Raw genomic sequence first — 52,439 nt, forward strand, 5'->3', positions numbered from 1 at the left:
ACAAATATTATGAGTACAGAGTGAAATGAAAACTCAAACTGTGTTGAAAATACTAGGGTTCATGCTTTTAAGATTCTTATGCAAGGTGCAAATATAATTACAATGTAAAACATGAACTGAACCAAAAAAAAAAGTTATTTAATAACTCTATTGAAGGGCTGAAATGACAGTTTTGGAGGTAAATCTAAGCCATGGCAGCTATAATACATTTTGTACGTTGGCCGACTCTTTGTACTCAATATACGGTCATAAATCGCACAAGTTCGTGCTTGTGTTAATTTCTTTATTCCAGTCATGATTTTGTATCAATGTGTTCCACGATTTTTGCGCTTTGGATATCATTCACAGTCTAAATTTCCTTACACAATGTCATTGTATAAATAAAATAATCGACGGTTTTATATTCACTGAAATTTGTGACAAACCGTGATTACCGTTCTTGGACAACGCCAATTACTCGTAAGCCGAATAATGTATGTCCTTCTATAGTAATCAATCTATATTCTCAAAAGATAATGTTGTCATCATTGAGCAGAAGAATATGTCGACTTATATTACTCGAAGAAATACGAAAACCGAAATTTGAAAAAGGAAGTTTAAATGAATCGAAATTATCGGCGGTTACCGGTAACGTAAATGAACAAAATCCGGAAATCGTATATTTTTAAAAATAAAAAAAATCGCAGCGGGACATTTTCAGAGGGCGGGCGGGAATGAAAATCTATCAATTAATTTTAATTGGCCTTATTTGACTGCCAAAATTTGGTGATCATATACAAAAGAAATATTAAGTGCATTTCAAATATGAAATTCTTGTATATCTGTATCTTTCCTCTATCAATTTTCTTCCAAAATGACCTGAAAATAAAATCATTGTTTCATGGCTATTATTAATTATAATACTTTTAAATAAATGAAATGCAAAACCACCTGTTAGTGCTAAAATTGAATTTTTCAATTTGAATTATCAACCTACTTTAATAAAGATTTTTTTCACATCTCCCCTCTGATTATAGAATCCATCTGCAAGAGATAGTTTAATTTGCAAAAACTAATCTATGAAGAGTATAAAAATAATGTTACTAGCTACAGATAGTAAAATGTATTTTGTTTCGATAATGAAAAATTTGATGTCATATCCAGAATGAGCAGGTAGGCATTTCAATGTGTGGTTTATCATTAACATCTACATCATTAGGTCTCTGGTGGAGAGTTGTCTCATTGGCAAACTTAATACCACATCTGATATCTAGCTGGGTTGGAGTAATATAGATAATTTATCACAGTTTTTTTTGTGTTTATCAACTTGAAATAGATAAAATTTGAAATCTATTTTTTTTATACTAAAACATATAAGGGCTGTTCCAGAAAATACTATGTCCCCCAAAAAACATATAAGGGCTGTTCCAGAAAATATTATGTCCCCCCAGTGAAGGTATTTTTTTTTAAATTTTATGTGGGTGGTTGTATTTGAAATACCAAAATGCAAAGGGAGTGTTGTTCTAATTAATTTTTATTTCTGTGGGTGGTGGTGGTAAAAAAAAATGCTGTCCCTGTTGTAATATGAAAAAATAATTTGTTTTATTTTGTGAAAAAAAATATAGTCTAACGTAAGAAAAGTTTCTTTTACAAGGGATAACAGATATGATATGCAATGCAACTAAAACACACTAGACTACAAGATATATTTACTTTGTTTGATATTTAAAATTCATGATTTCCCTATACCTTTGAAATCAACAAAGAAACTAATGAAATGCTTCGCTGAGCGCAGCCTGATACGACCGCAGAGGGAGAACCATGAACAGTTAGGGCAAATTTGGACACAATATTCAAGCTTGCTACTGTCTGAATTTGGATTCTGATCAAATTTTTGACATAATATTGGTTTCTGACAAGAAACAAATGTTGTCAAAGATCTTAAAAATCAATTGCGCAATACTGTGCATTTAAAGATTTCTTCTTAAAACTTTACAAAAAATTTGAAATTAAAAAAAGTTTGAACCCCCCCCCCCCCCCTGGAGCAATTACCCCCAAACTCAAACCCAGCCTTCCCTTTGTAGAATGGAACCATGTAGGCAAATTTTAGAGAGATCCATACACTTAAACACAAATTATTGTCTGGAAACTAGAAAACAAAACTTGTTTTTGGCCTCTTTTTTGCCCCTGAGTCCTGCATGTTTGGGGCAATTAATTACCCCCAAACTCAATCACAGCCTTCCCTTTGTGATATGGAACCTTGTGGTATAATTTCAGAGAGATCCATTGTCCCATGAAATTGTGTCTTCTTGAACTATATTTCACAGTTCATCTGTGAAATTTCGTTCACGGGACAGAATATCAATATTGTAAACTAAAATTTGTAAGGGTTCCGCGGAACCCAGTGTCTCGCCTACTTTTTCTGTTAATCACAGGCTCAACAAAAATGAGGAAGTAAATCAATAAAAATATTCCTCTTGATACTATCTTTTGATTGTAAGAAGCTAGTTTATGAATCTAATAAATGTTTAAAAACTTTAACTGCAGACTGAATGTAATGTTAACTGGAAGAAAACAAAATTTCCTTCTAGATACTAGCATTTGATCATAAACAAGCTTCTGTCCAAGTTTGGTACAAATCCAAAATAGTATAAGAACGTTATAAAAATTTTAAAAACTTAAACCACAGAGTGAATGTTTTGTTTCCTGGCAGAAAATCTAAGTCCATTTAAAATTAAAATACGGAAAAAATGGATTTATTTTTTTATAAAATTTCCTTCTAGATACTAGCTTTTGATCATAAATAAGCTTCTGTCAAAGTTTGGTACAAATCCAAAATAGTATAAGAAAGTTATTAAAATTTTATAAACTTTAACCACAGAGTGAATATGTTGTTTCCTGGCAGAAAATCTAAGTCCATTTAAAAGTAAAATAAGGAAAAAATGGATTAATTTTTTTACAAAATTTACTTCTGGATACTATCTTATGATCATAAACAAGCTTCTGTCCAAGTTTGGTACAAACTCAGGATAGTTTAAGAAAGTTATTAAAATTTTAAAAACTTTAACCACAGAGTGAATGTAATATTTCCTGGCAGAAAAACTAAGTCCATTTATAAGTAAAATACGGAAAAAATGGAATTTTATTTATACAAAATTTACTTCTGGATACTATCTTATGATCATAAACAAGCTTCTGTCCAAGTTTGGTAGAAATCCAGGATAGTTTAAGAAAGTTATTAAAATTTGAAAAACTTTACCACAGAGTGAATATTTGTGGACGCCGCCGACGGAATGTAGGATCGCTATGTCTCGCTTTTTCGACTTAAGTCGAAGGCTCGACAATAAAATAGTGTCTCCCTTAGTGAAAAATTGTCCCTAGTACTTTGACATAATTTCATAGATGTTTTATAAAAATATGTCACATGGGACAATTTTTCATAGTGTAGCTGTTTTTTCTGTCCCTAAAGAAGGGACATAATTTAGCAATCATTGAAATGTTTTAATCAATTAGTCAAATCATAATTGAAATTTAAATCAAGACAACAGATGTGAACAAATATGGAAAGTGGTGAATATAAACAGCTATATGACTTTTTGTTTGATGGTCAATACCCTCCAGAGTTTAATAATAATGAAAGAAGATCATTTAGAAGGAAGGCCAAGCAATTTGAAATTAAAAACAATGAAATGTTTTATATACATGCCTTTTAGACCCAAACGTATGCGCAAAAAGAAGCGACAATCGAGTATTTATGAATATTATTCATGATATTATTGATCTTGTTAAAAATGACAATCCAAAGATGTTAAAACAGTTCATTGATTCCTACTGTATATTTAAAAACAAATGTCGATTTAGTCTTATTATTTATTGTAATTAAATTGTTTGGTATTAGACAAGACTTTTATGCAATTTGGACATGATTTCACTATGAAAAAATATCCAACAAAGGTTAAAATAGAATATCTTTTCAAGGGACACTTTTACACAGAAGTGGCCAATATTTTATAATAAAATTCTGTCCTGGACAAAATTTCACAGGTCATATCCGTGAAATTTTGTCCATGGGACATAATTTCATGGGGGACACTATTTAATCCTACACATACACTTACACACAAGTTTATTGTCCAGAAACTATAAAAATACTTGTTTTTGGCCCCTAAATCCTGAACTGTTGGTACCATAACACCAAAAATCAATCCCAACCTTCCTTTTGTGGTATTGAACCTTCTTGTAAAAACAGCATCATAGCATTATGCAAACCCCAAAATATTTTTGCAGTCATATAAAAAAACATGAGGTTGTCAGGTGTAGGGCCTGTCTTGCATATTTTAGTGATGCACATAAACAAATACTTAATTCTGTCCCAAACAAAAGAGAAACATTTAATACAGTTTCAGGTTTCATAAATTTTGACACCAGAAACTAGACCATTTTTGATATTTAAGTGCTCACAAGTTAAACCAAGTTAAATTATCTCTACATCTATACAATTGTCATATGTGGAGCAGGATCTGCCTACCCTTCCAGATCACCTGAGAACACTCCCAGTTTTTGGTGGGGTCCTTGTTGCTCAGTCTTTACTGTTATATGTTTTGTGCACTATTGGTTGTCTGTTGGTCTTTTGAATGTTCATTTGGTATCGTTCTCTTCTCTTCTATTATAGCTTTTGATATATTAAGGAAAAAATGCAATATATAAAGAGAAAAATAAAAATAAATAATTGTGGATTTCTTGAATTAAATAAGTCAGTTTCCTGATAGATGGAAAACTCTATGCAAGAACTCAATAGAAGGTAAGCCAAAGGAGAGATTTTTTGTTACATATTGTTAATATTCCTTGGTTAAGTGCTCACAAGTTAAACCAAATTAAAATCTGTATGTGCTTGTCCAAAATCTGGAACCAGGAGCCTGAAATTCAGTGGTTAGTTTCCATATTAATTGTTTTTCATTTTATTTTGTCATAAATCTGGTCGTTATTCTTTTTAATTTGTCAAGTTCAGATCTTTAATACTCATTGTTGAAGGCATTATTTATTGTCCCTTATATCCACATCATTTGTGGATAGCTGTCATATTGGTAATCATACCACATCTCTATCTTTTTACATTCAACACTCACTTAATTAAGTTAAAACAACATTTGTAACTAAGGAAAGAGAAAATTAAGATATAAATAAACAGAATAAACTTGGGTAATTTACAAATCTATTATTTTCCTTTGTAATACAGTAAAACATCATATCATCTTATTCACCGACATCAACAAGTCAATATGAAGTGGAAATGAAGTATTAATGCTTGACATTTACTGAAGCAATCCTCTTTACCACAGGAATTTTATACAATGCTGGTAATGTAATCATACTGACCATTTGTTTTCAATTTCCAGTATCAGAAGAACTTCCAGTAGGTTTTTCAATGACCCAGCAAGGATTCACCTGAAAGAAGTAGACATTTTTTAATATAATTTTGACAGATTGGGGAAAAAGCATGTTCCACAGTATAACTGTGAATAATGACAATCTATTCCTGGCATATCAATACAAATAATGACCTAGCTTCTACAGTTCACATTTAAAAAAAAAATAACTGGTATGCATAGGACTTTACATTTAAATGAATATTTTTTGTGATGTTTATTTTTTAATTATTGTGAAAATTGTGATAGGTATATATAGGTTGAGCATAAAATATTGACAAGTTATTTTAATCACAGCTTTTTGATATACGGTCTGTCCATCAAGCCATAACATAAAATGGGAAATCATAGTTATATTCTAAAATGAGATGCAGGTCAAAACAAATTGTGTTTCAGAGAGAGGATATATCAAGTTGTCCAGAAAAACAGAAGATAGTTTGATCAAATTATGGCAATTGACATTTGTAGCATATTAGGTTTTGGTCTAGAGAATCACTTAAAAAAGACTTAATATGAGTTGTCAAATACACATCTGATGCAGCGCCAGATCATTGTAACTATTTAAAATCTTATAACTACTACTAGGTCGATATATCTGTAAGTGAACTGCAAGTCCCAGAGAGTATCACAAGCCAAGTTGCCAGTACTAAGGGCACGCTAAAACGGTTATTGATTGATTGATTTTTTTATCTAATAAAACTTTAAAATCATTTAAATTAATGAATACATGTACATGTTTTACCTCTTTAAGTATACTCAATACCAATCAATATTTACCCTCAATTTAAACTTTTGCGAAATATATAGAATATATATCTACAAAGCAAAAAGTAAATTAGTTTAAGATAACTATGTATGCACTATTTCTGGTAACACTATCAAACTTTCAAGCAACATTTAGATATAGTCGCTGTCCCCATCAACAGATCAACATAGCTAGCAGCAGACTAATTCTCGTAAACAACATGTTTACAGAGAAATTAACAGAAATCGATTTTACTTATTTCAGCCATATTGGGATAGTGGTAACTGCAGTTTCTATGATCAGTTTAACACCAGTGATGATTTTCTTTTTTTTAAATCAAAATCAACAGCTATTATCATTGAAATATTCTGCAGTTACAATTAATCTTTCAAGTTATTTGTCCACAAGTTACCATTATCTTTTTATTTAAGTTACGATTATCTTCCTAAAATATTTGATGGATATTATTTCGGTAATGAGGCCATACATGATATTTATAACACACATACACAACAAAACCATACAGATCAACCTGGCGGCTGAGTAGTTCTTGAAAACAACACATTTAAACGGAAAATTAGCAGAAATCGATTTTACTTATTTCTACCTCCGCCGTATTGGGATCGTGGTAACTGCAGAAATATAAAGTTCATAATTAGTAAGATGAAATCATCTCTTTAGTCTTAAAAGTTTTGTTCTTTACCGACCCTCATTGTCTATTTCTAGATGTCAGTTAAGATATGAGGCAGATTTACCTGTATCTGTTGAATCCTTTATTTCAAGTTCAATGGGATACATGCGTTCAACAAAGTCACCATTCTTTGAATTATTCAATAAAAGGAAATCATCTTTATAGCAAAATGTGAAGTTAAGGATAATGCAATCTTCTTTTCAATTCCCTCCTTAGAAGCTCCTGTACATGTATGAAGTCTGCCTCAAAAGAAAAAAAGAACAAATATGAGTACAAATGTATATGTTGATCATATGTTAAATTGTTTTCCTAGCCCAGAAATTTAGAAACGATCCAGGTAAACTTATAGATCCTTTAAAAAAACTTATTCGAAAAGGTTACCAAAATCAACACTGTAATTAGATCTTTGAATATTGCTTTTATTGGTATTAATATTGATTTGTTATCAGTAAATTAAAATCAAACTAAATATCATATAGTTATATACATATATATGGATGTTGCATGTGTATTAATTGATAATTTAATTAGTCTTAGATGCATGATTTTTTTTATTAGTTGTTATTGGCTTTGAACTACATGAACTAGCTGTCAGTAACTGTGAGTACTCTCAGATCTATACTTTAAGTGTTTGTGCCTGTCCAAGTCAGGACCCTGTTATTCAGTGGTTAATTAATTGCCATTGTTGCTGTGTTACATACAGTGTTCCCCTTTTTTCACTAAGGTAAGGTGGGTGTTTTGAAAAAAACACTTGCAACGGGGTGTTGTTTTTTTAAAAACATTTCCAACCTGGTTTTTTTTTTACTGTGGGTAGGGGTCACAAAAAGAAGGATTAGTATTGTATTCACATTTAATGGAATTGAACAAAAATAAATAGATGTAGTCACATAAACTGTCAAATATTCTTCTTTGATTTGATTTGACAAATTAGTTTTGTGCATCTCGGATAGCAGCTAGCTAGATGGCTTTTGCAGGACTCCCTTCTCCTGCGAATGCATGGCCTATCGATCCAAGTTTCTGTCCTGTTCCTCGCTTTAGTGCTGTATTTTTGGCACACAGAACAGTAATAATCTTCCTCTGTGACGATTAGCCATTTAAAGTCCTGTTCATATTTATCTTCGCTATGTGCCTTTTCCGTTGTTTTGATGCTTTTTTTCAATTTCAACAATTTCAATACAAATATCCATTTTAGTTGACTTATTTGGCCTAGAATTTTCCTTATCACCATCGTCATCTGCCTTTCTCTTCCCCCGATTAATAAAAGAAAACATTGAAATTTGACGATCTGCCATTTTTGTCTATGAAAACAAATCAGCGAGGAGCAATTAGTATTTAAATTTTTACGGTGTGGAACCGAAAAAAAAAAAAACGGAATTTGAAAAAAAAGCTGACCACCTGATGGAAAGGTGGTCGGCACAAAACTCTTGACATATTTGTTTTTCGTTCATTTTTTTGTTCATTAATTACTTTAGGCCATTAGTTTTCTAGTTTTTGTTGTTGGGATGTACAAGTACTCATCCATGTCCAATTTGTGTTTTTGTTACATGTAATTCTATTCGTATCCATGAGATGAGTTAAGCCTTTTTCAACTGATTTAAAGTTTATAGTCTGTTGTTATGATGTACTGTTACACCACTGTTCCTGGTTAGGGGAAGGGTTGGCGTCTTCAAACTAGTTTAATCCTGCACATTTGTATGTGCCTGTCCCATGTCAGGAACATATGTTACGAATTCAGTAGTTGTTATTTGTTGCTGAGTAATACATATTATTTTTTACATAAATTAGGCCATTAGTTTTCTCGTTAGAATTGTTTTACTTTTTTTTATTTTGGGGCTTTTTATAGGTGACTATGTCATGTATGTGGTGTTGGTTTTGCTCTTTGTTGAAGGGGTACGGTGACCTTATAGTTGTTAATTTCTGTGTCATTTGAAGACTGGCAATGTGGTTTACCTTAAAAACATCTTCTCATATGTGAACTGTTGGTGTCCACTTGTTATTCTTTGTCATATTGTCTGGGAATTGGTCATACCGTATCACTGCTGGATGGGATAGTATCTTGCTCTTAACTTCATCAAAAACTTTAAGGGCATCTGTACCTGAAAATAAGGATTTATTCATGTATGTGAATAATTAGCTAACTAATAGAATAGTTTAGAGGGATTTTTTCCCCACAAAATGACATCATAATACAATATTATCTTTGAAAAAAACAATACTACTGGAATTTATTCAAGAACTAATTATAAGAAACATTTATTGACATTCAATTCTCTCCATCTTATGGAGTAACGTTTATACATATCTGAACTTGTTCGATTCGCTCGTGTATGTAACAACATATTTGATTTTAATGGAAGAAATTTCTGTATTACTGAAAATTATTACATCAAAGTTTTTGATATCACAAACTTGTCAAAACATTTACGAAATATTATAATCGGTACAAGGACATCATTCATAAATAAAGATCAACATGTAGACATCTTATACGTTCAGGTATTTCTCTTTGGATGTGCAATTAAATTTCACATCAAATATTTTATGGTAATATTCTATACAAAGCACAAAAATGTTGTCAGTCACCCCAGTAAACCTCAGTTTATAAAAGTTTAATCTGACTTATTTAGAAGGGATATATAGTAACGATACTGTTTTGGGGTAATTAAAGATGGTATATTTTGGAATTAATATTGATTCATTCATAGGGTCGTTAAATCAGATGTAAACACATTTATTCTAAAACCAGGTACCGGTATTGGCAAGATACAGGATTTTCTCTCTGCATTGAAGACCCATTGGTGGCCTTCGGCTGTTGTCTGCTCTTTGGTCGGGTTGTTGTCTCTTTGACATATTCCCCATTTCCATTCTCAATTTTATGTTCTTCTCATATTTTTAACCATGGTATGATACTACACCCTAAACAGGAGGGATTATGCTTGATTTTCATATGATGAAGACATAATCTGTCAATCAGTTTAGTTCAAATCTGGAACTGGCATGTCAGTAACTGATAGTAGAACTTTGTAAATTTATGTATCATGGTCATTTTGCTTAGTTTCTTCATTTACAATGTACCTATTCTGACATGTGACTAGGACTTGTGCATAGTGCTGTTTGTTTATTCTACATTGGCTAGAGATGAAGACCTATTTGTAGCCTTTGGATTATTTCTGCTCTTTGGTGGGGTTGTTTTCTCTTTGACACATTCCCCATTTCAGTTCTCAAATGATTCTCAATTTTAGAATGTGTGTTCTTTTGAATTTAAATTTAATGTAATTTGCTGCAACTGAGTCTCCAATAAGAGTAGTATAAATTTTCAATGTTCATTAGAAAGCCAGAAAACGTTAATTCAAGTACAAAATCAGGTGATGTTGAGTACGCTAAAATAAAAGTTTTACATATTCAATAACTGTTCATACATGTATCTGTATCTTGGTTGCTGTTTCAAGTTTTCTTTCCTAATGTTGAGAATTGCCAAAAACTGCAGTCTAGGCACGGAGCTTCAACAAAGAAAATATAAACAAACCATTAGCATAATCAATCTTTTCACACAATATGTAATTATTATATTACCTATACTATTATTATTATACATGTTATATGGCAATTATAACTATTTGAATTTTTTTTCCATATTTTCAAAGTGTATTTATAACCACACACAAAACACTTAAGCAACACACAAAAAAACCAAGGGACTGGTTAAAAGTAAAACCTACATACAGTTGTAACAGTGGTTTGATTCCGCCAGTGGAGGATGAAAATCCCAAGTGTTTATAATCCACCAACAAAAATTCACTAGGGTTTTTAATCCAGGTCCAGAGTAAAATATTCACCACTCTTGATAAAATTCTATAGAGAGTTTTTTGAAGGGGAAATGTATAAAAAATGGGGCTTGGTATTTTTGGGGGATATTTGAATTAACTATTTAACTTGCATAGCTGATTTATGTAAAAAATGGACAAAGTAAACTTAGTGTTTTTCATCCATGGAATGTTCACATAAATGTTTTGAACCAGGATTCTGATAATGTAGGATTTATTAATGTCCACCGGACATTATTTCATAGTAAATACTGTCCATGGACAATATTTACTTATTTAAATGTGTCCCGGACACAATTTCCTATGAAATTATGTCCTCAGGTATGCAAAAGTGTCCATGAACATGGACATTATTTAATACTATAATTCTGTAATTGCTAACTTTAAATACATTGTTACTTTGACAGAGAGTTGTCTCATTGGCACTCATACCATCCTTATCTTCTTATTTTTTAATATATATATATATATATATATATATATATATATATGCACACGTATAAAAATTGCGGTTTTTATCCAACGCAATCATAGGTTTGAACGTCGTTTTCAGTTTAGACTTGTATATGTTTTCAACATATATACATGTATAATGATTTAAATTCAAACAAGTAACAGATGCTGTTCAATATTATTTTCCTTGGAGGACACAATTTGATAACAATTACTACGAAAACTAGTCCTGTAGGTGGACCATATTTCATAACTTTTGCTGTAAAATTCTGTCCACTTAGGGGACAATATTGCATGGCAATGGACATTATTATTTAATACCAAAATTCAATATTTTCTTTTGCCTTCTTCTCATGATAAATATAGTTAAGTTCTTCACATTTGATTTTATACTTTACACACTCCCTTCTTATTGTTCTTCTTTCATTGTTATTAGCATTAGCTGGGTATTTCTTAGAACTTAAATGTATCTATATTCACTTCCATCCATTATTTGTTTGTTTATATAAATCAATTTCTACTCAATCCTTCTGATTTTATTAAAATTTCAAGTACAATAAAACTTTTTAATGACCTTTGTATTACTTCCCTTGGAGGACACAATTTAATAGCAACTAGTATGAAAACTTGTCCTGTGGGTGGACACTATTTCATAACTTTTGCAGTAAAAATCTGTCTACTTGAGGGACAATATATCATGGCAATGGACATTATTAAATACCAAAATTCTATGAAAAACTGTCCAACTGGACACTTTTTCACAGGACACTATTATGGCTTACAATAACACTAGTGATTTTGAACCAGGAATTATTACACTACTGACTAGTGATTTTGTACCTGGAATGATTGCACTAGTTACTATGAACTGGGATTTATCACACTTAAGTATTTAAGATTCATATACAGTGATGTCTTCTGATGAACTATTTTAGTACTCACTTTGAACACTACATGATAACACAATATAATGATTTATTTACAAATTAAATTTTGATAATTTTTCTAATGAAAACCATCAATTAAATCATATAATATATGCTTTTAAATTGTCACTAAATTGTAATATTCATATATACTGGATTGCCAAAGTTTTTCTGTGCATTTGCGTTTTGGTAGACTTCGATATAAAATCATATCTTCAATGTCAATATCTATTTATAATGAAACTGGTTCCTTGAAAACTATTCTAATTTTAACCTATTAATTTATGTATTAAACAATAAACTGGTCTAATATAAACACAAGAGTGCACATCCTGAAATGTCTCGCCTTCTTAAATACTAATCATTGATATTATGTTGATAGTCCTAAATATAAAGCTTTACTACAACTATCACATAAACTTAACATGATCCAAGAAAATGAGGTCACTGTCATATAAACCAAACAAGAAATACATGTACACCTTACAATTATTCAATACACAAAATATAGCTGACCTATTGCTTATAGTTTCTAAGAAACAGACTTAACCAAGAAAACTAAACATTGACCAATGAACCATGAAAATGAGGTCAAGGTCAGATGAACCATGTCAGACAGAGATGTACAGCTTACAATTCTTCAATACAACAAATATAGTTGACCTATTGCTTATGGTTTAAGAAAAACAGACCAAAACACAAAAACTTAACGCTGAGCAATGAACCGCGAAAATGAGGTCAAGGTCAAATAAAACCTACAAGACTGACATGTACATCATAAAATAATTCCATACACCAAATATAGTAGACCTATTGCATACAGTATAAGAGAAATAGACCAAAACACAAAATCTTAACTATAACCACTGAACTATGAAAATGAGATCATGGTCAGATGACACCTGCCAGTTGGACATGTACACCTTACAGTCCTTCCATACACCGAATATATAAGACCGATTGCTAATAGTATCTGAGATATGGACTTGATCACCAAAACTTAACCTTGTTCACTGATCCATGAAATGAGGTAGAGGTCAAGTGAAAACTGTCTGACGGGCATAAGGACCTTGCAAGCTACGCACATACCTTACCATATATAGTTATACTATTACTCATAATGAGAGAGAAATTAACATTACAAAAAATCTTAACTTTTTTTTCAAGTAGTCACTGAACAATGAAAATGAGGTCAAGGACAATGGACATGTGACAGACGGAAACTTCGTAACATGAGGCATCTTTATACAAAGTATGAAGCATCCAGGTCTTCTACCTGCTAAAATATAAAGCTTTTAAGAAGTTAGCTAACGCTGCCGCCGGATCACTATCCCTATGTCGAGCTTTCTGCGACAATAGTCACAGGCTGGACAAAAACAATGATCAAGATAGACGCTTTCACACTATTTACATCCAATATTTTCTAGTGAAAAACAGTCACCTGGAATAAAAACAGGGTGGAATGAAAATACACTTACACAGCCAGGGTAAGTGATGTTGACATTGCCGGTATGTCATTAGGTCTTACCTTGTTGATACTTAAACATGTGCTTGTGGATTACTCATTTAGCTGAGTTGGTAGAGCAGAGACTTTCTGTGCAAAGGGTCACAGGTTAAAATTCCGATTGGTACAGTAATTTATTTTGGAAAGCAAATAATGATCTCTGGGTTATGTGTAATTGTATTTGCAATTTTGGTATTTAGCTGAATTTTGTCTCCTTGTACAAATGTAACCTGAGATCAAATCTGCACTTGGTCAAATTGGTACCTTGTTAAATCGGCACCCGATGTAGTCATTTCGCCACCCATGTTAAATATTTTCAGTATTTGAAGCAAATAGATTAAAATAAACAAGGCGTTGTCTAGAAATATTGACTTATTTTCATTTTTGGGTGGTTTCTGTGCATGTATTTTTTCCATTCAACTTGATGTGTATTCGCGGTATTTATAGATATTTTTATGCATGTTTTAACCAGAGACATATATATGTCTCTTTTTTAACCAACATGACTAAAGGAGAATTTTCCATTATTGTTGGTTTAATGCTGTTTAAACTTTCCTGAAAAAAACCACCTTAATTGACATTCAAGGTTGATTAGTGATAGTAATGAAAGGGACTCATAATTTCCCCTTTTCCTGCTTCTAATTTTCTCATGATCAAACAACAACAGCTTGTGTAATGGCTTCATGTATTTTACTAAGTTTTTAAAGTAAAAAAACATCAATAACAACCCGTTTAGATTTAAAACAAACAAACATGTTAATAAATTATGTAATAATAACTGTAATTGATAAAAGTTATTAATATCAATTGAAAAGATAACTATTCAAAACGTCAGTCATAGATTGTTGAGAAAACTTATAATATGTATTCTAACTGCTTGGTGATTTTTAACTATACATGCTATATGTAGATGTAATGAGTAATATAAATTAAAAAGATAAAGCCAAACCCCAACAATAATTTAAAGATAGAAAGATCATTTATACATTTTTACTGAGATTTTTTGAATTATTTATCTGTTTATATTGTATCAAATAATGAAATATTATTGGATTTGACTAGATGCCGATTTAACCAGGTGCCGATTTGACTTGTACCCTCCCCCCCCCCCCCCCCCCCCCTCGGATATTTATCATTCTGTTACGAGGGAAAAGATAGTACTTTCACAAACGTCAATGTTGACATTGTACAGATGCAGGATCCGCTCACGGTTTTTGAGAGTGTTTGAAAAGTTAGGTCGTGTTAACATGAAACAGTAATGCTAAACCATGTCAGTATCGACCCCTGTTATGTGCTTGTCTATATATTTTTACCGATACATGCTTTCATGGCAAATAAATCATAGAATACATACCTTTGATCGCTTCAAAATTCCAAAAATGGCGGCTGGAAACTTACAAATAACACGTGACTCGTGACGTACGTTGTAGATCTGGGTGCATACCTAAAAGTAGCACCGAGGTTTAGCCTAGATTCCAATAAAAATAATTTAGAACATTAAAAAATAAATCGAGTGATAAACGGGGCGATAAATAGGTTAAAACATTTATAAATCCTGGTTTATATTTGATATATATTTGTAACTGCTTTTCCAAAAAAATGCATCTTAATTAATGTAAACGAAAAAATATATCTTAAAAAATATTACACTGCGAAATTGTCTTATAACATATTCTTTATTCAACTTGAGAGCGCTCAAAATAGTAAACAATACCATGGCACATGAACATATTCTCAAAAATTATATATACAGATTATGCACATGCAATGTACAGATTATTCTCAATAATTGTTATGAAAAGTATGCTTCGCATTATGTCGATTTATGTCATATAATGCTTATTTAATAAATTTCGTATCCAATCCATCATGCAGGTATGGATAATCCAACTGTTATGTTTAAGGATGTTTGCTACTCTGTTTCAAAATAACAAGACTGTTATGAATTTATAGAATATCATAACGGAACTTAAAAAGAAGAAAAAAATGATAGGTCCGTGTGCTTGTTTTTGAGATATAAGCAATTGAAAATTTGGCGGGAAATGATTCTCTCTAGATTTTTCATAAAATTAACATTTGCAGCATTTTCTTTCAAAAACTATGAAAAAATAACAAGGTTTTATAAGATTTTCAAATATGACTTTTTAATCTATATGTAATAAAATTATGAAAAGAAAAGTAGGGCTTAATGGGCAAATTTTTTAATGGGTACTAAATGGATAAAACCAGAGGATTCCGAATATCTGACAAAAATGAGCGAACATCCTTAAGTCATATATGCTTATTTTGATACATTTTGCATCATGCTGGAGTGAGAACTGAGGTATCATCTAACTGATCCGTCATAGCAACTATTTTCCAATAAAACCTAAAAAGATGAAGAAAAAAATGAATATAGTTTCATTTTTCAGTCTGATGTTTATTGGCCAAAGAGCTATTGCCTAGCTTCAGGTGGAGGTATATATCTAAAGCCAACAAATAAAAAGCCGTTTTTACAAAATAAATAAACTTTTTATGATTCCGAGTAAGCAAAATCAGTCTTTTTAGAATAGCAAGCATTCGTTAAAAAAAAGAAAAGAAAAGGACTATTTAGAGTATTGTTTTAACTATAATTTTTTAAGCTGTCGCTTATGACGACTAATATCGTAATACTCCATAATTACAATTTGTGTTGTTTCAAAAACTGACATAAGCAGTCGCTTACCGCAGAAGTTGTTCCCGGCGTTGATCCGGGTAATATAACAAGTACGTTGTTAACCTTATTAGTGGTAACACTGAAACTGTAATACTACGCCATAATATCCCGGAAAAGATCCGTGTTTGTACTAAGTAATATGTATATATTGTACGTTGTTAGTTCTACAACTTCTAACATTTGTACTGTGCAGTATAAAAGTATACTGTTATTAGTACTACTAGCGGACTAATTTTACTAATAGATTTCCACTATTACTGTCTAACATTGCAGGATCGGGTGGATTCGCTACGGTGGAGTTGATCAGTACGTCGAAAAAAACGTCACTCAGTCATTTTGAAATTTAAATTACAGTAACACATTGCTTACGGCGGAGGATGACAAGCATGACTCTTTCAAAGCGACAAAGGATCGAACAAGAACCACGTATTGACTTCTATTTCACAATTCCACTCAACAGAAAGTAATACTCTATTACACTCTCATGAAAAAAAAGTTCCACAGCAATATTATTTACCTACAAAAATATGTTTAACCCCAGACGCCCCAGCCAATTAATAACATTGCTGAATAGTGATCCCCAGTCAGTAAGCTCTAGATAGATTTAAAGTCTAAGGTACGGACCATTTGATTTGATAGGGCAGTCTGAGATATTTTAGAGAAAAAAATGTGACCCTGATTTTTGCCTTAAACAAAAATTCTGGCCGTATCTGTATTGAAAACAATTCTCGTGTCCCCTTTTTGCTATCAGAAAAAAAAATCCAACAGAATTATTCAGCATTAAATGAACATGGTGAATAAAAAAACGGGCGTAAATTTTTTTTGGGTTTTTGCATGTAAATCCCATATCTGACCGAAATGTCTGTGTCGCCGAACTGATATACTGAATACTTTTTTCAAGGCCCAACAGCAACCTGCCTGCTGGGTGTGGCCTTTATGTCTCCATTTGTCGACCGTCATTCACAACTTCGTTGTCATTTGATTTTCAGACTCATTCGTAGCCTTTGGTTGATTTGGGACCCCTCACTTCCCTTGTTGGGTGAACATTTCAACCAAACATTTGGATAAAAAATGCTTGTTGGTCTTTGTTCGTGTCGGTCGTATTATAAACTTCATTGAATAGCCGCATATCATCATACATGTTTACAAAAAGAAATCTGTGAGGTTATGCTAACTAACCATACAACAAACGAGAATTTTCCATGTCCATTTTTTACTGACAAATCCCACATCAAATATATTAGTTGTACATAGCTTTGGATCCATTCAGTCATTTTATAATAGACAATTAATGGGGAGAATGCGGCATCAAAAATGTCCAACCCTAGCTTACACTTTAACTATAAAATATACATGCCCCACGTCAGGAACCGTTAAAAATGTGCATTTTACACTTATGTTTTTTAGCCCAAAAAAGGGCTAAAAAAATTTTCGCCTCGCTCCGCTCGGCGAACTTTAAATACTACGCCCCCCTTTCCAAAATCCTGGATCCGCCCCTGTTACCAATAAGTGAATATTGCTGTAATCGCCAGTTGACTCTGATCTTAGATGACATTGTTAGTTGTCTTCCTATATCATTTATTGCGCCTAAATGACGATTTGTTTTAGAGCCTCTAGTCATCGAATGTAATTGAAACATGTGAAAGGAGTTGTTAAAATAGACCAAATACTAGACTAAGTATATCTTTTGAATGAACAGAGTATATAAATTTTAATATTGATATACAATATTACGCATGTTTTTATGCCCCACCTATGATAGTAGAGGGGCATTATGTTTTTCGGTCTGTCCGTCCGTTAGTTCGTTCGTCCGTCCGTCTATACGTCCGTCCGTGCGTCCCAAAGTTGGTTTCCGTTCTCTAACTTTAGTTTGCCTCAACCAAATGTTATGTTACTTATACATAATGCATATTACTACATAATACAGATTAGGAAATAATTTGGTGGCGTCACTTTTACCATTCTTGAGTTATGTCCCTTTATAAACATAAAAATTGCTGAATTTTTTGTTTCCGTTTTCTAAATTTTATTAGTTTGTCTCAACCAAATGTTATAAAACATTTACACAACTGTTCTAGAGTTATGCGTGTTTACAAATAGAAAAATTGCTGAATTTTTAGTACCTGTTCTCTACTTAAGTTAGCCTCAACCAAATGTTATGAGACTTACACACAATGCTTATTACCACAAAACTCAGATCAAGTTCAAATTTGGGTAGCGTCACTTTTACCGTTCTTCAGTTATGTCCCTTTATAACTATATGATATGCAAGCGGGGGCATCATCTGTGTCCACATGTGGACACAATCCACATTTATTTGAAACGCTATTATTCCAATTCTTTCCTTATGCAAGTAATAGTACTGGTACAAAGACAGTATATTATAGACACTTGTCATTATTTACAAACAATTTCACTCAAATGTGTGAGCATTAATTGGAATCACCTTCACTTTAATGCCAATCTTAAGTAATTGGCATTAGGTGATATCTCTTGTATTACATAATTGAATAGACACTTTATTTTACGTCACTTTTACCGTTCTTCAGTTATGTCCCTTTATAACTATATATGATATGCAAGCGGGGGCATGATTATGCCCCCGCTTGCATAAAAGCTCAATTTATTTAAGAAATTAATGCTTCTTTTTGTAATTTTTGAATGACTAGCGATTGTTGTTAGCCAATCAAACTAACGGATTCTCGTGAAACATACATGTAATGTAATTATTAAATCTCAATACACAATTTATTGCCAATTATTGACCTTGATACCCTATAATCACGTTATGAAATTATTCTATAAATGATGTCTCAAAGATGAATGGTTAAGTATTAAAAAGATGCATTTTTGCAAAGAAAATACAAAAACAAAATAAGTATATACTATGCATGCAGGGTCTATTTTACTTGTGAAATCAGTGTTATATTCATCTGATATGAGTCAATGATTTAGGTAAATTTAAGTTACAATTATAATTGATTTGCTGGGAACAATAAACAACTACTATATTTATAATATGCATAACTTTAACCAGGGCATTTTCTGCAATTTGATTTGTTTATTCTCCGTTTTATTGCTATTTAACAGTGTAAGGCTTTTTTGTACATGTATTTGAATACCGGTACTTTTTTTTTATTTTATTTTTTATTTATCTCAATGAAGATTTTTTTTTATCTCAACGAAGAATGAACATCAATTTAAATAAAGATGAATTATTTAATTTTTGTTGTTGAAAAAAGTTCATTCACAATGCCTCTTTCTGGAAATAATTAAGTCAAACTTCAATAAAAAAATATATTACACCTTACGACACCTTTCTTTAAAGATGTCTATTTCCAATCATGTCATCAGTATTTAATTAAAAAAAGAAGATCTTTTAAAAAAATCAGTACCCCTTCTAAAAATAGAAGTATCAAAAGAATTTGTATCAATATTGAGAAATTCTCCATTTTTGAGCAATTGTATACATTTTTTTTAGTATTATTAGGGGAATGAAATAAAAGTGTTCATCTTCAGTGTCATACAAAATCCAAAATCAATAAATGATCCTCAGATGAATTAGAAAAAATGAATACCTATGTTTCAACATAGAAATACTCCCAAAAGCAACCATTTACAAGTAAATTTAGGGAGACAAGCTTGTTATTGCAACTGATAAATTAGGGACGCAACTCTTCCAGTTTTTCCATCTGTATTCAGTGATTTCGATTACTTTGATTGTCAAAAGTACCTTATATTTTTTTTTATAGAAGAAGTACACTTTTTTCTGAGAATTTCATGAGCTGAAAGGGGTGATTTTAAAAAGGAAAAATAACACTGGTAATTTTTTGGTGAAATAATAGTCAAAATGATGACGTTCTACATTTCAATCCTTGTGTTTTCTTTTAAACTTATGATTTTAGATTGTCCCTTGTTTTCTTCTCTGTTTAAAGTGTTTAATATAAAAATAAGATGTGGTATGATTTCCAATGAGACACTTCTCAACCAGAGACCAAATGACACAGAAGTTAACAACTATAGGTCACCATACGGCCTTCAACAATGAGCAAAACCCATACCACATAGTCAGCTATAAAAGGCCCCGAAATGACAAATGTAAAACAATTTAAACATGTCAAACGCAAGTTAACATTTTGGGCTAAGATCATTTATCCAAAGCTGCGATGGTTGTCTCTATATAAATGTTTTACAGGAGCTTAAATAAAGAAAAAAATTATTGAAAATGAGATAACAAAAAATGTTGGACTACCTGTAGCTAACAAATGTCTTGATCACAGCACCGACGAATCTTTGATTATTAATTGTTATTTCTTTGAACTAGCTACCAGTAACTGCGAGTAGTCTCAGATTAAATGCTAGTAGTCCTTTGCTAATCTATGTTGATCATTGTCATTTTCTTAGCTTCTTCTGTTACATATTCTAACATCGGACAGGGACTTCTTTTAAACTGAGTTCTACTGTGCGAATTGCTGTGTGTTTGTTTATTTTATTTTGGCTAGAGGTATAGGGAGAGCGTTGAGATATCAAAAACTTCTTTTTATATCTATTAACCCCGCCGCAGATTTGCGCCTGTCCCAAGTCAGGAACCTTTAGCTTTTGTTAGTCTTGTGTGTGTTTTTTGTTTTTTTATGTTGGTTCATTTATATGTTTCGGAATTCAGTGTGGCGCCCATTTCGCTGAACTAGTCTACATTATTGTTTAGGGGGCCAGCTGAAGCTCGCGTCCTAATGCGGGATTTTCTCGCTGTGTTGAAGACCATTGGTGGCCTTGGACAGATTTCTTCTCTTTGGTCGGGTTGTTGTCTTTTTGACACATTCCCCGTTTCCATTCTCATTCTATTTAACCAGCTGATATATATATATAAAAATAAGAAGATGTGGTATGATTGCCAATGAAACAACTATCCACCAAAGTTCAAATGAAGTGGATGTAATCAATTATAGGCAACCATACGGCCTTCAACAATGAGAAAAACCCATACCGTATAGTCGGCTATAAAAGGCCCGACATGAAAAATATGAAACAATTCAATTGAGAAAACTAACGGCCTAATTTATAACAAAACAATTTACAAAAAACAAATATGACGGACATGAGCCAACGACAAACACTGAACTACAGGCTCATGACTTAGGACAGACACATAAAAAAAGGTGGCGGGGTTAAAAATGTTTGTGAGCGCTCAACCCTCCACTAACCTGGGTAATTGGTGTTACAGTGCAACATAAGAACAAACTATAAAAATCGGTTGAAAATGACTTCACGCTTCAGATCGATACAAAGCAGAAAAACATATAACAAAAACACAGACTGGACGTGGCAGGGTATTTATCCATCCCTCATCCCTAACAACAAAACAGACACTAAGTACAGATCTGAGTGAGATTACTCTCAGTTACTGACAGCTAGTTCAAAGCAAATTACGACTTATAAGAAAAATCACGTATCTAAGACTAAATTATAAATCAGTACACATCCAACATCCAACATCCAATGGATTTAGTATAAAGCTTATTTTCTGTCTGTTGCTGTGCAAAGACAACTGAAAGATGTTAACCTTCGATATAAGAGACCTTACTTTAAACCGGTTTTAATTTATATGGTACGAGGACCTCTTGTCCATAAATTTTGGACTTATTGTTTTAATCCAACCGTGCATCTGTCCTTTATATATTGGGCCATGGTTTGTCTTTTTAAACTTTTAAAGAGCTTACAAGGTGAAACCGTTTGTTTTTTGCAGAATAACTGTATACTAAAGTATTTCATTTAAACGATTACACAAAATTGCTTATTGAATAACTCTGGATAATTTAGATTCAGAGCTTGAAAATGTATAGACACCTAAAAATACAAATCAAAATAAAAAAAAAAAAATAAAAAACTGAGAGAATCACATGAACTTAAACAAAGATCGAGACCGGGTGCGTCGACATTGTAAGAGTCTCCGGATATGCATCCATCACCCACCATAAGCAAGAAACGAATGCTCGTTAGAATGGAGTTCATACACCTTATTGGATGCGACATATTTATATAATGCAAAGAATACATATTATTTATTTTGACGCACCTATATGTAGTCACAGTAACATGAGTAACGTGAACAAACAAAAGTCTTAATACGGTTTTGTTTTTCAGATATTTTGGCCTAGAGCATCACTGAAGAGACAATTATTGTCAAAATGCGTATCTGATGCAGTAAAATTGGTAATGTTATTTCTACCACTGGGTCGATACCTCTGCATGTGGACTGTTAGTCCCCGAGAGTATCATCAGCCCATGGCGAGTAGCCAGGACATCGGTACTGTCATGAAAATACGGATATTGTATTATCAAAATTTGCTGTTACACAATTTTGATTATTATCTTAGATGAAGGAATATATCTCTCTCATGGAAAGCTCTAAATCATTGACGACTTTGGCTATACTTTTTTGTCATTGTGGTTTATCAGCTCTTCGTGTTTTTAATAAGGTACTGATTTTCAAATATTTTGGCCTCTAGCATCACCAAAGAGAAATTTATTGTCAGGGAGAAATCTTAGTCGTTGCGTAGTCGTAATTTAATTTAAAAAAAAATTAGAAGCTAACTCTTTAACAATGCATTTGTGTTATCCCCTCATTGGGGTTAACATGCACAATGCTTGATACACAAGATGTCGCCTGTTTTAAATGAAAAGATTTTGGGCATGAACGTTCCAGAAGGTAAATCATGGAAAGCGCTTGGATGCAACACATTTATATAGTGTTATTTTCATTTTGCTAAGCGTGACTTCTTTTAAAGAAACTGATAGATACCATGTCTATCCGTTAAATGAAATGATCACTTCATGAATTTCGTCCATGCATCTAAAGCGTGAACAATTTCATTATTGAAAGATTATGGACGAACGGACAAAGATTAGAACTATATATTTGTGTTTGGCAATATGAATATCCATTCCTATGTATGTATGTATATTTATTTGGCGAAAGATTATGGTCTTCGCTACAAACACCCCAACTCTATCAATAGTAAGAAAGACAATTTCATATTATTTCTCCATCAAAGTTCAAATTATAGATCCAGTCTGCTTTATCTACACTCACCTTTAGTGACCGTCTTATGTACTCAATGATAGACCAACATTTAAATAGGTACATCGATGTTTAGAATATGGGATTCAAATGTCAATTATTTGTAATTCTTTTTGGTTTTCTGCACAATGTTGATGTAGAAAGTGCTGATATTTCATTTCCAGATAGTAAAAATTTTCAGTCAGCAGGCAAAAACAATGTGCTTGATGTTGCATATAAACTTGGAGCTACTACCTTCCTTTCACTTGTAACTAAAACTAATCTAACTGCAAAGTTTAATCTAACAGGTAAGCTAAATACAAAGGATGTAAGTAAGCGTTTTCAAAATGTCAGCTATTTCAAATGTATAGATTTTTAACCCATGCGTTTTTTTTAATTGAAAACGGAAGAGAGCATCAAATTGCTATAACTGCTTTATTTTATTTTTATTTCATTTTGATTTTTTTTAGGTGCAAGGCAGGAGAAATACACATCTATTTTAAACAGTTAAATTATTGGAAAATATTGTAGGAAAATAAGAATATCTTTCACATGTATTTGTATATATTCAATGTGAAGTAGGTAGTGCTGATATGATAAATAACGATCGACTGACAGCCATAAAATAGGGTACTGTTAAGGATGTTCGCTTCTCTTGTTTCTGAATTTTTGCCAGATATTCGGAATCCTCTGTTTTTATCCATGTACTGCCATTAAAAAAATTTCCCCGCTAACCCCTACTTTTCTTTTCATAATTTTATTACATATAGTTTAAAAGTCATATTTGAAAATGCTATAAAATCCTTGTTATTTTTTCATATTTTTTTAAAGAAAAAGGGTGCCAATGTTAAATATATGAAAAGTCTAGAGAGAATTATTTCCCGCCAAATTTTCAATGGCTTATATCTCGAAAACAAGCACACGGACCCTTCATTTTGTTCTGCTTTTTTAGTTCCTTTATTTGTATACTATCAATTTATAACAGTCTTTTAAAAAGCTTGTTATTTTGAAACAGAGTAGCGAACATCCTTAATTAAGTGCATGAATCTAAAATTGGAATAAGAAATGGAAAACTTTAACAGTAATTTAACTTCATGTTTCCTGAATGTTCATTTTTAAATTCAATTTAAGTTCAAAATTTAACAATTTCCTCAGGTTTAGTAATTAAGTTTGGTGGTTATCGAGGTTTAGCAGATAGTTTTTTTTTTGTTCTGTTAGACGAAAACTAGGGTAAACAAACAATCTGCAGAATATAACGAAAACTGTTTTTGTGATAAAAGCAATTGAAAATTTGGCGGGAAATGATTCTCTCTAAATTTTCATACATTTAACATTGTCACCTTTATTCTTTCAGAAACTATGATTAAATAACAAGGCTTTTTTAACATTTTCAAAAATGGCTTTTTAAACAATATGCTATAAAATTATGAAAAGAAGAGTAGGGGTTAGCGGGAAATTTGTTTTATTGGCACTATATGGATAAAACTAGAGGATTCCAAATATTTGACAAAAAGTCTATAAGAAGACTAGTGAACTTTCATAATAACATAAATATCAAATATTATTAGTTAAAAACTGGGTTGTAGATTTTTAGTCCTTGTCTTATCTGATATATGAGATAACATAAAAATGGAATGTATTCAATACATTAAGAATATAGATACTGGTAATATATAAATACTATTGCTTGTTACGAAAACATTTGTTGCGAAAATATATTCGACTACTTTGTTCAACATGCTTCTATTGTAAAAAATGAGAATATCATGGTCAATTTTGTTTGATACACAAACAAGCTAGTTTTTAATAACTACAGGAACAAGATTTTTTTCAAACTCAATGTCGTATTTGATTTTCACCCTAATTTGAATGGGAAGAAGTTTTTTCCCACTTGCCTTCTGCAACAACTTTTGTTTTCAAGAAATTTAGAATAAACGTTTTTTCAAAGTTCATCGACCTCGAAGTCACAAAAGATGAATTGTCGTTTCCTACATTTTTGTAAGTTTGATTTTGATTCTATCTGATTAACGATAGTTCAGGTCTTGAACGAGAATGAATCATCTGTTGCTTTTCTACATTATATTTTAAATATGAATTGTCTAACAAGTAAAATTATGGAAACCTTAGAGTAGAATATGACATTGTTTATTGTTGCAGGACACGCGACGGTATTCATCCCATCTAATGATGCCTTCATTGACCTACCAGATGAACAGAAGGAAAATCTAAAGGACCTGTCATACGCAAAGGAAATTTTGCTGTACCATTTAGTTTCTGGGCGTCACGATAAGAAGAGTTTTAGAAACGAGGCTTTGTACCAATCAAGGTCAAAAATGGAGGATGAAGATTCATTTTTAAAAGTCCGTGTTAATATTTACCATGGAGGAAAGGTATGAGACATGTTATTTGAGATAACTTTTTATGTCTGTTTGTGATTTCTTTTGATACAATGCAAAGTCTATCGTGTTGCAAATTAAATATGTCTCTTCAGTGATGCCCCAATCTAAAATATATGAAAATTCTAAATCTTATCAACACGCTGAAGAGCTGATCAAACCAACAGGGACCTAAAGTGTAGCCAAATCTGGACAAGGAATCAGAGTTATACATGAGAATAATGTCTTTTCACTTCATAGCAGATCATTCAAAAGTTTCAGAAATTAGAAAATAATATAAAAGAGTTGCTGTAAGGAAGTCCTCAAATACATCTATTTTACGATGTTGATTTTTAGATGATTGTTTCGTGTTAGTTATGTGAGTTTTATGAATATTCCGCAAAACTAATTAAAGTATTGGAACTTAATTGGTATACGTTTGACGGGGAAAACTTTGAAATTTAATAAAATCAGGATACACCTTCCAAATAAGCTATGGTTGATAACTACATTGTAAATATGACTGGTATCATCTGTAGAACAAGAATGACCTACCAATACTGTGCATCTGAGTTCACGTTTTGGTTTTAGTAGACTGGTTCCCTGTCCTTTATCTGTTTGGCTCTGACAGATGCTTGACAAAAGGGGTGACCCAGATACCCGTATGTTGCAAGGGAGAGAAGGGTTTTAGGGGTTCATATGCAGCGTTTTGTGTATTTTTCGGTATTTGTGTAGACTGGCCTTCTTCGAATACAATTAAAATTGAACCCTTGGAATTGTCATTTGACTTTTTCGAAAAGATTTTTTACTATTGTGAAATAAATCTTAGATATCCATTCCGACAATTAAGTAACGTTTTTACTACAATATACCCCTAATTTTGATTTAAGGTTCATTACTGAGCACTGTATAATGTGACTAAAATGATTGTTTTCTATTACGAGATTTGATTTTTTTAATCTTTCATTATTCATACTTCCAAAAACTTTCTAAACTTAAGATCATAAAAGAAACACGCAACTACGTAGATAAATATTTTGTACTTTTAAACATAGATAATAACTGCAGGAGGAAGTCCTATTGTGAATTTTGATCATGAGGCAACTAATGGTATTGTGCACATTCTGTCACGTGTCATGTTCTGGCCACCAGCATATGGATCCGTAGCGCAAATCGTCAATATTCCAATCACTACATTTATGGCTTATGGGTTGATGGACGGTGGATTGTCTGAACAGTTGAGCAGTAGGCAATTATATATGACTTTTCTTATTTTTGAAAAAAAGATAGGCCTAAAGGAATACACCTAGTATGTAAGAATCTTTTTTATATGTACCAGAGGCTCATAAATTGACAGAGATTTCATTTCTTCGAATCATTGGATAAGACTATCTACTTAACTTCCAGTTTACATGGAATGCATGGGAAATGTTTTGATTTTATTTCTTGGGTCTTACTGACAAAAGACAAATAAAATAGACAATTAAGACATCTTTGTGATTTTTGGACAGAAATCGAATGAAGTTTTTCAAAAATAATTAAAATGATCAGATTATTCGTTTTCTCTTTTTTTTTGGACGAGGGGTTGAGGAATTGAATGGACAAGAAGGTAAATGGCGTATTTATAAATTCCTGACATAAAACCACTCTAAGTAAAGTGAGGCCATCAAACACAGAGCAACAAAACTCACACCTTATAATTTTGAGACGGCCCCTAGCACCGGTTGGAATGCCTATTGAGTTACATATGCACATCGCAGTACACAACGCAGGTGAAGTAAATCAAATACTATAACGGGCTTGCCTAGTTTACAATTTTACTTTTCATTTGTATATAGTGCTATGTCTTGCATGCTCTGATATATATACGATAGCTTTGATCTTAATTCATGTTTTTATTTACAGAAAATGAACCATATACACTATTTGCTCCCACGGACCTCCCATGGGAAGCACTTCCAAACAAGACTATGAACAAACTAAGAGGAAACAAAACAGCAATTCGCCGTATGTATATTCATTGTAAAATACGTTCACATCATAATCAATTCCAAACTTGTATACTAAAAGTGTATGTCTAACATAGTGAGATAATCATGTTTGTATTACATGCACCAGATGAGCTAGAGCAACAAATGTAAAGTAAAGAAAAATGTAATTATTTACTTTACTTTCCGTCTTACTCTTAATTAATGACTGATTTACATAATAAGAAAACTGTGTACGACTTAACATTATAAAATCCGACCAATGAGGAGTCACTAGCATTTGTAAAAAAGGAAGAACAGATCTTTAGTAGGGTCATTGTGACATTTTTGACAGAAATCGTTTTTTTTTTTTAAAAACCTTTCAAATGATCAAATATTTCATTTCAATTTAAGATTGGTTAATATCTATGTTACTTATATACCGACTATCAAAAATATTGGATTAAATAAGATTCAGGGTTAACGGCATGGAGTCTAAAACATTTCATTCTTGAAATAAAGATAATAATATAGCTAATTATATTAGTGATGAAATAAACAAAGATGTGTCCAAAACATATGCCAAGGTATAATAATACAGTTCGAGAATTTAATCTGTCATGCTGTTAGTGGCCGTTGAATATTATTTTCATCAGAATACGGTTGAATATTAAGAGTAAACATTTTTTTTTATATTTTTAAATCGTGTGGGATACTACCTTAAGTTCAATTCTTTTGGACAGGCGTTATGGAAAATCACATAGTCTCAGGAACATATTTTACAAATGGTTTGAAACGGAATGACACTCTGACAACATTGCTGGGAGAAGAATTGAGAGTGGACTCTATCATAGGTTCGTCAACGGAGGTTTAATTGGTTTTTCATATATAAAAGGGAATTGATGCCAGAAAAGCAATTACATGGGTATTCTAATTTAGCATTTAAACAACATAAGCATTATATAATTTTATATTTAAATATATAATTATCTTTTACGTTAACTGAAAGTCTCAGAAAAAAAGAAGAGTTCAGTTAAACGCATCATATTATGAGCACGTCCGTCGCCATTGTCTTTCATAAAATAAAATAGAGAATGGAAACGGGGAATGTGTCAAAGAGACAACAACCCGAGCAAAGAGCAGAAAACTGCCCAAGGCCACCAAAGGGTCTTCAACACAACGAGAAAATCCCGAACCCTGAGGCGGTCTTCAGCTGGCCCCTAAACAAAAATGTATACTAGTTCATATTTAGTTGTGCGCCTCCCCAAGTTTGAGAGGACAAAGAAAAACACCAACAATTTGTGGTTGGGATTTATTGAAATAACCATTTCACAAATTATGACTAGGTAGGCTAGGATTTTGAAACAACCAAAATATGAATGTTAAAAACATTTCCTAAATCAAACTAATGGTAACGTCAGGCACGAATAACGCGTTAGAAAGCACAAACATTGATGTTTCAAACCTAACTTCAGAGCATTAATGAATCTAGGATATGTTTCATTAATATCTAAACACAACTAAATCGACTACTTATTTCCAGAGGAGGCATTTTATATTATTTCTAGATTATCTACAAAAAATATGCTCTTTCTCCCTGATATCATGGGAGACAATTTTTTCTGTTCATTCCGTCTTAGAACAAGAAGAAATCAATGAAAAAAGAGGAAGAAGACGTGAAAATTATTCACATTCCATTGCTCAACGCTCATAGCTTTCTTTAAATCACGGGGAAGATGAAGAATTGAAATCCGGACATAATCCATGTGAACAACTAATTATTGTAGTGAATATCGCGAAGCACACTACTTGCACATGAAACATCTACTTATTATAGATGAATCTAAAAAGGGTTTATAATGCTGTCTTTCGTATTAAGACGGAAAGATAGAAAAAGCCGTTAAAAGATTAAATCCATTGCTTATACATTTTTTGTTCTATATATCATTTACTGTAGGTAATGTGACTGTAAATGGATCCCATTTTGTTTTGCCGGATATTTCTGCTACAAACGGAGTTGTACATATCACGACAAAAATTTTTTGGCCGACAGATTTTGACTGGGAACATTAGTTCTGATGAAAAAGTGGAGATAGTGCTTGTCGGAGTGAAAACTATTGGGAAGAATTGGATATATTTCAATGTATTTACTAACAATGGATATTTATTTATGGTTATAATTCAACTTGTTATACAAGACTAATTTCACTTCCTTTTTTTATTTTCTTAGTTGGAAATTTAGTTTCAAATTTATGTACGAGATAGGTTTTCTTCTTCACCACGATATATTATGTTAGATATCCATGTTGCTCATATACAAAACTAAAGAATGAAAAGAAAAGACGAAGTATGAATCAGATTTCCATGCACACCACTCATATTTTGATATAATTATATCGAATAAGGAATAATATGAAAAATTTGGCCTGCCACGGGAAATTGAGGGTATATTGGATAGGCATAGAAATTTGGCCTGGCAACAGACTGTCATGGAATAGATGTTCCTTTAAATAAATGTTCTAAATATGGAATATTATTTCCACTGGAAAAAAATATTACTTGTTCCTGACGAAATAAAAGGTATATATAATATTTCTTCCAAAAGAAACAGATACTATAGCATTGTTTATAACAAAGTTTCCAGTGGAACTTCTGTTAGGAGGAACGAATATAGTAAACAAGTATGGGTACCACCTACGGACCTACCATATTATTGCAAGGTATATTAAAGTGCAGAGAGAGTGCCACTCTCTCTACACGAGACATCCGTTTTAATGTCCTTTTTTCAGACCGAACGTGGCTACGTATTTATACATCCAGCATAACCAAAGGACACCCCACTTGACAAGGGGTTTACTTTATCGAAAAAAAAGTTAACATATTTATGTATGCCCCAGTCATCCTTGGGGTGAAGAGAATTTGGAATTTTGAAGAACAGTCTCTCGTCGTAAAGAAAATGTCCAGACTGTAATATACTCTCCGAAACCTAACTAAAAAGATTTCATTAACAAACAAAAAATAACTTATTTTATCCAAGCATGTTGGTTTCCATCTCCACCAAACTTGAATTTAAAAATCAAAAATTTTATAAAAAAATAATCATAGAAAAATTGAACAATCGATTATATTTGGTTCTTTATTGAATGCTTTATTACGGTTGTTAAACTCAATTAAAACGGATGGCATTTGCAGTCAGAATTGACTTACAGTGAATATTACTGCTTCATATTACCGCTCTTCATTCTGGTCGACCCCTATTACTAGACTTATTGTTAATTAGTTCTTATCCTGAACATGCAGACATATTTGCCACTGGATGTAATGACAGATGTATCTCCCATTGCGTCTATGTTGTTGAAAAACGACATGTTTGCCAGTTACGTTGCATTTGCCGGGAAATATGAATTTTTTGACCTGATTGAAACGATAGCTGAGTAAGGTAGTCGTTGATCGGGAAATCAACATATACTTCTGATCGACGAATCATTTAGGAAGGAAATGAATGCCTTTATAAGGTATACAGTCACATAAAAATATTTTTAATTATTTTTCATTTAAAGAAGGGTAGGCTATTCAAAATGGCGACTTAGATCCCTTTAGGGTTTTTCCGTATACTGATGTAGATAGTAAACTGCGCATTGCTAGAAAACTACAAAATATTGATGCCTGATTAGAATAAATGGCAATTAAAAAAGCAATACACAGTTAGGAAAAAAACTTCAAATTGACACTCTTAATTTTTAACCACCTCTTTCCCTTGTTTTCTAACAAATAAGGCTTAATGTTTGTGTTATGTATGTGCATATGTATGGAAACAGCATCTTCTATAAATTTGATTTTTAATTGTTAAAAATGTGAAGCATAATCTCTTTTTGGTGTAAACATGGCAACAATCTGCATTTATTTGATACAAAATATTGCAAAAAGGGGGGTGAAAATGTGACAAAAGTCCCAAAAGTTTGGTCCAATGAAGAATTTCAATCCATTAGAGTGATACCTTTTCTGAAATCATTGGTATTAATCTATCAAGAGGTCCCAAAAAAATCATATGCATTTCACCTCATTTTTCCATAAAACTGAATTGAAAAGTTCGAGGGTCAAATATTTGTTGAAAAACACTACAATAACTTCTGGACCTATGGGAGGTACGGAATTCAAAATGTGGACTGTCAAACAGAAAAAATGGCCTATAAAAGATGCAAAAAACAATCTTGATGTTCATATAAACCACTTTGAAGGCTATATTATTCTTCAGCTATCTAAAAATCAATTTTATTGCACAAAAACTTTCATATTTAAAAGATTCACTATGGCCAAAATGCGAAACTAAAATCCTAACTGTATTGCTACATAAAGTTAGAGAACGGAAAACAATTTTGGGACGGACGGACGAACGTACGGATGGACAAGGGTAACACTAAATGCCCCCTTCGACTAACGGCAGAGGCATAAAAATGTTTATCTGCATACGCAGCCCCTGTGCGGCGAACGCTTCAAAAAACTGAAGAGTATTATTTGGAAGAAAGATAATCATTGAACCAGTTTACCCACTATTTGAAAAAAGAGCGAAATTACAACAGAACACTTCAACACAAGTGTTCTGCCCTAATTTCACTCTTTCTTAAATATCGGTGCCCATATATACAAACTAAACTGGTGTTCTTCTTCAACTAATGACATTATACTGTTACATTTTAGCTCCCCTTTTCAAAAAAAATATTAAATTATAAGTTTTAGTTGAGTTACAGCACCGTTATTACTTTTTGTCGCTAGAGTTACCGGTATATCAGAAAAACGTGACCGTCTTATTCACTCAAGCCATATTCACACATATAATCGTGTACGCAGCAAAGCTTCATTGGTTCCTTTATTTTCTTACTGCGTTATTTTTAACCTGTATCTCTGAGATACTGTATCGAGAGGTATTTAAGCAGTTCGCCAAGACTTAACGTTTACAACGTAGTTTGTGCTTTTAGTTAGTGGTGACGAAATTCTGCTACTTGAGTACTAATACATTAACCAAGCTTGCATCACCTGTTCCCACGAAGGACAGTGTCCTATTCTTAATATTGAACGAACCTTTTATAAGGCTTTCTATATAATATAAAAATAAAATACATTTTTTTTCAACATTTCGATGAAAGGCTAATGGAATGTCGACCTATTGGTTGTAAAACCAATAGGATGTCGGACTATTGGGGTGTCGGACTAATGGGGTGTCGGACTATTGAGGTGTCGGACTAATGGGGTGTCGGAGTATCGGGGCTGCCCCTTCAAATTGTAAGATTGATAATTTCAACAATTAAAGGACAATAAACACTATCAAACCCCTTATGTATTACCTAGTTTTATACAATTACGATATGCGTCAAAATAACCAAGAGAAAAGAGAACATAGCTATAAAAAATCAGACTCGAGTTTTACGGATTTACCGTTAATTTTTTTTTAAATAATTCCCGATATTCGGATACTTTGTTGATAGATAAATCCAGTAAACCCTGGTTTAGCAGCACCCAAAGTATACTTTGCAGAGTGTTTACATAACACGGGATCTGATGGTACGGCGAAATTTATCTTACATTCTTCTGGCTTGATAGATTGTTCACTGTTGAGTCCTTGGCCTTAGTAGCCGCGGAAAAAAATGATACCCTTTGTTTTAAATAATTTCTGAATTGTTAGCCAAAAAAGTATGGTCTCTTCACTATACCTAGTGTTATATATTGTGAACAGTGCCATCTCTATTATATGTTTAAACATTAAATCCACGAATATCGATTCTTTGAAAGTTACGGCTGGGACTATTATACTATAATATATTATGTCCTAGGTTACTGACATCATGTTAAAGTTACGGACATCCCTACTGGCGTAATGAAAAAAGTTATGGACAAGTTATTTTCAAGTTACGGACATCCTAAGTGTTTTCGCAAATCATGCTGTGATCGTTTATTTTGTAGTATTTAATCACCTTTTACGTTTAGGAGTTTCCCTAAAAGATTGATACAAAGTTTTAATAACTGAACATTTGTGTTGTATCATGGTATTGTTTTTATATAGGAAAGAAGTTTCTTAACGATGCCAGGCGACTCCCACAGCCGTTTAAGCACAGTGATATTACCACAGAGACGAGAGACGCAGTATTTATAAAAATACATAACTGTTTTAACAAAGTTAAGAAAGCACGACAAATACAGTTAATTTCACTTTGATATACTACTGTGGTTTCGTTACACATTTATTTAGTCTATACCCTTAATGATTTTGTTCATATATATGATAATCTGTTTTTAATCAATTCTGAGTAATTATATATCGGTAATAACACTTGTAACAAAAGAAAAGAAATTGAGTAAAACCTTAAGCTATACGGACGCATTCACAAATTGGCACAACAAATTAAAGGATATTAATATTCATTAACACTTCAAGGCTGCTATTAAAGGATTTTTTTTTTAAACCGGGTAATCATTTTCTGTGAGAAATGAACAACAACAAATATCTTAATAGTCTTGATCTATGATATAGGTTTTAGGCAAAACATCATTATTTTACATAATTTTATATGTCAGTAAACTGATGAAAACTTATCATATCGACCATTAAAACACAAGAAATATATAAGTAGAAAAAGTTTATATGTAGTTTGTCATTTGTTATAACCGACGGGGTAGTATTTTTACTGATTCTGAGCTTACTCCAATATGAAATATGAAATATTTAGTTACATTGTACATATCAAGGCGGCGAGTGGTGATTGTCATATAAGCTGATATGCAGCAGAAAAAAATATGTAAAACAAATAACTTCAAATTACAAATCAACTATAACTGTTTCTTAATAAAAGTATTTACATTTAAACATTATATTAGGAATTTTGCTTAGCTTCTTGTTAACAATTACTAATGTATTGAACAGTCTTCAAAATGGTCGAGCAACTGACTACGTTGTGAGGTTTTTCATAACATCTACATTTATTTCATTGACCTCTTATAAATATTCCTTGTATTTCTTGGAACAGATATACATGGTAAAAAACCGTTATTTAGGCAAAATAATGAAGATGGTCTTAGCTGTCTGTTCTGAGCAACAGGTGGTTTAAGTTTAAATTCATAATAATGTAACAGGTAATGTAGGCGCGGAATATGGACGGTATATCATTGAGAAATTAATCCAATAACAAATTAAAATGTATCAAATTTGAAATGACATGCAAATAAATAGCTAGCAATGTTATTTTTGTGACTGACAAGAGATTTGTATTTTTTTCTCAAAAAGTGAACATGTTGGTTTCTCAATATACGGTCACTAAGATTTAATTTCTATTATGTCTATTTTCATAGTTATGGGCAAAAGTTATCATCAACGTGTTAAATCTCAGATCTTGAAGGGTTTTCACTACAATGTTGCATGAAGTCATGACGCGAATGAATCTTAGCTGTTAGAATTGCACATACAAATCATGCAAATGTAAGCTCCGTCTTGCGAGACAATTTAGTCGATCTTGGAATTGAGGATGGTAAATAGTAGTGTAAAGCGTTGAAAAATCAACGGTTTCGACATAACTGCATTATAGTAAAGATTGCGATTGAAGATTTTGGATTAGATATTTAGAATATATATTCAACATCTGATTGACACCGCTGGTTGAATATACCTCATTGAAATATTTCTTCATGCCATCTTTTACTGCAGATAAAATTGTCGTAAAAACTTTATAAAGATGTTAAGTCGATCATCCTGATGACCTGGCTATATTTCGTTCTTTAAACGGATTTTTGTTCCAATTAAAAGTATTCAGTATAACGATGAGAGATTTTCATCGTCCTTTTACTATTAATACCCAAAAATTGAGAGGGACGAATTTATGATTTTCTATGAATTTCCTCTTTCGTGAAAGATGTAGGGGTAGATAAGGGATTCTCAGTATTGTTGTAAATTCCAAGTTGTTAGGTCAGACATTTTAAGATTTTTGCATGTAGAAACAGTATTGTGTGAGGCTTTTTTACTGGAAAAACAACATTTTTCTCGTGAAAAGAATACAAAGCATGGACAGCCCGATCTTCTTGAAAGGGTCGGAACCCGTGTGCTTATGGTAAATTTGGAATGCGCTTCTAAATGAACGACCGAACAGCTTTGACCATTTCAGATAAAGTGTCCAGTTTTTTTTTTATCTTGCTCGGGATTTACCCATTGTCTGGCAGTCATTTACTGCATCGTAGTATTAGTAACTTGAAGTTCTTCTTCCTGTTGGGGCGCTTGGGAATTTGATATTTTGGGCCAAAGAAAGATGTTCATTATTACAATGCCAAGGTCTACAGTTATGACATGACCACGAGGACCTTACTTGTATGGATACCAGTAAATGACTTGATATAATATATGTCTCAATACTCGCCCAAACTGATATTCAAACACCAATTATTAACAGTATTTGATATCTATTTACAGTTATTCAATCAATTCTGGTAACCTTTGTGATCTATGTTAATTTTGTAAAAATGTTCCTGATAAAAGCCGATTTATGTTAAAATTCAGAAATATACTTTATATTATATCACTTAATCGAGTAAATAAGTATTGATTCTATACAAACTTAATTACGGCTTTATTCATATACTTTGTACCATATACATGTATATATATATACCTTTTCATACATTAAGCTATTTGATAACATTATTTCTTTTTGTGGAAATGATCAATGCTTGTTTGTTGTAGAAGGAATATGTCCTCGGAGTTCAGTAATTTTGTGATTTTACTTTTTAAGAGAGAAAATAATCTATTGAACATATATAAGAACATTGATATTAAGCAGGTATTTTGATAATAAAATGTTTACATCACGTGCGATTAGCATTAAATAACTATAAAGTATCATGTCTGTTTTATAAGAGAATACGTACAATCTTGGTTAGCTACCATAAAACATATATGTAAGTCGAATGATCAAAGCCTATAAAACATTGAAGATACTTTAACATATCTACAAACTTATTGCAGGACTACACTGCTTAGGAAATTATGTAATTATGTGACACAATTGAAGATCATGTTAATATTAAGTGCTCTTGACATTTATAAGTGTTCTTGGAATGCTGATCTTGGTCATTTTAAGAATGACTCTGAATGTCTGGTCGTTTTAAGAATTACTCTGAATGTGAATGTGACATTCAGAGTAATTCTTAAAACGACCAAGATCTGCTTTCCAAGAACACTTATAAATGTCAAGAGCACTTAATATCAACATGATCTTCACATTGGTACAATAAAAACAGGATACTGACAATTTCGCATGGCAGTTTTGTTTGATACAAGTCATAAGAATTAACTTGAAAACCATATTTAAATAATCCACAGTTTATTTATAATTCTCAATCTATTGCTTTTTTTAGTTTTGTGCTACTTATTCATTTGTCTATCTTTTTCTCTCTTTTAATTTGTTACTATTTTATTCAATTTATTTGCAGTAGAACATTATTTCAGGACACAATTTTGCTACTTGAAATTGCATTTTAAAACTTTTCATGGGATTGCACAATTATGTGGTGTATCCCAGATGAGAAAGTGTCCTTCATATACAAAAATATGTTTTCCTGTTGGCAAATCGTGTGAAAATAGAACTTAAACTTAGTATGATTTTGATACATATATTGATGACAGTTTAGTAGCAGGACTAGCAAAGTTAAAATTGTATGAATTGCATTGTGAAAAAGCTAATACGCATTTTTGTTTTAGATATTTTATTTTAATTGAATACAAGTTACATTACACCGACAGCCAATAATATAACCAAAACAAACTGGGTTTTTTTTCTTGGCTTCCGTCAGATAAGAAGAGTGTGTTTATGTCCTTATGACAGTATAGAAGACTATGTGGGTGAAAGAACATTACAGCGGTTTGCTTGGCAATGTATTCTTTGATTGTAATGTAGATAGGTGTATGCTTCAATCTGATGTTGTTCAAACATAATAAATAATTTCAGTTAAGAGTGAACTGTTGGTTTGGGGATTCGTTGATTAATGGCAAGGTTAATTCGGAGGGATTAAAAAAATGTAGATAAATGGTGTGAAAGTATTATGGATGAAAAAAACAATAGCTACGCATATATTCCCAGAAAAATAACAACGGTTTACTCCATATAAAATGTTGAATTAATAGAAACACTAAGGAATAGATTGCCTTGACCGTGTTAGGCACAAAGTTTCAAATTTTTTCGGTAATTAAAGTTCTACAATTTCGTATTTGATTTGACTTTCCAAATCTTATAATTCGAACGCCAATGGTGAGTCTTTTGTAGACAAAAGTTGTCAGACCAGTCGTACACGATCTTTGATATGTTTTTACAGAATGTAGCGAAAAATGACTTGGGATGAGATACAATTTTAACATGTCTATTGAATGTATGGGCATTATTAAGATTATATAAATGGTGAAAAAGCATTTTGTCTTAAAACAATCATACCTTCACATATATTGGCTTACAGAAATGATCGAGGCTGGAAAAAAACAGGAAATGATAAAATAATTATATACAATTAGTTATATATGGGCCGTGTCAGGATTAAATAAATGGTGTACCGCTAGTATGGGTTAAAACAGTACACTTATGTATATTCGTAAAAAAATGACAATGGTTGAAAAAAACTGGCGATAGATGCCTAAGGATGAGATAAAACATGAAATGGTAAACCAATTACATGTATCTTAATAACTGTTGTTTGGGCCTTAAGATTAAGGAACTCCCCAAGGAGCAGTACGTGAAGCGGTAACCTAATTTGACCTTTTCATTGACATTGGATGAACTGGAAACCTGTATTTCCCCTATAAGAGGAACACTGATATAAAATAAAAAGTCCGAAGGCTGTAGACGGAAAAATGGTCTATACTGTGATTCGTGGTCTTACACGAATAGACAACACCTACAAGGGTGATTGTTTCATTGATTGGTGATTTTATAAAAAAAAAAAGATTTATTGCATTGTGTTTGTCCTAACCTGAATAATTTAGTAGTAGTATTACGCTGTACACCATGGCTACTGTACTTGGAAGAGTGGGAGAGTTTATCACGGAGATAAACTGGATTATTTGGGTTATGTTTGTACTTAAATGCTTTTAAAATTTCAACAAAAATATTTTCAGTATTTGTGCCTGAACAGGATAAAACATGCTTAGGTGCGGGACTTTTAAGTCTGCGTATTTTTGTGAAATATATGCTTTCTTACCTTAATTTGTTGGAAAACAAACTATGAACTTGCAGAGTAGAACAAATTGTTGAAGAACATATTGATGTAATTTCTAGCTGTTGGGTTTTGGAGAATATCAACAAATAAAAACCACAAATAATAAATGCATGTGCATGAAATAATTTTAAAAAAAAACTATATGTACTGCACATAATTATATTATCTCTGTTTCCTATATGAACATGTCTTTTCCATTTGCACACAGAAGAAAAGGTACAAGTTCGTCGTATATATATGCAATGCAATCATGTTGTTGAAACAAACAATCTTGATGGTTTGTTAACAGCTGATGGCAGCCATCCTTTCTCATAGAAAATCATCCATGAATATTGGGCAGGGTTGTACAAGAAGCCTGGAGATAAGGCGAAGTCAATTTATTATTGGCTAAAAACGAAAGTGGCTATAAGTAGATATACATTGTAGTAATAAAATCATTTCAAATATTTCTTATTCTGCAGAATATTTTTACTATGCATACATGTAGTTCTTTTATGGATACTTTAATTTGTTTAGAACAGTCATTATATCACATATACAATATGTTTGGTTTAAACGGACCATAATCCATATATCTAAATGTTCATTACAACATAAAACGTCAGATTTTCGTTTCCAATTAACTGCGATACTACTAAAATGCTTAATTCTTTGTACTTTTATCTTTATTCGGATTATGATAAGTGATGACAAGATTGTTCTAAGTAACATGTATCGTTGTGCAATCATTACTCCCTACTTCAATCAAGTTTTCTGCTGTGAACTTCAGTTCGTATATATTTGAAACAAGTGTCGTACCAGGCTGTTACATTTTAATCTTAAGAGTTTCCAGAAATTCTTTATATTGCTTTTATCTGGTTATTTCCCTATCTATTTTTATGAAATGTGGGAAAACCAATCAAAGAACATATATATATATAAAGGGAATATACAGAACCGCTGAAAGATAAACGATTCCTCTGACGCTTGCTTCGGAAGTTACAGGTGAGTTTGATATTTATGCATTTTAATTAAAAATCTAAATTTCTAAAATACGAATTAAAATTGGCCTATGTGGTTAATAAGTTGATCTACTACACAAATAAAGATATGGATTTGATATTTAGCAGCAATGGAAATTTTCATAAAATAAGATAATATATATAAGTTGCATCTGTAACATTATAATACTTTCTTATCCTACATTTCTTTCTTTAAAATGATCGTTCAATCATCTCCATACAAAGCTTAATATATGAGTTTCAGCTGATATTTTATGATACTTTTTCCTACTCTTTATTGTAATATAGTGTAACAGTTGTTTAGTTTATTTTTTACAGTTAAAGTTTTGATAATGACTTGAATTTATCAAATACAACACGAACTATAGACTAAACGGGTAGTTATTTTTTTGCCTTTGAAAAACATACGCATCAGTTTGGTCCGGTTTTTTTATGTGGGCAAAACTCATATTATTTGATTTTAATTATGTACAATGTATATATATTAATACATTTGAGTGGTACATAAAGATTCAGGCTTTCTTAAGTAAGCGAATGACACTCTACGACTAGTCTTTTCAGTGTTTCCTTTCTGATTTGCTTCAACAGTTCGTACAAAAAAAAATCCACTTAGACACATTACCTCGTAAACGACGCTTCGTTAATGACCTATTACGTGTTGTAACGCAAGTAAGATTAAGGTCAGATGAGAAATTTGTAAATTTAACAACTTCTTTATGTTCTTGTTAGCAATAGCCACACCGATTTGTGAGTTGTGGCCATTTGTTGATGATGATGGTGATAGATGACTTTTAAACGTCCAGCGGTAAACTAAATGCATATTCAGGACGAGAAACAATGTAATGCAATATGATATACCTGTTTTGTACTAGACCAACACGCTGAGTCGGATATAATGTGCTATTTCACAAGGTAAAAGATCACAAGCAGACACACTACCCTATCCGGACACACTATTCTGACATTATTCAAGTTTTTGCTTTAAATCCTTAATGGAAAGTGCTTAATGGAGAAGCAGCGAAAATCAATTTTAAATTCTTTTGTTTAAACGATCTCTCGCACTAAAAGCAAAACGCTACAACAAGACCACCGAGGCGGTGGTGTTGCCATTTGATAAATTTCTTGCAATGCATGTGAAATGATGAGGACTTTTTTTCTGATCTGCATCATTGACTTTGTGTCTGCCATTAGTACATTATACAAACGGTGAACAAAAGAGATGGTCTTAGGGTTTATGTTTTCAAATTCTATTCCTTGTTTTTCTCGTCCATCAATATTTGTTTTTATATTTTTGTCCACTTTCAAGGAAATCAGATATCAAAATTGGTTACATAAATTCGACAATTGGCAATCAATAAAGAATAAATTGTCCATTACAAATCTAATCAGTTATCGAATATTAAGATCCTTGTATTCAGAATCAACTGTTTTCTTTTAGATAAACCTGAATGCATTGGGAAACATAGATTCAAATCCACTAATATCACAAACAAAAAGTCTTTTCCAAGTGATGACAGGAGATGTAGATGGAGCACTACAAACTTCTGAAAATTTTTGCAGAAACTGGAATAATCGGCTCCCAATTGACATCTCTTGTCCATATCATAGACGGAAACGAAGAGGTCGCAAGAGAAACACAACAAAAGTATGGAGAGTTTAGCTGATTCAATTTGTTGGTGGTCCAGCTGGAGGAGGAGCAGCAGCTGTATTGGCATCTAAAGCTTACGATGGAATTGTGACAGGCATAGATACAGTTGTCAATGGACCACGCGAAGATGGAAGACCTCGCTATTATGGCTCATGGGATACGTTTGATAAAATGGGTAGGGGAGAAACATCTTCTGGCGACATATTCGACCTTCTAGCTGGAACTGGATGTGATGCTGTAGGTGGAGCTACTGGCGTTAAGGTTGGCAAAGGGGTGGGAGGTTACTTCAAAGCTGTTGGCAGGGAAATCGGAGATAGTATTCCTGGGTCAAGCGTAGTCAAGGGAATTGGAAAACACGCTGCAAAAGAGACATTGAATACCATCTTTCTCATGAGGAAGCCAAATTGCAGTTACTCATCTGAAACTGGGAGGTGGAATGACAAATGGCAAAATATGAGTATTGCGGACAACTTGTCGAGCGTTATATCCTTATTTGTTATACTAAAACTAATACTATGGAATGACAAAAACGGTAGGAACTACAGCAGGGAACTTTGTTCATATTCCACCAGTACAGAAGAAAATATCCGTATTTGTCAACTAGTCCTCCTTTACAACATTCGAAGATTACAGAACAAATTACACGATCAAAGCAAACAAGAAATTTTTACATTCGTCCTGAATCCAGATGTTCCCTTTGAAATAAGTAATTCCTCGACAATTTTGATAAAAACTGTTACATCCCTATATGGAATTCTTTCAAGCATTGGAATGAACAACCATATTGGAGTTACTTCGGCGGAAGAAGTATGTTTTTTTTTGAAAACTCGAGAGCGTATAAATCATGCCAAAATAACCTATCGAAGGGTCTATCTACGATAAATGGCAAGGCGTTTCATCTCAGACAAAAGAGAAAACGACGTGCTACTTGCAATTTAAGGAGCAATTCAAAGATAAATAAAGAAACCCAAAAAAAATTGAATGTGCCAAAGAAAACAGAAAAGGCATTAAATTAAAATACCCCTAACAAATCTAATGTTGATCTTTATAAAAACTTGAGAAAAAAAAAGACAGAAGAGAGTCAACCATGATGCAAACCATGTCCCTGCCGCAAGTGCATTCAAAGACTTTGACATCAAACCACGTGATTTACCAGCACATCGTATCCCAAGACCATTACACCAAAACCAAATGACCAAAGTCGGAACGTCAAAAAGTAGCAACATTGCAAAAACACTGCGTCATTACGAAAGTGAGCTTTTAAAAAAGAAAAGGTTAGCTCAAGCACTCGAGCTAGATTTTATTGCTAGTTATGGCCGGGCTAATGTAGATTATGCAAACGGGGGATTTCGGTCAGCTCTAGTAAAATATAGTGAAGACATAAAACAGCTTGCTGACGTATGGTCCGATATTGTTAAAAAAAAAAAGTCGGAAAAATTTGGACAATTCATCGAAGCTTACCCATGTTCAAAGCTTCAAAAAGTAAAAAAAAATCATCGATGAACATAGCAACAAGTATAATGAGTTTGTAAATGAAGACAGGAAAGGAAATAAAAATTGGCACAAGAATTGGATTGAATACACTGAAAATAAATACATGGAAATGATTAAAGATAACAACCTGGAGAAAATGCACATTAACACAATCAATTTACTGGAGAAAGATTATATGCATGAAAAATAAAGAACGTGATTCATTGGTGCTGACGTAATATATAATTTTTTTTTATATTTTTAAACATTTCTTGCTTTTAAGTCTACTGTGTAGATTTTTGTCATGATAATGTGACTTTTGATAATTCAAACTAGTCAACGTACTCTTAAATATTCGTTTTAAGCTATGCAGTACTAATACTTAGTATACATTGCATTGCACGTAATTGTATCCTACCGCTCATAGTTTAATGACTCATTATGACTTGATTTTCTTATTTTCTTTTAATTATAATTCATATGTTCTTGTTCGATATAATCAATTTTCGTTGTAGTAAATCTTATTATTCATTCATCTCACCTTCAAAAAGAAATGATCATATGGTATGGTTTTCCTTCTACTTTATATGCTTGGACATGATCATGCATGCTTGCCGATTTATGTAGCGTTTCCAGTTTTGTTGATGGGGCCTTTTTTAAATTTAGTTTGTTAGTTCTAAGTAATCGTTACAATAGTATGCTCAATGTTAATTTCAATTTAAATATTCAAAAATGAATATTATTTGAAAAGTTCATTTAAGGTGTTTCAGACATTTCATGTTTATTAAAATTCCTGTTACATGTATTCTCAACTATTGTTATGAAAAAGAATATAGTCAAAATCACCGATTTTGTAATATTAGCAATTAACCCGATACTTACCTTGGAGTTCGATATTTTTGTTAATTATTTTTAACTATCGTCTTTTAGGCTTTGTTATATTAATCCTCTATATCAGTACCAATTTTGGACTCCGTTCTCCTTAAATTGTTAATATGATGTGCGAAAAAAAATTGAACTTCAAATTTTAGATTGACAAACAATTCAGCTTTAAGACATCTACTTTGGCTAATGTTTTTTCAATGAGATAAATTTTAAAGGAGAGACATTTCCACAAAAAATAAAATTGTCAACTATGTCTAACATGCCAAACCACAGCATATGTTTTTTTAAAATTCAGCATACATTTGATTTTTAACACACATTATAAATAAAATATTTTTAAATGCACATTTTCAAAATACCCAATAAAAAAGATATATTGTGTATAAAGTTCCTGAAAAAGGATATCAGCTATTGTATTTATGTATCCTTAAACTATTGACCTCAGTTATCTCATCTTGATGAGTTTGTTTGTTTGTGTTTTTTCATGTTTTGTTCATTATTCAATACTTTTGCTTGAACTTAGATAAATAAAGATATCTTTTGGTAGTATTATTCAATTTGAAAATAAATGAACGAATATGGGATAAATGTAGACAAGAAAAAATAACATGAAATAAAAAACCACAAAACAAAATTAAGCAGCGCTTTATTGTAGTTTTTCATCTTTACTTTGAATGGCTTACTCATATTTGATATTGTCCATTAGATTGACATACATTCTGTCCGCAGTGAAAGAGTGTCTTCAGCAATACTGTGAAACTGTTTACTCGCGTAGTGGTATCAACCATGTGTGGATTCTAAAAACTCTAAAGAACTTCTGGATAATTTAAAATCTCGATCTTTCTCTGAACTTAATTCTATCAAAATATTTGATTTCTCATCCCTGCATGTGAAATTGAACAATCGTCTAAACGAAATAATCCACAAAGCTTTTCAACATAAAAATGGTAGCATACGCTATAAATTTAAAGCTTTGAGATACCATACGGCATATTTTGTTAATAGTGAACAAAAAGGTAAAACATGCCACACAGAGAACAAGTGATCGTTTTGCTGAAGTTTCTTATTGACAACATATTTGTTGAATTTGGAGGTAGACTTTTTCTACAAATTGTCGGCATTCGTATGGGAACGAACTGTGCACCTCTTCTTGCCGACCTCTTCTTATTTTCATATGATTAAGAGTTATTCAGACACTTGTCAAAAAACAAGAAGATCAAAGGAGCCAGATCATTTAATTTCACATTCAGATAAATTGATGATGTTCTTTCCATTAACAATCCAAACGTTTTTGTTTGGGTTCCATTAATATATCCTCCAGAACTAGAAATTAAAGAAACAATAGACACGGCTTCCTCCGCCTCATTTTTAGACTTATACCTTGAATTTGACATAATCGGTCATCTCAGTACAAGAATCTATGACAAACGGGACGATTTTAATTTTGAAATTATGAATTTCCCCCACCTTAGCAGCAATATACCAACTTCACCTGCTTATGAGATATCTTTTTCCCAACTCATTCGGTATTTAAAAGCTTGCAGCTGCTACTCAGACTTTACACAACGTTACCAGTGTCTGAGCAGAAAGTTGATGAACCAGGGTTATGTCAAAGAACGTCTCGTCCTTTTTATAAAAAAGTTCATCGGAAGATACATGTACTAAGACCTTGTTGATAAATATTCCGTATCAACTTCACAAATAATACATGATGGTCTCGAAGTATAGATTCTAGGTCCTGACGTTGTTTATCATCTTAATTACTGTGTTGTTTTTATTTGTCTTTGTATACTTTTAACCTTTACTGTTTAGTCCAGTTTTGGTAATATACTTTTGGCGTTGCTCTGTATTTATACATCCCTCCATTGTGTAATTGTGCTATGGTCATTTTTGTATTCGTCTTTCATTTTTGCTTATGTACTTTGTCTATAGAGTGTCTGTATGCCATTTTGTTTTTCTTTGTTGAAATAGTAATTTGTTTTTATAGTGATTAAGATTATAGCACAATGTTGACTGCTGTAGCCCAATTTTTGACATGTTTACCTATTATGTCTGTTTGTTTAGTTCACACATTGTTGTCAATAAAATGGAATTCTATGCGACTGTCATACAAGTGAGAGGTTTAGCTAGCAGTAAAACCAGGTTTAATCCACCATTATTTACGTAAGGAGGTGCCTGTACCTGGTCGGGAAGTTTCTCTAATGATGGTTAATAAATATATAAGTTGCGATTGTTTTTATCTGGAACCCCAATCTTCTTGTCACTCGTTTAATGGCTGATCTTTGGTAACCATGCGAAGAAAACTGTTTTATTTTGAATTAGGAAAATTTATTCGTTCTTGATGATTAGTACATGCGAATGTGAATGAATTATAATTTTCGAAACGTGCATCACATTATGCGGCAATGTTCGTTTCATAGAACATAAATACAAGACCTATGCTGTTTACATAAACCGATCGATATATTTATGGAGCACGTTCATATAACAAGCATGTGTAGTGTTGTTTGGTAAAAATGGTCAACATATAACATCTGCCGGGACAAATGAGGAGGGTCATAAAAATTATAAATATACGCTAAAACTAACGCACAAACGAAAAGTACAATATCCTAACTTTAAGCATAAATTTCAAGGCCACAAAGACCTCTAAAGGGTCATAAGTCCACCAAAATGGGCAAGAATGAGCAAAAACATTAATAAAAATCAGTAAAAGTTAACAGCGCCACTGACAACTACCATTATTTTGAGATATTTTAGGAGATTGGCTAAAAAACTCATCAAAGACATCAGGCTTATAATTTGGTACGCCAAACGCACATTTCGTCTACATAAAACTCATAGGTGGTGCTCAAATCATAACATCTGGAAGGAAAAACCAAATGCAAAGTTGAAAACTATAAAAACCGAAAATCCCGACAAGTTGTGCCAAATGCATTAAAATACGGCTACGACAATGTATGCTTTTGGGTAGAAAAAAACAGAGTTTTTCGAGGTATTCAACATTTTATAATTAACAGTATATTTACAGACTATGAACATAGTAATGATATTTCAAATTAACACAAAAGTACTAATGATACCATCGGGAAAGAAATGTCCACCGTCAGTGGCATTGATACAGTGGTTGAAAAAAACTTTTTCGTCTGTAAAAAATTCATTCTTTGTTTGAGAGTTGAGCTTAATGTTTATTATTGAGAGTTACGCTAAATGTATATTTACAGTTTAAAAGACCATTCAGGCAAAGCATTGTTCAAATAAGATTATTGGATTCTGATAGGATGATTTAAACATGATTTATACTCATTTATGTCTAATTTCAAATACGTCAAACTAGTATATGGTAAATAGCTCACAATTTGGCTTCCATATTTCAAAGTTTAACTACAAGTGTTTCAGCCCACGCACATTTAAAAAAAATATGAAGCAAAAGCCATCTTAGAGCAGGACGTTGAATGATGTAATTCTAAAAGGGGACTACCAAAAGACCATCCACACCAAGTTTTATTTCGATAAGCCTCGTCGAATCGGAGAAGATTGAAATGCGAACTTTACATACATTACATTTAACAGACGAAAAATCATAATAAAGCTCCCTACTTTTTGGGTGAAGTTGGCAAACCATTTGGTTATTGACGCCACCTTATCCATAAGGACTCTCAGCAATACAAAAACGTGTTTATCGGAAGTTTGCATTTTGAACGTTCTTTTCAAAGTTCTGATTGTAACTTTCATTTTTTCTTGTGTCTGTACCTGTTGTGGGGTACGGTGGTAGTTAAAACCATTTTTATATTAGCCTTGAGGTCCTCTAACAACCTTCAAAATTAACTAGTACTACTAGAATTACATTCTAGGAGGTGTAGTATGTTTATACCCGTTTGCTTACATTGGTGACGAGTCCTCTTTGTCCATGTTAAGGTTTGTTTAATGTGTATACTATTCATTTCGTAAAATAAGATATGACTTAATTGCAAATAAGACAACTCCCCACCAGACGTAGAAGTTAACAACTATATATCACCGTACGGCCGTTTAACAATGAGCAAAACCTATTCCGCAATGAAAGTTTAAAAAGACCTCGAAAAGACAAATGAAAAACAATTCTAACGAGGAAACTAACGTACAAAAAAAAAAACAAAAGAAAAACAAATATGTTTAACAGCAAATAACGACAACCACTGAATTACAGTCTCCAGACTTGGGACATTCACGTACAGAATACGGCATGGTTAAACACGTGGGCTGGCACCAAACAATCCCCCTAATCTGGGAATACAGTACAACATAGAAATAAACTTTAAAAAATTGGTTGAAATGAGCTTGACTCATCAGATTTGAGAGTAATCACAGTTACTAAAAGCTAGTTCAAAGCCAATAACAACTAATACAAATTATGTATCCAATACTAAAATATCAATCAGTACAAATCTAACATCAAATGGATTAAGAATAAAGACGTCATTTAAAGTCAGAGAAAAAACATGACACTGTGCAATGCCTTAATATCATTAGCGACATATTGTAAGACCGTGAATGTACATATGTTTTTAACAATAATATTTAGTTTGGTTTTAATTTATTGATAATCAAATCAATATTTATACCGATAAAACAAGCATTCAAAGGTCTAATGATAGTGTTGAATTAGTAACCTTTTAGAATAAGTGTATTTAAAGGATCGATGTAAACTTTTAGAATAAGTTTATTCAAATGATCGATAAGTTTACTCGGGTCGTATCAAAATTTTCAAGCTCAGTAAAAACAACATCACCGTTTGGTTTAAGGATGGGCTATTCCTTTTGTAATAAGTTTTATAACGGTATAGCCAAACTCCCCAACCAAATCTTTTGAAAGAACTTAGTAAAGGATATAACTAATGTGTGGAAACGAAATCTTTGTCTTAATAATTTACCAGTAATGCACTAATAACGTATCAATAAGAACCAAACGATTTATATTAGTAAAAAAATTCTTCATGTCAAAGAGGCCGAAATTGTTGAGTTGTGACATGAATGTAAAGAGTTCAAATGAAGTCAGCAAATGCTACACACTTCGAAGACTATCGAGTAGGCTTACTTTTGCGAACTAAACAATTAATGGCCTTCAAGCTGAGTTTTTAATCAAAGAATTCACCTACTGACACCAAATATGAAAATGTTAATGTTACAGTGCAATCTCCAAATCAAAACCAAACCACAAATCTATAAACCACACAAGTTTAAGCAGCGGAATTTCGTCATCCTCGACTCGTATTCGTTGACAGATTATTTTGCACTTAAGAGTTTGAATGTCCTTTTGGTATATTTCGCCTCTCTTCTATTGCCCAGCGATGAGCAAAGATCCATCACAGCAGCAATACAGTAGATAAACGAGTTCAAAACTTCACTTAGACAAAAACTAAAGCTGAAAAAAACATAACAACCGAACAAGCAGATCTGTTAAATAGATTCTGTTTTGGGGAAGTTCAACCACAAAAGTCATAATAAGATCAAACTTGAAGGCATTTGTATGAGTGAACACAAATCGGGGTGCAACTGTTTCCGATTTTGAAAAAGATAAGAGGAGTTCGACTTATCACCATTTTCTACAATTGTGCTCAGTTTGGGAGAAAGGATGTTAAATTGACCGAACAAGTGTTCAAACGCAAATACAAAAAGTTTTACAATAAAGGTAAACAACACGATATCAATATCATGCTTCAGAAGCGCTTTTCTGGATTAACCTTCATCAGGAACGCTCAAAGCCGAATATTTGAAAGCCAAGGATGTACATAAGAACTGAAACAATTGAAGAACTATATAATCAAAAAGGACATAAAAAAACAGCCAAATCTAAGGTCAACTTTGCCCTTAGTTTCTTCATAATTTCAAAATTTATAAAAAGACAATTTTAGAAAGGTTTGTTATAAATCATGCCAATCCCAAAGTACTAACTGCTGAGCTGATGATACGCTCGGGGACTGAAAGTCCACCAGCAGAGGTATCGACCAAATGCTGTAAAAAATGAAAACAACACGTTATAAATTCCATGCGTCCGAAGCGCTTTTCTGGATTTACCTTCACCAAGAACGCTCAAAGCCTAATACAATGTTTGCGTTTGAATAGAATGAGAACCATCATTACAAGGTCTAAGAAATCTTGACATAAATAAAACAACCAGAACTGATGCAATTAGAGTTTTAAAATTACCAAGATGAAATGTTACAGGTCCCCTTTCTCACATTATAAATCTTAGTTTATAAACAGACATATTCCTAAGAAATTGAAATGTGCCTAAGTTGCTCCCACATTTAAAGGTGGTTATAAAACAGATTCAAACAATTTTAGACATATTTTAACTTTATCCATTGTGTCGAAGTTACTTGAGAAAACTGTCTTTAAACAACTGTATATTTAGTTAACAAAACACTATTCATTTGTACAACAGCCGTCTGAATTAAGGGAAAAACTTTCTTGTCATACAGCACTCATAAATATAAAATGTCTTTAAACAACTGTATATTTAATTAACAAAACACTATTCATTTGTACAACAGCCGTCTGAATTAAGAGAAAACATTCTTGTCATACAGCACTCATAAATATAATTGATGAATGGTAAGAAGAACTTGACAATAAAGATTTTACTGCTTTTCTGTTTTTTTTTTTTTTATTTCAAGAAAGCATTTATATTGATACTGTTAATCACAATATCCTTTTTGTCAAAATTTAATTTATACAAATGTGATGACATCTCTTTAATATGATTTTCATGCTATCTCTCAGAGAACGCAAACCTTAATTTGAATTATTAACTGAATCTGAATATAAAACTCTAACTCTTGGCGTTCCACAAGGTATATACTATGACCTTTATTATTCCTTGTCTATATCAATGACTTACAATTAACTTTAGAAAATTCAGAGACTGATCTATATGCTGATGACACAATTCTGCATTTGTCATATAAATCTATTTTGAATTTGAACATTTATTTAAATAAAGATTTAGATAATGTAATTCAAATGAATGTTGTCAAGAAAATGGTTTGATGGATCAGAGAGAAAAGTGAAAAACTGAGATGAATGGTTAAGTGTTTTTCTCACAGGACTTATCTATTCAGACAATGTTCAAGTTGAAAAACTTCTTGGAATCTGTATTGATAACTATCTATCATAGTCAAATCAACTTGATAATATATGTGAATTGATTCATGCAGAATATACCTGTTAAAAATATTGAAACCTTATTTACAATTCAAGGGTCTTATTCTTTTTAATATTAGATATAAATTACCCGTTGTTGACTACTGTTGCACAGTATGGGGCCTTACCAAAACTTAATTCTGGAAAGGATTCATAAGCTCCTAAAACGTACTGCACGGTTGAGTTGAAGTGTTTCTTTTGATTTTCAATCAACTTCAATGTTTACATAGCTTGAATGGATGACAAATTTTACAAGGATACACTATTTTTAAGCTGTCTAAATGTTTAAATGTATGAATGACCAAGCACCTTATCATCCATCTAATAAATTTACTGAATGTACTGATCATCACTCATGTCAACAACATGTTTTTTTAATTTTTTTTGTGATTTTGTTTTGTCTCTGCTTTTTTTGTTTTGTTGTTTTTGTTTGTTTGTTTGTTTGTTTGTTTGGTTTTTTTTTTTTTTTTTGGGGGGGGGGGGGGGGGGGGGTATTTCTGTCCATGCAGAGAAACAGGAGCCAGTTTGCATCTGTTTGAATTGGATAGTACTAGCTTATCATGTGGGTGGGTGTTGGAGAGAAATAGGGTATTGAAGAATAATGTAAATATTATTCAATCAAAAAAGTTCCATCGTTAAATTAAGATGAAGCAAGCCATTCCTCCGCATATTTTATATATACATTACGAATTTAACAAACCGCCCTTAGAGGAATGAACAACACCACTCGTCTAGTTTGCAAGATACATTTCCATTTCGTTGTTCGCTGTAAACATACGCAAGAAACATATTTATTATTTTTTTCTCGAAAATGCCTCATATAAGCCCCAGAGGCCATGAATTGGTAAAGACGCGACAAGAGTTTTATTGACGTGTAATATAAATTGAGATATAATAACTACTTCAACCGAGGCGTACAAAAGATAAAGTCGTGTGGTGAAACCGTTACTATTTATTTATGTAAACTATTTACGTTTACTTCTTGTAAACGATACTGAGATGAAACACAAATATCGATAAAGATATGTGTGTGAACTGAAAGCAAATTGAGCGTGCAAATGAAAAGATGGACGAGTTTTACTTATTCGCCAAAAGCGAAGATTCGCTTTCAGTACTTTAAAATATCGTGGATGAAAATTTCCGAGGATACTATAATAGTATAATTTGCATGCATGTAAAGCAAACAGCTTATAGAATATAATACGAGCTATAGGCAAAAAAGAAGAGAGAAAATACAAGAAGGAAAGATTGAAAAGTCAAATAATTCTGTGATGATGACGTGGTTGTTGATGATGATGTTCCGTGTCAGTATTAATAACGTTTCATGAAGGTACAGCAAATCTGTTTGACCTTTTGATGAAATTT

General features: G+C 32.2%; 1 protein-coding gene and 2 long non-coding RNA genes across 5 annotated transcripts; 1 reads left to right on the top strand and 2 right to left on the bottom strand.

Moving 5' to 3' along the window:
- Positions 1 to 690: 690 nt before the first annotated feature.
- On the bottom strand, positions 691 to 7,043 carry LOC127710793 (uncharacterized). Its single transcript, XR_007986333.1, has 3 exons — positions 6,906 to 7,043; positions 5,356 to 5,424; positions 691 to 858 (listed from the first exon to the last, which is right to left on the bottom strand). It is a non-coding gene; the product is annotated as an uncharacterized LOC127710793 (long non-coding RNA).
- A 4-nt stretch (positions 7,044 to 7,047) lies between these two features.
- Positions 7,048 to 15,138, bottom strand: LOC127710794 (uncharacterized). 3 transcript variants are annotated; one of them, XR_007986335.1, is made up of 4 exons: positions 14,903 to 15,138; positions 10,261 to 10,341; positions 8,871 to 8,937; positions 7,048 to 7,080 (listed from the first exon to the last, which is right to left on the bottom strand). It is a non-coding gene; the product is annotated as an uncharacterized LOC127710794 (long non-coding RNA). The 3 variants fall into 3 exon arrangements; XR_007986334.1 differs by having other exon boundaries at positions 7,049 to 7,080; positions 8,792 to 8,937; XR_007986336.1 differs by having other exon boundaries at positions 7,049 to 7,084; positions 8,792 to 8,937.
- Positions 15,139 to 22,900: 7,762 nt separating this feature from the next.
- On the top strand, positions 22,901 to 29,758 carry LOC127712008 (transforming growth factor-beta-induced protein ig-h3-like). Its single transcript, XM_052218164.1, has 7 exons — positions 22,901 to 22,949; positions 23,486 to 23,608; positions 25,458 to 25,690; positions 26,731 to 26,920; positions 27,581 to 27,682; positions 28,386 to 28,496; positions 29,600 to 29,758. Exons 1-7 carry the CDS (start codon positions 22,901 to 22,903, stop codon positions 29,713 to 29,715), a joined length of 924 nt encoding a protein of 307 aa, XP_052074124.1. The 3' UTR covers positions 29,716 to 29,758.
- Positions 29,759 to 52,439: the final 22,681 nt, after the last annotated feature.

Source organism: Mytilus californianus, unplaced genomic scaffold, assembly GCF_021869535.1.
Source record: "Mytilus californianus isolate M0D057914Y unplaced genomic scaffold, xbMytCali1.0.p SCAF_8, whole genome shotgun sequence".
In the NCBI taxonomy this organism is placed as follows: domain Eukaryota; kingdom Metazoa; phylum Mollusca; class Bivalvia; order Mytilida; family Mytilidae; genus Mytilus; species Mytilus californianus.

What these genes read in the sequence shown, in the direction of transcription:
- LOC127712008 (XM_052218164.1), top strand. Translation starts at nt 22,901, where the DNA reads ATGTCGCCTGTTTTAAATGAAAAGATTTTGGGCATGAACGTTCCAGAA. An exon ending in ATATTTACCATGGAGGAAAG is followed by an intron (nt 25,691 to 26,730) that starts GTATGAGACATG and finishes TTTTAAACATAG; the next exon opens with ATAATAACTGCAGGAGGAAG. An exon ending in GAGAGTGGACTCTATCATAG is followed by an intron (nt 28,497 to 29,599) that starts GTTCGTCAACGG and finishes CATTTACTGTAG; the next exon opens with GTAATGTGACTGTAAATGGA.